We start from the raw sequence: 68,090 nt of genomic DNA, 5'->3' as shown, positions 1-68,090 counted from the left end.
ATTGGCTCATTCCATCTCATTTTGAGATCAGGAGAAATCATAGGAATATTTAAGCTATTTAAAAAATTCTCAACCAAAATGTTATCATTTAGGGATTCAGAGGTGTAAAGTCGGGAGTAAAAGTTCCTGAATGTGTTGTTGATTTCAGAGTGATTCGAGGTGATGCTTCCATTTTCCATTTAAATTTTTGTGATGTGTTGTTTGGCTTTGAAGCTCCTTAATTGGTTGGCTAAAAATTTACCAGATTTGTCACCATGAATATAGAACTGGCTCTTGCTCTTCAAGATTTGGCGTTCGATTGGGTGAGTGGAAATAAGGTCAAATTTAGTTGGTGTTCCACTTGTGTGTTGTACAGCTCTGGATTTTTTATTTGAGCATATTGTTGATCTATTTAATTTGATTGGCCAGATCAAGTCATTCTTTTTAGTTCTTTCTTTTCATATTTGCAGTGTAGGAAATTACTTGACCCCTGAGGTATGCTTTCAAAGCGTCCCAAACAACCAGGCTTGGGGTTTCAGGTGACGTATTGGTATTAAGGAAAAAGATTATCCGGTCCTCCATAAATTTTACAAAGTCATTATCTGACACTAAGGTCGAATTGAAATGCCAATGCTTATTTATTTCATGAAGGCCAGGAAGAATTATAGACAGGACAACTGAAGCATGGTCTGATATCACTATACTCAGCACCATAATATCATCTGAAAACTTACTAACCATGCCCTGCACGTTCACATCCAAATTGTTGCAGCATTGACCCCTATGTGACACATCACTAGGTACAGGCCTCCAGTCTGAGAAACAGCCATTGACCATCACCCTCTGCTTCCTACCACTGAGCCAATTATGAATCCAGTCCTCCATCTTCCTCTGCATCTCATGCAATCTAATATTCCAAACTAGCCTGCCATGAGGGACCTTGTCAAAGGCCTTGCTTGGTTCCATAGAGACATCTGCTATCCTACACTCATCAAAGATCTTGGCTACTTCTTTGAAAAACTCAGAGATTTGTCAGACACAAGTTCCCACTCAATCTATGCTGAATGTCCTGATTCAGACCCTTTCTCCAGATATTGGTAGATCCAAACCATCAAAATCCCTTTTGGCAATTTGTTCACCAGCAATGTCTGACCTATTGGCCTCTAATTTTCTGATTTGTTTTTGCTAACCCTTTTTAAACAATTTTTTTTTTTTTTCTTTTTTTTTTTTCTAAATTTTATTTAATTAAATTTTTAAATGATTACAAGTGAAGAAAAAAGGATATGTGACCCTTCCCCCCTCCCCTTAATCCCTCCCCCCTAACTTCCCTATATATATAAAAAAAAAAAAAAAAAAATTAAGAAAGAAAGAAAAGAAAGAAAGAAAGAGTGCCTGGTTGTTGGAAGGTCTCCACATGCTCCATGGAGTTCTTAATAACTTTAGTATATGTATTTATTTCTTTCCCCAAGTAGCCATTAATTTTCTCTTCAGAGCACCTATATATTTAATCCTGTCTTTTGTAAATAAGGGCCCCAGATTTTCAAAAATGTTTCATATTTATCTCTTAAGTTATAAGTAATTTTTTCTAATGGAATACAGCCATAGATTTCTTTTTTCCAACAATCTATACTTAAATATGTATCTGATTTCCAAGTAATTGCAATAGCCTTTTTGGCTACAGCCAGCGCAATTTTTATAAATTCTTTCTGATATTTATTAAGTTTGAGTTTTGGTTTTGTCCCTTCAATATCACCTAGTAAAAGTAATATTGGATTATGAGGAAGTTTTATTCCCGTAATTTGTTCCAATAAAAGTCTTAAATTTGTCCAAAAAGGTTGAATTTTAGAGCAAGACCATGTAGAATGTAAAAATGTACCAGTTTCTTGGTTACATCGGAAACACTGATCAGATAAACTTGGATTTAATTTATTTATTTTTTGTGGTGTAATATATAATTGATGTAAAAAATTATATTGCACTAATCTTAACCGAACATTTATTGTATGTGAACAATTCTTATCACCATATTTACCACTTTCCAGTCTGCTGGAACCTCACCCACTGTCAGAGATGAACTAAAAACTGCCAAAATTTCTGCTTTGGCTCTCCATCATGTCAGGCCTTCAGGATTATTTATCCATTTTAATGCATATTAAGTCTGCTCTGCCTCCTCGCTATTAATTTGTATGTGGTCCAAGGAATAACCATTCATCTCTTTAGCTTCCATTATTTTCTCCAATGCAAAAACAAAAGAGAAATGTTCATTAAAGCTCTCACCCATTTCCTTTGGTTCCACACACAGCGACCTTGCTAATCTTAAAGGGCATCTGTTCTATTCCTAGCCACCCTTTTAATATACCTCTAGCATTCATTTTGGGATTTTTGCCTCTCTTTGCCTGCCTGATCTTTTACCCTCTGGAGAAAGCACAAAGGGACATGTACTGTATAATTGCCCCTGGGGGATGTTGCTTTCATTAAGCAATTGTGTTCAGCTACACTCTCTGATCATGAAAAAATCTGGTCTTCTACAGGACTTGGACAATCTAAGTACTTGGGGTGACAAATGGCAGATGAATCTTTGGGATGCAAACACCAAGGAATGGGCATGAGAAAGTTTATTTGTAGTTTCCTTGTATTCAATGCAATCTTATGTGTTTCTGTTAACAATAGGTTGGGGTTACCATTGCTTGTACATTTAATGATGACTATAGTTACGAAACATTATAAAGTCTGGGGACTCACCTGCTGAGCTTTTGTGGTCTAGTTACATTTACAAAGTCTTGAGTACTCTCAAAATTCTGTTTGTGGAAAGGGCAGTGTACTTGCTGAACCTCCAGCCCTTTGGAGTGGCATGGTAGTGTAGCCTGTTAGCAGAACGCTAATGTGGTGAACTAGATATACCTGTCTGACTGCTCCTGTGGCTCCTCCCACAGACCCTGCTGACTGCTCCTGTGGCTCCTCCCACAGACCCCTGTATAAAGGCGACTGTGGGCTGCTGCTCTCCCTCATTTTCCCCAGGATGTAGTGCTGTTTATTCTTCCAGTCAATAAAAGCTGATATCTCGCTTCCTAAGTCTCAGCGTGAGTTATTGATGGTGCATCAGCTTTACAGTACAGGTGACCAGGATTCAATCCCTATTGCTGCCTGTAAGGAGTTTGTATGTTCTCCCATGACTGCTTGGGTTTTCTCTGGGTGCTCCCGATTTTCTCCCACAGTCCAAAGACATACCAGTTGCTAGGTTACTTGCTCATTATAAATTGTCCACTAAATTAGGGGATTGCTGGGTGGTTGGCTGGAAGGGAATACTCCACACTGTATCTTAATTAAATTAATAGATTTCCTCCCACCTGGCTTTACGTATCACCTAGCTAGTCTTCCTTCCTCCCCCCCCCAACCTTTTTATTCTGGTATCTTCCCCCTTTTATTTCAGTCCTGAAGAATGGTCTAGGCAAAATGTTGACTCTTCACTTACTTATTTCCAGAGATGGGGTGGCGCTCTTCCGCTAACATGCGTTGCTCTGTCATGGCAGGTGTCCTCAGACCCATGCCATGCTCCTCGTGTGACATGTGGGAACTCGGGGCGGCTGACTGTCCCTGAAGACTACGTGCGAGGAAGTGTGTCCAGCTGCAGCTCCTGATGGACCGCATGGCGGCACTGGAGCTGTGCACAGCCTCACTTTGGAGTGCCCGAGATGCTGAGATGTTGTGGATAGCACATTTAGTGAGTTGGTCACACCGTAGTTTAAAGATCTAGGGAAAGATGGGGAATGGGTGACCAACAGGAAGAGTAGTAGCAGGAAGGTAGTACAGGAGTCTCCTGCAGTCATCTCCCTCCAAAACAGATATACCACGTTGGAGTCTGATGGGGGAGATGGCTCATCAGGTGAAGGCAGCAGTAGCCAGGAACAAGGCACCGTGGGTGGCTCTGCTGCGCATGAGGGCAAGGAAAAGAGTGGCGGAACTGTTGTGGTAGGGGATTCCATGGTAAGGGGATTAGAGAGATTTCTTCTCTTTGCCCTCATTCACCTTTTCATTGTCTGCAATGATAGTTTACCACAATTAAAGCATTATTAATAATGTTTTTAATCAAAGTCCTTTGCATTCGAACAACAGATAAGCTGTTGCACTTCTTCAATAGTGCCATCTTAAACCAAAAGACTTCCACTGGCTTTTCTGTGAATTTCAATTGATTTGTCTCAAGCTAAGGAATTACTTAAAAAGTGTCTTAGCATCATTGCTTAGAATTGTGTCACGTATGACACACTGAGGTCTGCGGCACTTCTCTTCCTCTGCTTTGGTAAGCCCATCCTTCATGAAAGTTATTTCATTTTCTGGCTGAATGTTTCCTCATCTTTGCCAGCATCTTTCATTGCATTGCCTTGTTTCTGTTCAATTTTCCTGAACTAATGAATTCCAAGAAGAAAAATCGTCCAGTGAGCTGAAATTCTGACAAATCCTTCAGCTGATAGTATTCAATGATGTTTCAGCCAAGTAAATTTCATCTTGGTTCAGTTGTTTTGTTCCTGGTCTCTCATTATCTTCTTGCTGAATTATACATAATTAAATCTACTTAATATGATCATTATCACCAATACTGCATGTTTTCTCAATGGTAACACTGCCAGGTTTCATTGTCCACAGCTTATACTAGAATAACTCCCTCCCTGGCTGAACCTCCTTGATACTAATTGAATAGGTTGTCTTGAATGGAACTTGAGTGACTTGTATATCAGTTTTCTTCCACTACTTTTGACAACATCTTAACAGGAATATGTTCTTTTTTTTAAAAATGAACTGCACATATTGAAACGGTCACAGTTGCCTACTATTTGTGTATCAGTCTGTGTCTTTGGACAAGTAACTCAAAACATCATGACAATTGCACATCAGTGCTTACAATTAAGCAGGTGTTGGAAATAAACAATTTGTCAGCAAATGGATCCCACTTAAAAGAATGAGGCAAATGACTAGATATCCAATTTCAATTATGTGGGTATAGGCCAAGGATTTCCAAATGCTCATATATTCCATCCCTAAGAATCTTCTCCAGCAATTTCCCTACAACTGATGTGAGACTTGCCAGTCTATAGTTCCAACCATTTTCCTTTGTCCTCCTTAAATAGAGGTACAACATTAGCCACTCGCCAGCCCTCCATACAATTAAGCAGGTGTTGGAAATAAACAATTTGTCAGCAGCAGGATCCCACAAAAGAATGAGGTAAATGACTAGATATCCAGTTTCAATTATGTGGGTTGAGTAAAAGATAATTAGCTTTTTAAAAGATCTTTATCTCAAATCAAATTTCTATTTGAATGTTGCCTTGGGGAAGTACCATTTCTGCTGTAGGATGGATACTTACATACTGTATTTAAGCAATGTTGTTCTTTTCTCTTGGCAGTGCCAGCCAATGCTCATCTGTGTAAGACACTGAAAATTGCACTGGTTAGACCTTAACCATAAGTCAGGTGGCCAAGATTGGAGGCGCGAGAACAGCATAGTAGTTATCACGATCCCATTACAACTCAGGGTGTCAGAGTTCAGAGTTCAATTCCGGAAACTGTCTGTCAGGAGTTTGTATTTCTTCCCGTGACTTTGCTCTGTTGCTCTGGTTTCCTCTGGTATTTGTTCATTGTAAATTATCATATGATTGACCTTGGGTTAAATAGGTGATTTGTTGGGCAACGTGACTCATTGGACTGGAACGGCTTGTTCTGTGCTAGATTTCTAAATAAATAAGATATTGTTTGATTGTTGGTTACTGGCTGGCTATTCATGCACTCTGTAAAAGCAGCAGTGATAAGTTATTTGATTCAAAACAAATGCATAAGGAGTTTGTGCATTACTGTGTGTAGAACAGGTACATAATCATTTACAACCACTAATGTGAAACTAAAATATAGACAACTGCTATATTTAAAATCTTTTAAATTTATGCAGCTTATACACAGCATATCAGACACATTTAGAAAAATTTGCTTTGTTTTCTGAAGGGGCTCAATTTTACAGAAATCCTCACCTCAACCGCCTTGAGTGTATTAGTAAACCCGGTCTGTTCTCCACTTTTTTTCAATACTTTGTAACAAAGTCTCTTGGATTTGAAGAAGGAGGTTTTTTTCTCTCGTGGTGGATGGCATTTTGTGATTTCCAGATATAATGCCATGGTGTGACATGAGAAATGCATTCTCAAAGCTGTGAAGAACTGAAACTGCGTCAAAGAAGCACATTGGAACAGTTTGATCACTTTGCTAGATTATTCTGTCAATCAGAACAATAATTTTGTAGTTGCAAATGTTCATTTCAAACTATGGCCAGGAGCTTCTAGGAATACAATGCAGAGCAAACGCATTCTCAGAATCAAAACAATTGTTGTTACTTTCTCCACCGATTTCAAATGTTGGTAAGAGATCTGAATTGTGATTGCATTGTGCTTCCTGAACAACAGACTCCTGAGGAATTACACTGCTCACCTTTAGCAAGTATTTCTGCTTTGTAAATTCACCTCACATAGTCACTGTTGTGATTCTGCTGTCTCATGAAGGCAAGTCATTTTTCCCCTTTCCTAAGGAAAGCTTTGGCCCAGGAATTATGTCCTCTGCTGATCATATTCTCAAATTCAAATTGAAATTAAAACACAAATTTAAAAAGACATGACACTTCAAATGGCAGAAAGCTTTTCTCTGTCTGAAAAGGAGAGAATAAATTGCAAACCGTGCCATACAGAAAAAAATTAATGGATTTCTCAATGAAGAGAAAATGTGTGAAGTCAATGAATAAATTGAATTCACAAAACCTATTGGTAAAATAGTATTGTTGTGTATTTGATACTTCAATAATATTTGAGTAATCTGGCATATATTTTTTGATTAAACATTCTTGTTTGATTCACTACAGGTAATATGTAAAAATATGTAATTACACCTGTCATCACAGTACCACATGATACACATGCCCACTTCTCTTAAAGTAATCATGAGGCCAATCTCGTGTCCCTGGACTCTCATGTCTTCTTTGAATTAGTTTAATATTTTGAAGTTTCAAAACAAAACATTTGTAACAAGCTATTTAACAAAAACTAACCCGAGTTAGCTAATGACCTGTGAAATTACAGTGAGAGGTTTGAAATTAAATAAAACACAGTGAGAACAGAGCAGAGCAGCACATGTACTTTGAAAGGGAAGACAGGAGCGAATTAAAAAAAAAATGTCAGTAAACAGAGGTCAGGGTTCATAAAGAATGAGTACTGGGTGATAATCATAAAAATCAGAAATGGCTGGCTACATTGGAAGCCCTGGCGAGTTTGATTACACAATTGGTTATTGGCTCATGTATACTGAACTATTGGAAAAGTATTGTGGGTTATTAGCTCACATATACTGAACTGGAAGCAAATTAAATAGCCAATGAAAAGGGAGTGCGAATTTTGCTAAGTGCATTGCATTTAAAGGCTGTTCTAACAACTCAATGCATAAAAGCATAAAGACATGGTCAAGAGGTTCAGCTGTTTTTCAGACCAAACATCAGAATGGGGAAGAAATGTGATCTAAGTGACTTTGACTTTGGAATCAGTGTTGGTGCGGGTTGGGTTGCTGAGTATCTCAGAAACTGCTGATCTCTCGTTATTTTCACACACAACAGTCTTTCGAGTTTACAGAGAAAGGTGCTAGAAACAACAAAAAGAAATCCTATGAACGGCAGTTGTGTGGGTGAGAACTCTTGTTAATGAGAGAGGTCAGAGGAAAATGGCCAGACTGGTTCAAACTGACAGGAAAGCAACAGTAACTCAAGTAACTCTGTTACAACAGTGGTGTGCAGAAGAGCACTGCTGAACACACAACATGTTGAACCTTTAAGTGGATGGGCTACAGCATCAGAAAACCAAGAACACACACTCAGTGGGCATTTTAGTAGACAGAGGGGGTAACTAATAAAATGGCCACCTAGTGTATATAGTACAGAAATGGCAACCTAGTGTATAAGTAAACATTAAAAATCTGCATTATCCCCCATGACAAAATATAAGGTATTTATTATTGAAAGCTTTAAGTTTTTGTCCATTGTAAATGTTGATTTGTAATTGGGAATACAGTAGGCCAGGAGTGATGATACTTCACCTATGGCATTTGCAACATGCAGTTATTTATGCTGAGAAGCCATGTTCAAAAATTCAGTGCATTTATTATCAACAAATGTATAAATTATACAATCTTGAGATTTGTTCTCTTTGCCCTCATTCACCTTTTCATTTTGTGCAGTGATAGTTTACCACAATTAAAGTGTTATTAATAATGTTTTAAATCAAATTGCTTTGCATTCGAACAACAGATAAGCTGTCGCACTTCTTCAATAGTGCCATCTTAAACCAAAAGACTTCCACTGGCTTTTCTGTGAATTTCAATTGTTTTGTCTCAAGCTAAGGAATTACTTCAAAAAGTGTCTTAGCATCATTGCTCAGAATTGTGTCATGTATGACACACTGAGGTCTGCGGCACTTCTCTTCCTCTGCTTTGGTAAGCCCATCCTTCATGAAAGTTATTTCATTTTCTGGCTGAATGTTTCCTCATCTTTGCCAGCATCTTTCATTGCATTGCCTTGTTTCTGTTCAATTTTCCTGAACTAATGAATTCCAAGAAGAAAAATCGTCCAGTGAGCTGAAATTCTGACAAATCCTTCAGCTGATAGTATTCAATGATGTTTCAGCCAAGTAAATTTCATCTTGGTTCAGTTGTTTTGTTCCTGGTCTCTCATTATCTTCTTGCTGAATTATACATAATTAAATCTACTTAATATGATCATTATCACCAATACTGCATGTTTTCTCAATGGTAACACTGCCAGGTTTCATTGTCCACAGCTTATACTAGAATAACTCCCTCCCTGGCTGAACCTCCTTGATACTAATTGAATAGGTTGTCTTGAATGGAACTTGAGTGACTTGTATATCAGTTTTCTTCCACTACTTTTGACAACATCTTAACAGGAATATGTTCTTTTTTTTAAAAATGAACTGCACATATTGAAACGGTCACAGTTGCCTACTATTTGTGTATCAGTCTGTGTCTTTGGACAAGTAACTCAAAACATCATGACAATTGCACATCAGTGCTTACAATTAAGCAGGTGTTGGAAATAAACAATTTGTCAGCAAATGGATCCCACTTAAAAGAATGAGGCAAATGACTAGATATCCAATTTCAATTATGTGGGTATAGGCCAAGGATTTCCAAATGCTCATATATTCCATCCCTAAGAATCTTCTCCAGCAATTTCCCTACAACTGATGTGAGACTTGCCAGTCTATAGTTCCAACCATTTTCCTTTGTCCTCCTTAAATAGAGGTACAACATTAGCCACTCGCCAGCCCTCCATACAATTAAGCAGGTGTTGGAAATAAACAATTTGTCAGCAGCAGGATCCCACAAAAGAATGAGGTAAATGACTAGATATCCAGTTTCAATTATGTGGGTTGAGTAAAAGATAATTAGCTTTTTAAAAGATCTTTATCTCAAATCAAATTTCTATTTGAATGTTGCCTTGGGGAAGTACCATTTCTGCTGTAGGATGGATACTTACATACTGTATTTAAGCAATGTTGTTCTTTTCTCTTGGCAGTGCCAGCCAATGCTCATCTGTGTAAGACACTGAAAATTGCACTGGTTAGACCTTAACCATAAGTCAGGTGGCCAAGATTGGAGGCGCGAGAACAGCATAGTAGTTATCACGATCCCATTACAACTCAGGGTGTCAGAGTTCAGAGTTCAATTCCGGAAACTGTCTGTCAGGAGTTTGTATTTCTTCCCGTGACTTTGCTCTGTTGCTCTGGTTTCCTCTGGTATTTGTTCATTGTAAATTATCATATGATTGACCTTGGGTTAAATAGGTGATTTGTTGGGCAACGTGACTCATTGGACTGGAACGGCTTGTTCTGTGCTAGATTTCTAAATAAATAAGATATTGTTTGATTGTTGGTTACTGGCTGGCTATTCATGCACTCTGTAAAAGCAGCAGTGATAAGTTATTTGATTCAAAACAAATGCATAAGGAGTTTGTGCATTACTGTGTGTAGAACAGGTACATAATCATTTACAACCACTAATGTGAAACTAAAATATAGACAACTGCTATATTTAAAATCTTTTAAATTTATGCAGCTTATACACAGCATATCAGACACATTTAGAAAAATTTGCTTTGTTTTCTGAAGGGGCTCAATTTTACAGAAATCCTCACCTCAACCGCCTTGAGTGTATTAGTAAACCCGGTCTGTTCTCCACTTTTTTTCAATACTTTGTAACAAAGTCTCTTGGATTTGAAGAAGGAGGTTTTTTTCTCTCGTGGTGGATGGCATTTTGTGATTTCCAGATATAATGCCATGGTGTGACATGAGAAATGCATTCTCAAAGCTGTGAAGAACTGAAACTGCGTCAAAGAAGCACATTGGAACAGTTTGATCACTTTGCTAGATTATTCTGTCAATCAGAACAATAATTTTGTAGTTGCAAATGTTCATTTCAAACTATGGCCAGGAGCTTCTAGGAATACAATGCAGAGCAAATGCATTCTCAGAATCAAAACAATTGTTGTTACTTTCTCCACCGATTTCAAATGTTGGTAAGAGATCTGAATTGTGATTGCATTGTGCTTCCTGAACAACAGACTCCTGAGGAATTACACTGCTCACCTTTAGCAAGTATTTCTGCTTTGTAAATTCACCTCACATAGTCACTGTTGTGATTCTGCTGTCTCATGAAGGCAAGTCATTTTCCCCCTTTCCTAAGGAAAGCTTTGGCCCAGGAATTATGTCCTCTGCTGATCATATTCTCAAATTCAAATTGAAATTAAAACACAAATTTAAAAAGACATGACACTTCAAATGGCAGAAAGCTTTTCTCTGTCTGAAAAGGAGAGAATAAATTGCAAACCGTGCCATACAGAAAAAAATTAATGGATTTCTCAATGAAGAGAAAATGTGTGAAGTCAATGAATAAATTGAATTCACAAAACCTATTGGTAAAATAGTATTGTTGTGTATTTGATACTTCAATAATATTTGAGTAATCTGGCATATATTTTTTGATTAAACATTCTTGTTTGATTCACTACAGGTAATATGTAAAAATATGTAATTACACCTGTCATCACAGTACCACATGATACACATGCCCACTTCTCTTAAAGTAATCATGAGGCCAATCTCGTGTCCCTGGACTCTCATGTCTTCTTTGAATTAGTTTAATATTTTGAAGTTTCAAAACAAAACATTTGTAACAAGCTATTTAACAAAAACTAACCCGAGTTAGCTAATGACCTGTGAAATTACAGTGAGAGGTTTGAAATTAAATAAAACACAGTGAGAACAGAGCAGAGCAGCACATGTACTTTGAAAGGGAAGACAGGAGCGAATTAAAAAAAAAATGTCAGTAAACAGAGGTCAGGGTTCATAAAGAATGAGTACTGGGTGATAATCATAAAAATCAGAAATGGCTGGCTACATTGGAAGCCCTGGCGAGTTTGATTACACAATTGGTTATTGGCTCATGTATACTGAACTATTGGAAAAGTATTGTGGGTTATTAGCTCACATATACTGAACTGGAAGCAAATTAAATAGCCAATGAAAAGGGAGTGCGAATTTTGCTAAGTGCATTGCATTTAAAGGCTGTTCTAACAACTCAATGCATAAAAGCATAAAGACATGGTCAAGAGGTTCAGCTGTTTTTCAGACCAAACATCAGAATGGGGAAGAAATGTGATCTAAGTGACTTTGACTTTGGAATCAGTGTTGGTGCGGGTTGGGTTGCTGAGTATCTCAGAAACTGCTGATCTCTCGTTATTTTCACACACAACAGTCTTTCGAGTTTACAGAGAAAGGTGCTAGAAACAACAAAAAGAAATCCTATGAACGGCAGTTGTGTGGGTGAGAACTCTTGTTAATGAGAGAGGTCAGAGGAAAATGGCCAGACTGGTTCAAACTGACAGGAAAGCAACAGTAACTCAAGTAACTCTGTTACAACAGTGGTGTGCAGAAGAGCACTGCTGAACACACAACATGTTGAACCTTTAAGTGGATGGGCTACAGCATCAGAAAACCAAGAACACACACTCAGTGGGCATTTTAGTAGACAGAGGGGGTAACTAATAAAATGGCCACCTAGTGTATATAGTACAGAAATGGCAACCTAGTGTATAAGTAAACATTAAAAATCTGCATTATCCCCCATGACAAAATATAAGGTATTTATTATTGAAAGCTTTAAGTTTTTGTCCATTGTAAATGTTGATTTGTAATTGGGAATACAGTAGGCCAGGAGTGATGATACTTCACCTATGGCATTTGCAACATGCAGTTATTTATGCTGAGAAGCCATGTTCAAAAATTCAGTGCATTTATTATCAACAAATGTATAAATTATACAATCTTGAGATTTGTTCTCTTTGCCCTCATTCACCTTTTCATTTTGTGCAGTGATAGTTTACCACAATTAAAGTGTTATTAATAATGTTTTAAATCAAATTGCTTTGCATTCGAACAACAGATAAGCTGTCGCACTTCTTCAATAGTGCCATCTTAAACCAAAAGACTTCCACTGGCTTTTCTGTGAATTTCAATTGTTTTGTCTCAAGCTAAGGAATTACTTCAAAAAGTGTCTTAGCATCATTGCTCAGAATTGTGTCATGTATGACACACTGAGGTCTGCGGCACTTCTCTTCCTCTGCTTTGGTAAGCCCATCCTTCATGAAAGTTATTTCATTTTCTGGCTGAATGTTTCCTCATCTTTGCCAGCATCTTTCATTGCATTGCCTTGTTTCTGTTCAATTTTCCTGAACTAATGAATTCCAAGAAGAAAAATCGTCCAGTGAGCTGAAATTCTGACAAATCCTTCAGCTGATAGTATTCAATGATGTTTCAGCCAAGTAAATTTCATCTTGGTTCAGTTGTTTTGTTCCTGGTCTCTCATTATCTTCTTGCTGAATTATACATAATTAAATCTACTTAATATGATCATTATCACCAATACTGCATGTTTTCTCAATGGTAACACTGCCAGGTTTCATTGTCCACAGCTTATACTAGAATAACTCCCTCCCTGGCTGAACCTCCTTGATACTAATTGAATAGGTTGTCTTGAATGGAACTTGAGTGACTTGTATATTAGTTTTCTTCCACTACTTTTGACAACATGTTAACAGGAATATGTTCTTTTTTTAAAAATGAACTGCACATATTGAAACGGTCACAGTTGTCTACTATTTGTGTATCAGTCTGTGTCTTTGGACAAGTAACTCAAAACATCATGACAATTGCACATCAGTGCTTACAATTAAGCAGGTGTTGGAAATAAACAATTTGTCAGCAAATGGATCCCACTTAAAAGAATGAGGCAAATGACTAGATATCCAATTTCAATTATGTGGGTATAGGCCAAGGATTTCCAAATGCTCATATATTCCATCCCTAAGAATCTTCTCCAGCAATTTCCCTACAACTGATGTGAGACTTGCCAGTCTATAGTTCCAACCATTTTCCTTTGTCCTCCTTAAATAGAGGTACAACATTAGCCACTCGCCAGCCCTCCATACAATTAAGCAGGTGTTGGAAATAAACAATTTGTCAGCAGCAGGATCCCACAAAAGAATGAGGTAAATGACTAGATATCCAGTTTCAATTATGTGGGTTGAGTAAAAGATAATTAGCTTTTTAAAAGATCTTTATCTCAAATCAAATTTCTATTTGAATGTTGCCTTGGGGAAGTACCATTTCTGCTGTAGGATGGATACTTACATACTGTATTTAAGCAATGTTGTTCTTTTCTCTTGGCAGTGCCAGCCAATGCTCATCTGTGTAAGACACTGAAAATTGCACTGGTTAGACCTTAACCATAAGTCAGGTGGCCAAGATTGGAGGCGCGAGAACAGCATAGTAGTTATCACGATCCCATTACAACTCAGGGTGTCAGAGTTCAGAGTTCAATTCCGGAAACTGTCTGTCAGGAGTTTGTATTTCTTCCCGTGACTTTGCTCTGTTGCTCTGGTTTCCTCTGGTATTTGTTCATTGTAAATTATCATATGATTGACCTTGGGTTAAATAGGTGATTTGTTGGGCAACGTGACTCATTGGACTGGAACGGCTTGTTCTGTGCTAGATTTCTAAATAAATAAGATATTGTTTGATTGTTGGTTACTGGCTGGCTATTCATGCACTCTGTAAAAGCAGCAGTGATAAGTTATTTGATTCAAAACAAATGCATAAGGAGTTTGTGCATTACTGTGTGTAGAACAGGTACATAATCATTTACAACCACTAATGTGAAACTAAAATATAGACAACTGCTATATTTAAAATCTTTTAAATTTATGCAGCTTATACACAGCATATCAGACACATTTAGAAAAATTTGCTTTGTTTTCTGAAGGGGCTCAATTTTACAGAAATCCTCACCTCAACCGCCTTGAGTGTATTAGTAAACCCGGTCTGTTCTCCACTTTTTTTCAATACTTTGTAACAAAGTCTCTTGGATTTGAAGAAGGAGGTTTTTTTCTCTCGTGGTGGATGGCATTTTGTGATTTCCAGATATAATGCCATGGTGTGACATGAGAAATGCATTCTCAAAGCTGTGAAGAACTGAAACTGCGTCAAAGAAGCACATTGGAACAGTTTGATCACTTTGCTAGATTATTCTGTCAATCAGAACAATAATTTTGTAGTTGCAAATGTTCATTTCAAACTATGGCCAGGAGCTTCTAGGAATACAATGCAGAGCAAATGCATTCTCAGAATCAAAACAATTGTTGTTACTTTCTCCACCGATTTCAAATGTTGGTAAGAGATCTGAATTGTGATTGCATTGTGCTTCCTGAACAACAGACTCCTGAGGAATTACACTGCTCACCTTTAGCAAGTATTTCTGCTTTGTAAATTCACCTCACATAGTCACTGTTGTGATTCTGCTGTCTCATGAAGGCAAGTCATTTTCCCCCTTTCCTAAGGAAAGCTTTGGCCCAGGAATTATGTCCTCTGCTGATCATATTCTCAAATTCAAATTGAAATTAAAACACAAATTTAAAAAGACATGACACTTCAAATGGCAGAAAGCTTTTCTCTGTCTGAAAAGGAGAGAATAAATTGCAAACCGTGCCATACAGAAAAAAATTAATGGATTTCTCAATGAAGAGAAAATGTGTGAAGTCAATGAATAAATTGAATTCACAAAACCTATTGGTAAAATAGTATTGTTGTGTATTTGATACTTCAATAATATTTGAGTAATCTGGCATATATTTTTTGATTAAACATTCTTGTTTGATTCACTACAGGTAATATGTAAAAATATGTAATTACACCTGTCATCACAGTACCACATGATACACATGCCCACTTCTCTTAAAGTAATCATGAGGCCAATCTCGTGTCCCTGGACTCTCATGTCTTCTTTGAATTAGTTTAATATTTTGAAGTTTCAAAACAAAACATTTGTAACAAGCTATTTAACAAAAACTAACCCGAGTTAGCTAATGACCTGTGAAATTACAGTGAGAGGTTTGAAATTAAATAAAACACAGTGAGAACAGAGCAGAGCAGCACATGTACTTTGAAAGGGAAGACAGGAGCGAATTAAAAAAAAAATGTCAGTAAACAGAGGTCAGGGTTCATAAAGAATGAGTACTGGGTGATAATCATAAAAATCAGAAATGGCTGGCTACATTGGAAGCCCTGGCGAGTTTGATTACACAATTGGTTATTGGCTCATGTATACTGAACTATTGGAAAAGTATTGTGGGTTATTAGCTCACATATACTGAACTGGAAGCAAATTAAATAGCCAATGAAAAGGGAGTGCGAATTTTGCTAAGTGCATTGCATTTAAAGGCTGTTCTAACAACTCAATGCATAAAAGCATAAAGACATGGTCAAGAGGTTCAGCTGTTTTTCAGACCAAACATCAGAATGGGGAAGAAATGTGATCTAAGTGACTTTGACTTTGGAATCAGTGTTGGTGCGGGTTGGGTTGCTGAGTATCTCAGAAACTGCTGATCTCTCGTTATTTTCACACACAACAGTCTTTCGAGTTTACAGAGAAAGGTGCTAGAAACAACAAAAAGAAATCCTATGAACGGCAGTTGTGTGGGTGAGAACTCTTGTTAATGAGAGAGGTCAGAGGAAAATGGCCAGACTGGTTCAAACTGACAGGAAAGCAACAGTAACTCAAGTAACTCTGTTACAACAGTGGTGTGCAGAAGAGCACTGCTGAACACACAACATGTTGAACCTTTAAGTGGATGGGCTACAGCATCAGAAAACCAAGAACACACACTCAGTGGGCATTTTAGTAGACAGAGGGGGTAACTAATAAAATGGCCACCTAGTGTATATAGTACAGAAATGGCAACCTAGTGTATAAGTAAACATTAAAAATCTGCATTATCCCCCATGACAAAATATAAGGTATTTATTATTGAAAGCTTTAAGTTTTTGTCCATTGTAAATGTTGATTTGTAATTGGGAATACAGTAGGCCAGGAGTGATGATACTTCACCTATGGCATTTGCAACATGCAGTTATTTATGCTGAGAAGCCATGTTCAAAAATTCAGTGCATTTATTATCAACAAATGTATAAATTATACAATCTTGAGATTTGTTCTCTTTGCCCTCATTCACCTTTTCATTTTGTGCAGTGATAGTTTACCACAATTAAAGTGTTATTAATAATGTTTTAAATCAAATTGCTTTGCATTCGAACAACAGATAAGCTGTCGCACTTCTTCAATAGTGCCATCTTAAACCAAAAGACTTCCACTGGCTTTTCTGTGAATTTCAATTGTTTTGTCTCAAGCTAAGGAATTACTTCAAAAAGTGTCTTAGCATCATTGCTCAGAATTGTGTCATGTATGACACACTGAGGTCTGCGGCACTTCTCTTCCTCTGCTTTGGTAAGCCCATCCTTCATGAAAGTTATTTCATTTTCTGGCTGAATGTTTCCTCATCTTTGCCAGCATCTTTCATTGCATTGCCTTGTTTCTGTTCAATTTTCCTGAACTAATGAATTCCAAGAAGAAAAATCGTCCAGTGAGCTGAAATTCTGACAAATCCTTCAGCTGATAGTATTCAATGATGTTTCAGCCAAGTAAATTTCATCTTGGTTCAGTTGTTTTGTTCCTGGTCTCTCATTATCTTCTTGCTGAATTATACATAATTAAGTCTACTTAATATGATCATTATCACCAATACTGCATGTTTTCTCAATGGTAACACTGCCAGGTTTCATTGTCCACAGCTTATACTAGAATAACTCCCTCCCTGGCTGAACCTCCTTGATACTAATTGAATAGGTTGTCTTGAATGGAACTTGAGTGACTTGTATATTAGTTTTCTTCCACTACTTTTGACAACATGTTAACAGGAATATGTTCTTTTTTAAAAAATGAACTGCACATATTGAAACGGTCACAGTTGTCTACTATTTGTGTATCAGTCTGTGTCTTTGGACAAGTAACTCAAAACATCATGACAATTGCACATCAGTGCTTACAATTAAGCAGGTGTTGGAAATAAACAATTTGTCAGCAAATGGATCCCACTTAAAAGAATGAGGCAAATGACTAGATATCCAATTTCAATTATGTGGGTATAGGCCAAGGATTTCCAAATGCTCATATATTCCATCCCTAAGAATCTTCTCCAGCAATTTCCCTACAACTGATGTGAGACTTGCCAGTCTATAGTTCCAACCATTTTCCTTTGTCCTCCTTAAATAGAGGTACAACATTAGCCACTCGCCAGCCCTCCATACAATTAAGCAGGTGTTGGAAATAAACAATTTGTCAGCAGCAGGATCCCACAAAAGAATGAGGTAAATGACTAGATATCCAGTTTCAATTATGTGGGTTGAGTAAAAGATAATTAGCTTTTTAAAAGATCTTTATCTCAAATCAAATTTCTATTTGAATGTTGCCTTGGGGAAGTACCATTTCTGCTGTAGGATGGATACTTACATACTGTATTTAAGCAATGTTGTTCTTTTCTCTTGGCAGTGCCAGCCAATGCTCATCTGTGTAAGACACTGAAAATTGCACTGGTTAGACCTTAACCATAAGTCAGGTGGCCAAGATTGGAGGCGCGAGAACAGCATAGTAGTTATCACGATCCCATTACAACTCAGGGTGTCAGAGTTCAGAGTTCAATTCCGGAAACTGTCTGTCAGGAGTTTGTATTTCTTCCCGTGACTTTGCTCTGTTGCTCTGGTTTCCTCTGGTATTTGTTCATTGTAAATTATCATATGATTGACCTTGGGTTAAATAGGTGATTTGTTGGGCAACGTGACTCATTGGACTGGAACGGCTTGTTCTGTGCTAGATTTCTAAATAAATAAGATATTGTTTGATTGTTGGTTACTGGCTGGCTATTCATGCACTCTGTAAAAGCAGCAGTGATAAGTTATTTGATTCAAAACAAATGCATAAGGAGTTTGTGCATTACTGTGTGTAGAACAGGTACATAATCATTTACAACCACTAATGTGAAACTAAAATATAGACAACTGCTATATTTAAAATCTTTTAAATTTATGCAGCTTATACACAGCATATCAGACACATTTAGAAAAATTTGCTTTGTTTTCTGAAGGGGCTCAATTTTACAGAAATCCTCACCTCAACCGCCTTGAGTGTATTAGTAAACCTGGTCTGTTCTCCACTTTTTTTCAATACTTTGTAACAAAGTCTCTTGGATTTGAAGAAGGAGGTTTTTTTCTCTCGTGGTGGATGGCATTTTGTGATTTCCAGATATAATGCCATGGTGTGACATGAGAAATGCATTCTCAAAGCTGTGAAGAACTGAAACTGCGTCAAAGAAGCACATTGGAACAGTTTGATCACTTTGCTAGATTATTCTGTCAATCAGAACAATAATTTTGTAGTTGCAAATGTTCATTTCAAACTATGGCCAGGAGCTTCTAGGAATACAATGCAGAGCAAATGCATTCTCAGAATCAAAACAATTGTTGTTACTTTCTCCACCGATTTCAAATGTTGGTAAGAGATCTGAATTGTGATTGCATTGTGCTTCCTGAACAACAGACTCCTGAGGAATTACACTGCTCACCTTTAGCAAGTATTTCTGCTTTGTAAATTCACCTCACATAGTCACTGTTGTGATTCTGCTGTCTCATGAAGGCAAGTCATTTTTCCCCTTTCCTAAGGAAAGCTTTGGCCCAGGAATTATGTCCTCTGCTGATCATATTCTCAAATTCAAATTGAAATTAAAACACAAATTTAAAAAGACATGACACTTCAAATGGCAGAAAGCTTTTCTCTGTCTGAAAAGGAGAGAATAAATTGCAAACCGTGCCATACAGAAAAAAATTAATGGATTTCTCAATGAAGAGAAAATGTGTGAAGTCAATGAATAAATTGAATTCACAAAACCTATTGGTAAAATAGTATTGTTGTGTATTTGATACTTCAATAATATTTGAGTAATCTGGCATATATTTTTTGATTAAACATTCTTGTTTGATTCACTACAGGTAATATGTAAAAATATGTAATTACACCTGTCATCACAGTACCACATGATACACATGCCCACTTCTCTTAAAGTAATCATGAGGCCAATCTCGTGTCCCTGGACTCTCATGTCTTCTTTGAATTAGTTTAATATTTTGAAGTTTCAAAACAAAACATTTGTAACAAGCTATTTAACAAAAACTAACCCGAGTTAGCTAATGACCTGTGAAATTACAGTGAGAGGTTTGAAATTAAATAAAACACAGTGAGAACAGAGCAGAGCAGCACATGTACTTTGAAAGGGAAGACAGGAGCGAATTAAAAAAAAAATGTCAGTAAACAGAGGTCAGGGTTCATAAAGAATGAGTACTGGGTGATAATCATAAAAATCAGAAATGGCTGGCTACATTGGAAGCCCTGGCGAGTTTGATTACACAATTGGTTATTGGCTCATGTATACTGAACTATTGGAAAAGTATTGTGGGTTATTAGCTCACATATACTGAACTGGAAGCAAATTAAATAGCCAATGAAAAGGGAGTGCGAATTTTGCTAAGTGCATTGCATTTAAAGGCTGTTCTAACAACTCAATGCATAAAAGCATAAAGACATGGTCAAGAGGTTCAGCTGTTTTTCAGACCAAACATCAGAATGGGGAAGAAATGTGATCTAAGTGACTTTGACTTTGGAATCAGTGTTGGTGCGGGTTGGGTTGCTGAGTATCTCAGAAACTGCTGATCTCTCGTTATTTTCACACACAACAGTCTTTCGAGTTTACAGAGAAAGGTGCTAGAAACAACAAAAAGAAATCCTATGAACGGCAGTTGTGTGGGTGAGAACTCTTGTTAATGAGAGAGGTCAGAGGAAAATGGCCAGACTGGTTCAAACTGACAGGAAAGCAACAGTAACTCAAGTAACTCTGTTACAACAGTGGTGTGCAGAAGAGCACTGCTGAACACACAACATGTTGAACCTTTAAGTGGATGGGCTACAGCATCAGAAAACCAAGAACACACACTCAGTGGGCATTTTAGTAGACAGAGGGGGTAACTAATAAAATGGCCACCTAGTGTATATAGTACAGAAATGGCAACCTAGTGTATAAGTAAACATTAAAAATCTGCATTATCCCCCATGACAAAATATAAGGTATTTATTATTGAAAGCTTTAAGTTTTTGTCCATTGTAAATGTTGATTTGTAATTGGGAATACAGTAGGCCAGGAGTGATGATACTTCACCTATGGCATTTGCAACATGCAGTTATTTATGCTGAGAAGCCATGTTCAAAAATTCAGTGCATTTATTATCAACAAATGTATAAATTATACAATCTTGAGATTTGTTCTCTTTGCCCTCATTCACCTTTTCATTTTGTGCAGTGATAGTTTACCACAATTAAAGTGTTATTAATAATGTTTTAAATCAAATTGCTTTGCATTCGAACAACAGATAAGCTGTCGCACTTCTTCAATAGTGCCATCTTAAACCAAAAGACTTCCACTGGCTTTTCTGTGAATTTCAATTGTTTTGTCTCAAGCTAAGGAATTACTTCAAAAAGTGTCTTAGCATCATTGCTCAGAATTGTGTCATGTATGACACACTGAGGTCTGCGGCACTTCTCTTCCTCTGCTTTGGTAAGCCCATCCTTCATGAAAGTTATTTCATTTTCTGGCTGAATGTTTCCTCATCTTTGCCAGCATCTTTCATTGCATTGCCTTGTTTCTGTTCAATTTTCCTGAACTAATGAATTCCAAGAAGAAAAATCGTCCAGTGAGCTGAAATTCTGACAAATCCTTCAGCTGATAGTATTCAATGATGTTTCAGCCAAGTAAATTTCATCTTGGTTCAGTTGTTTTGTTCCTGGTCTCTCATTATCTTCTTGCTGAATTATACATAATTAAATCTACTTAATATGATCATTATCACCAATACTGCATGTTTTCTCAATGGTAACACTGCCAGGTTTCATTGTCCACAGCTTATACTAGAATAACTCCCTCCCTGGCTGAACCTCCTTGATACTAATTGAATAGGTTGTCTTGAATGGAACTTGAGTGACTTGTATATTAGTTTTCTTCCACTACTTTTGACAACATGTTAACAGGAATATGTTCTTTTTTTAAAAATGAACTGCACATATTGAAACGGTCACAGTTGTCTACTATTTGTGTATCAGTCTGTGTCTTTGGACAAGTAACTCAAAACATCATGACAATTGCACATCAGTGCTTACAATTAAGCAGGTGTTGGAAATAAACAATTTGTCAGCAAATGGATCCCACTTAAAAGAATGAGGCAAATGACTAGATATCCAATTTCAATTATGTGGGTATAGGCCAAGGATTTCCAAATGCTCATATATTCCATCCCTAAGAATCTTCTCCAGCAATTTCCCTACAACTGATGTGAGACTTGCCAGTCTATAGTTCCCACCATTTTCCTTTGTCCTCCTTAAATAGAGGTACAACATTAGCCACTCGCCAGCCCTCCATACAATTAAGCAGGTGTTGGGAATAAACAATTTGTCAGCAGCAGGATCCCACAAAAGAATGAGGTAAATGACTAGATATCCAGTTTCAATTATGTGGGTTGAGTAAAAGATAATTAGCTTTTTAAAAGATCTTTATCTCAAATCAAATTTCTATTTGAATGTTGCCTTGGGGAAGTACCATTTCTGCTGTAGGATGGATACTTACATACTGTATTTAAGCAATGTTGTTCTTTTCTCTTGGCAGTGCCAGCCAATGCTCATCTGTGTAAGACACTGAAAATTGCACTGGTTAGACCTTAACCATAAGTCAGGTGGCCAAGATTGGAGGTGCTAGAACAGCATAGTAGTTATCACGATCCCATTACAACTCAGGGTGTCAGAGTTCAGAGTTCAATTCCGGAAACTGTCTGTCAGGAGTTTGTATTTCTTCCCGTGACTTTGCTCTGTTGCTCTGGTTTCCTCTGGTATTTGTTCATTGTAAATTGTCATATGATTGACCTTGGGTTAAATAGGTGATTTGCTGGGCAACGTGACTCATTTGACTGGAACGGCTTGTTCTGTGCTAGATTTCTAAATAAATAAGATAATTGTTAATTGTTGGTTCCTGGCTGGCTATTCATGCACTCTGTAAAAGCAGCAGTGATAAGTTATTTGACTCAAAACAAATGAATAAGAAATATTGTGCATTACTGAGTGTAGCACAGGTACGTAATCATTTACAACCACTAATGTGAAACTAAAATATAGGCATAACTGCTATATTTAAAATCTTTTAAATTTATGCAGCTTATACGCAGCACATTAGACACATTCAGAGAAATTTACTTTTACAGAAATTCTCACCCCAACAGCCTTGAGTGTATTAGTAAAATCATTTTGTTCCCCACTTTTTTTTAATACTTTGTAACAAAGTCTCTTGGATTTGAAGAAGGAGGTTTTTTTCTCTCGTGGTGGATGGCATTTTGTGATTTCCAGATATAATGCCATGATGCCATGAGAAATGCATTCTCAAAGCTGTGAAGAACTGAAACTGCGTCAAAGAAACACATTGGAACAGTTTGATCACTTTGCCAGATTATTCTGTCAATCAGAACAATAATTTTGTAGTTGCAAATGTTCATTTCAAACTATGGCCAGGAGCTTCAAGGAATACAATGCAGAGCAAATGCATTCTCAGAATCAAAACAATTGTTGTTACTTTCTCCACCGATTTCAAATGTTGGTAAGAGATCTGAATTGTGATTGCATTGTGTTTCCTGAACAATAGACTCCTGAGGAATTACACTGCTCACCTTTAGCAAGTATTTCTGCTTTGTAAATTCACCTCACATAGTCACTGTTGTGATTCTGCTGTCTTATGAAGGCAAGTCATTTTTCCCCTATCCTAAGGAAAGCTTTGGCCCAGGAATTATGTCCTCTGCTGATCATATTCTCAAATTCAAATAGAAATTAAAACACAAATTTAAAAAGACATTTCCAGCATCTGCAGATTTCCTCGTGTTTGCTCTTTAAAAAGACATGACACTTCAAATGGTAGAAAGCTTTTCTCTGTCTGAAAAGGAGAGAATAAATTGCAAACAGTGCCATACAGAAAAAATTAATGGATTTCTCAATGAAGAGAAAATGTGTGAAGTCAATAAATTGAATTCACAAAACCTATTGCTAAAATAGTATTGTTGTGTATTTGATACTTCAATAATATTTGAGTAATCTGGTATATATTTTTGATTAAACATTCTTGTTCGATTAAATAATTCACTACAGGTAATATGTAAAAATATGTAATTACACATGTCATCTCACTACCACATGATACACACGCCCGCTTCTCTTAAAGTAAACTCGAGGCCAATTTTGTGTCCTTGGACTCTTGTGTCTTCTTTGAATTAGTTTAATATTTTGAAGTTTCAAAACAAAACATTTGTGACAAGCTATTTAAAAAAAATGAAAACATGAGGAAATCTACTGATGCTGGAAATTCAAACAACACACTCAAAATGCTGCTGGAATGCAACAGGCCAGGCAGCATTTATGGGAAGAAGTACAGTGGATGTTTTGGGCCAAGACCCTTCTTCAGGACTGGCGAAGGGTCTCGGCCTGAAATGTCGACTGTACTTCTTCCTATAGATGCTGCCTGGCCTGCTGCGTTCAACCAGCATTTTGTGTGTGCTGTGTAAAGAAAAAACTTAGCTTAATGACCTGTGAAAGTACAGCGAGAGGTTTGAAATTAAATAAGTGCAGTGAGAACAACATTGAAGCAGAGCAGCACGTGTCCTTTGGAAGGGAAGACTGGAGCGAATTTAAAAAAAGGTCGGTAAACAGAAGTCAGGGTTCATAAAGAATGAGTACTCGGTGATAATTATAAAAATCAGAAATGGCTGGCTACATTGGAAAGATTGGTGAGTTTGATTACACAATGGGTTATTAGCTCACATATACTGAACTGGAAGCAAATTAAATAATTAATGAAAAGGGAGTGCGTATTTTGCTAAGTGCATTGCATTTAAAGGCTGCTCTAAACAAACGAGTAGAAATGAGCTTTCCTGACATTGTTAAAAGGCGCACTTTGAACCAAAGCAATTGTTGATGTCGAACACTTTAGTTTTCATAAATGGAATCAAAAGGAAGGGGAGTCCATTTCTGAGTACGTGGCTGAATGGAAGAGATTGTGTTTGGTTATGGGCTTAATGATACACTAAGAAATTGTCTCAATTGTTCAATCTTACAAGAGAACATTAAAAGACTGCTCTTTACTGAAGCACAACTTACATTCAAACGAGCAGTGGAACTTGCTCTTTCAGTGGAAACTGCAGAAAGGAATATAAGTAAGTGTGAACAAAATTGCATCTTTAATTAGAAACTGGACTGGCCAAACAGATTGCTTTACCATTGTGACATACACCAAAAATGCAGATGTAAAGGCAAAATTTGCTAAAAATCCAACAAAGTAGGACACATACAAAGAGTATGTTGAGCAGACAAAAGTAAATGAACTGCTCAGGGAAGAGAAAAAGCTAGAAAGTCAATTTGTAGTTTAAAAAAAATACTAATCTGCAGACTGTTGATGAAGAATGTGATGATGAGAGTGACACAAGGTTGTGTAGGCTTGAGGTTTACAGTGCAAAAATTAATAAGAGCAAAAGCAATATGGTCTACGCCAGAAGTGAATGGCAAATTAATGAGAATGGAATTGGACACCACTTCAACTGTCCCAGTCATTCCACAAAATGAGCTTGAATGGTATTTCAATGATACCAAACCAAAGCCTGTAGATATCCAACTTATACTGGAGAAAAGATAACTCCTATGGGAATGACATTTGTAATAGTGAAATGCAACAACCAACTAGACACATTGAGCTTTTATTTGGTAAACTAGAAGGATCAGCATTGTGGAGGCTCAATTGGCTGAGACAACTACAACTTAATCAGAGACCTATACACGATTCGTGAGACACATCCTTGCAATGAAGCTATCTGAAAGCAAATTCAGAAAGATACTGGAAGAATTTATAAACCATCTCTATGCCAACGCCATGAACTGTTTCCCAAAAGAGGACAAGCAGGTGCTGGTGCCAACCTGTCTGCTCCTGGTTGGAAAGAATATTGGAGCAAGGAATGGCCATGCTGCTCAGAGGAAAGCAGCTGTTCAACGACAACAGTTCTTGTAGGCAGCATATCTGAGAAAGCTTCTGATGCATTAATCAGGCAGTTAATAGCAAAATGTGGCTAGTTTTTAAGTGGAAGAGAGTTTAAGGAGCTACAAGAAAGTTGCAAGCATTTGGCTTTTATGAATATAAAGATCTAGATTCTACTCTGTGTGCATTAAGGTTATTGCATGAACCTCAAATGGGAGACTAAGAGCTTCTTGTAAAAGTAGATGCAAGGATCAAAATCCAGCTGGATTAGTGGAAGGCTACATAGAGAAAGTCAATGGAGATACGAAAACAGAGGATTCTTCAGATGATGTTGTGGATGAGGAAACCAAGAGGAGAAATCAGATCGTAAAGGGGGCACCAGAAAGATTAAGAAGAGAATTTTCCAGTGAATTAAATGGAGCTTCCCAAGATCAAGATGCATAAAGTAGAAGAAAAAGGAGAGAAGAAATGGAGAGATAGAATATGAACAAGAAAGAGAATAGTGTTAACGAGAGAAGGAATGTAAGAAAAGCAAAAGAAAGGGATTGAAATACATCCAGAGAGAGAAAAGGAGAAGAAAGGTGCCTAGAGTTGTCAGAATCACTTCCTGTGGTCTCCTAGTCAACTCCAACCACCATGAATGAGGCCTCAGAACCTGAGATTGTTTCACAGCCACAAGCCTCACCTGCTCAGCTGATTTATCTCACAAGAGTAAGGAAGCTTCCACAGCAATTAAATCATTAATCCTAAATGGGACAACATAAAATTTACTATGCTGTAGACATCTGTATATAGTAATTATGTGTATATAGTGTATACAGTTGAGATAATATTCCATATTGAGTTGGAGTTTATAGCTAAGTAGGGAGGGGTATTGTATATTTGATATTTCTATAATATTTGAGTGATCTGGTATACGTAGTTTGAAACATTCTTGGTTAAATAATTCATTACGGGTTATATTAGAAGATGTGTTAATTGTATATTCAACACACTACTACATGATACGTGCATGCCTCGCTTAAGTATAGATGAAGCTGCACCTGTATTTCTGAGCTCTTGTGCCTTCATGAATAAATTTAATGTTTTGAAGTTACAAAGCATAAAAAACATCATTTCTCTAGTGATTGTATCAAGATGATCTCTGACTCAATGTAGAAATCCACCTGTCAGAAGTCCACCTCTGCATTTTGAAAATGTTGGCTATGTTGAAAAGAACTGTATTTGGAATGTAGGGAGCAATGATGTATTGGCCAGACCTGGATTTAATCTGAACACAAATATTTAAACTGATTAAACTGCATTTTTATCTTTTCCAGTTCTGATGACAAGTCAAAATAATAACTTTGTTCTCTTGCTACACACTGCCTTATCTGACACTTATGGCATATTCTGTTTTCTTTAGATTTAGTTTTTGCTGTTTACTTCATTTTTCAATCAAAACTATAAAAGTTTATTTACAACACATAGAGTGAACAACATCAGTGTTTTCAAGGTAGTAGCTACACTGTCTATAAAACAGTCTATACTGTGGGGGGGGGGGGGGGGGGGAAATCGCCGCGCATGGAAATCTCTCCAATGTGCCTGCCGTGACTGCCTGCTCCCTCTCCAAGGACAGCTGGGCACAGACATACCCTCAGAAATGGAGCAGGCAGTTGGCCCGGGCAGCACTTTCCACCTTCTGCTGCCCAGACCCGTGGATGGCCATCTTGGCCAGCCCAGGTGGGTAGGTGGGAGCAAAGAGGTTGTTTTGTTCCCTGTTGTGATCTCTGTTGTTCAGTCGAGCATTGTGGGCATAAAATGTTAGTGCAGGAATGTATGGTGAGACTTGCAGCTGCCCCCAGCACATCCTCAAATGTGTTGGTTGTTAACACAAACAATGCAGTTCACTGTATGTTTTCAGTACATGTATTTAATAATTCTGAATATGAATTACAATTTTGTGTGTGGGGCTCTGGATTTCCAGCATCTGCAGGAACTACAGTGCTTGTAATTTAAACAATTGCCTATTGCTAAAAATTCAATATGAGTAACTTATTAATTACCTTTCCTTAGCAGACCAATTAATTGTTTTTGTTTTCACAGTTAACTATTGTCATTAGCAAGACCAAAAATGTATTTCATGAGATGCTACCATGTATAAGGAAGGAAGAATGCACTTCATTGAGTGTTTGGACATTGTGGAGTGAGTGACCTTGAAGACAAAGTCACTCAAGGTCCTAATGCACATTATTACTTCTTAGTCCTTGACCTTGGAACTCTTGATTCACCATGGACAATGAGTTCAACACAACTTTCTGGATCCTAGAACTCCTAAGCCTTCTACCTCTTCATTGTAAAGAATGGTTGAGAGAACGACTTATAGCTTCTCTTGTTGGGCTGCAAAATGTAAGCCAGGTTATAAACACACATCAGGGAACACTTTAGGTTATGTTACATTTGATTTGGTCATTTATTGTAAATATAGAAATAATGGAAACTGAAAGAAGGTTTACAAATGCTGCCAAACTTCAATTTTTATTTTGTGGAGTGAGTATTCCATAATTAGAATATTCTCCAAATTGTGTCTGATTTTGCTTCAGAGAGGATTTCTGTATTGGTGGGTAGTATGAAGCTCTCAAGGTTGAAGGATTTGCTTTACCTTTAAGAATTTAGATTACATACATTATAATTTATTTTCTGAAAGGCAGAATTGTGTTTCACAGAAATACAATCTCTATAAACCACCAAACCAAAACAGTGGTATTATCTCCAACTGCTTAATTTCCTTTGGTGGTTAACCACCACATTATCACATTGTAATTTTACTGTTTATCATTCTTCTCAGATTAACTTTGGAATACTCATGCAATGAAATCAAATTTTACATCTAGTAATTTTTCCCAGGGCCAGATGATTTCCTGAACAATAATAGAATTGCAAGATAGTCCTGTCAATTTAAGTTGGGGCTGGTTCAACATTCATTTTAGTTCATGATTTGAGAACAGTACAAATTCAAATACAAAGTTCAAAGTAAATTTATTATCAAAGTACATATGTCACCACATACAACCCTGAGATTCATTTCCGTGTGGGCATCTTCAGTAAGACCAATAACCGTAATGGAATCAATAAAAGACCGCATTCAAAGGAGCGGACAACCAGTGTGCAAAAGGCAAGAAACTGCAAGTAGGATGAGAACCTGTGGAAATCTCCAGCATAGAGGGATGTGGATGTAAATCAGTGAATTTTCAAAGGAACTTGGCTCCAAAGCCAACAGGATTGAGAGCAGGAAATTGGTACCAAGATGGATGATAAATGTGAATTTGTTGAATGAAAAAAGGGTTTTGCTCTAACTTTTTTTGTGTTTCCATGTTTGAAGCATAAATGTAAGTGGCCTGGAGTGCATTTGGAAAAAAAAATGTAATTTATAGTTTCAGACACTTGTTATAAAAATCTGATTTCCTGAACTAAATATGGCATTTGCAGTGATTCTTCCTTTCAGCATTGAAGTTGATGCAAAAACAGGTTCTGCTGGAGAAGGAGTTTGGGGAAACTTATCTCTCAGTCTCAAGATCATACCATCCATGGTGGGGAATGTTAGAGTCTTTTGAATGGGCATATCGTTATTTAGTCTCCTTAGGAAGTAGAAAGAACTTTCTATAGACATCCATTGCTCTAAACAGCAGTGGAGCAGTTACTTAGAATTATATATGTTGTGTGATTGAGTTAGTGAAATATTCACTCGCCACGTGTTTCATGTCGGGCTGCTCATGCTTGTATCTGCGATGGTTATTCTTTGAAGTTACCGCTACCAGCACACATGAAGCATCAACTTTTATATCCATTCCTTATCAATTCAAATATCACATTCCAGTGTCATTGGCCACAGGTCCTGTGTCTGTCCTTTACCTTGTCATTGGCTCTGCTCCAAGCCAGCATCCATTTATTGTCCTCTTCCCATCAAGTGACAGTCGATAATTTATGGCTCTTTTTTCTCAATCAGCAAAGAGCTGGAGTCACTTCAGGCAGGCATCAACCCCAATTTTCACAAGCTTGTATGTTATAGCCAACCAAAGAACATCTCACAAATAACTTCTTATTTGGAAATGACTTCCAGTCCAGCAGATTACCTGAAGAATCATTGTGTCTTCTTTAAAACATTGAAAAAGCCCTGCATGTCAAACTCACAAAATGGAGAATAGAATGTCTTCACAAAATGGCAGCCTCCATCCCCAAGCATGCGGCAAGAACAAAGACAATAGTCTGTCTGTTTCCACTGCCCTTGATTCATTTGAATTTACTGATCTGTAGATTGTCATTCTTTCTGGCCAACAGTACTCAATAAGTACCTCACTCACATTCTACTCATCCAAGCAAATGTTCCCTTTATCCTTGAATTTTTCAGGTGGCTGGGAACCGGAACACCAGGTCAGTACGTGAAGAATTGGACAGGAACCCTTTCCGATCCCTAGTTATCCTCTTGTTCTTGATGTATGTATAGAATTCCTTGGGATTCACCTTAATTCTACCTGCCAAGGACTTTCCATGGCTCTCCTGGTTTTCCTAATTCCCTTCTTTAGTTCCTTTCTGGCTTCTTTGTACTCCTCATGTGCTTCATTTGATATTAATTTCCAAAGCTTTACCGTCCGCCGCAACAGACAGGATCTCCCGGCTGCCATCCACTTCAATTCTCCTTCACATTCCCATTCGGATATGTCCATACATGGCCTCCTCTACTGCCATGATGAGGCCAAACTTTGGTTGGAGGAGCACCATCTCATATACCGTCTGGGTAGTCTCCAGCCCCTTGGTATGAACATCGAATTCTCCAACTTCCGGTAATTCCCTCCCTCTCCCTGCCCCCATCCCACCTTCACTCTGTCTCCTCTTCTAGCTGCCTATCACCTCTCATGACTCTGCCTTCTTCTACTACCCATAGTACTTTTCCCCTACATTCCTTCTTCACCTCTCCTGCCTATCCCCTCCCTGCTTCCCCTCCCCCACCCCTTGATCTTTCCTCTGATTGGTTTTCCACCCTCCCCCCACCTTCTTTATAGGGCCCCTGCCCCTTCCTTTAGTCCTGATGAAGGGTCTCGACCCGATACGTTGACTGCTTCTTTCAACGGATGCTGCCTGACCTGCTGAGTTCATCCAGCATTTTTGTACATCTTGACTTACTTTTCCTTTTTCTTTCTTGACTAAATTTATCACCTCTCTGGACATCCAAGGTTCTCTTATCTTTCCATCCTTGTTTGTCCTTCTAACAGGAACACACCTTTCCTGTGCTCTGTGCAATTGATCTTTAAAAACCTTCAATATGTATGAGGTGGACTTATCAGAAAAAAAAGGTGGCCCCCAATTAACTCTTCTTAATTATTGTCTAATGCCCTTATAATTTTTCCTGCTCCAATTTAGCACTCTCCCACAATGTCTGTACCTATCCTCATCGAAAGCTATCCTGAAAGTTAGGGAGTTGTAGTTGGTGTTCCCATACTGCTCACCCATTGAAAGGCCAGTTACCTGGCTAAGCTCATTAGCCAACACCAGGTTCAGTACAGCTCCTCCTCTCTTGGACTGTCTACATACTGTTTTCAGAAACTTTCCTAGGTACACTTAACAATTTCTGCGTCATCTAAACCCCTTGCACCAAGCAGGTCCCAGTTTATATGTGAGAAGTTGAAATCCCCCATGCCAACAACCCCACTATTTTTACACATTTCCTTAATCAGTTTACATATCTGTTCCTCAATGACCCAGACTACACTTGCAGAGCTGCTAAAATGAAATACCTACCGCATAGCAGTAAAAATCTTAATGAGGACATTACAGTGGTATCGAGGTCTTGGAACATAGCATATTACAAGGAAGGAGGTATTTCCAGCTTTGAAGAGCATTCAGGTGGGCTAATTTCAAGGACTGGTCAAAGGCACCCTCGGACTTTATGGAGATATCTGCTTTGTTGTTACCCAGCAGTGAAGTTCCAGAACAAAGGTAGGGCTGTGGATGTTGTCTATATGGGCTGTAGCAGTGAAGAAGGTGTTCAACATGCTGCTCTTCATCAGTCAGGGCATCAAATTTGATTAGGGACTTTATTTTGCTGTTCTATGTCATGGAGTATTGTGTACAGTTTTGTTCTCTGTCTTATAGGGAAGACTATGCCAGGCTGGAGAAGGGGCAGAGGATAGTTGTGGCAGTTCATTCCAGATATGCAGCATGCTTTGTATGAAGAAGCTGCCCTGATGTCCCCTCTGATCTTAAACCTACGGTCTGCCCTCTTGTTTTTAGCACCTCCTCTTTTGAGGAAAAAGGCAATGTGCTTTCAACCTGTGTATGCCCTCATGATATTTCATTACAAATCCCTTGAATCTTCTGCGTTCTGGAGGATAGAGTCCTTGACCTAGGCTGTGTAAGTCTAGGGAAAACACTCTCCAATCCCACCGAGACGGCTCTCCACTCGTTTGTATGGATGCTGTGTAATTTGCTGCCCTGTTACAAATTAGTGCAATGAAATAACAGACAGTACACTGCATACGATTAAAGGAATTATATTTATGAAGCTTAACTAAAGGGTTAGTTTAGAAAGACAAAAGGAAAAGGGCTCATTTTAATTAAACAGTCAAATGTGCACAAGTTGAAGCTCAAATTGAACTTCTCTGTCACTCACAATGTGAAAGCACACACCACCTTTCGAACGTCACTCACAATCCATCTTGAACAGGTCTCCCACCAGGTCATATTCTACCACCGGTTCTCCCCTGCGTCTTTTCTCTTCATTTCCCTCCGAACCAAAAAAAAACCCCAAGAGCAACCTTGGTGTCCCTCACCAAGAAAATCTCCCCCAATTCAACCATTCTAATTGGATGGTGCACATTCCTCCTCATCCCTTATCTTAACAATAACCCAAACAGGCTGACAGCAGAACAGACTGCTCTTACAGGACTGCTAAAGGAAATACATACAGCATAACAGTAAAAATATGAATCAGGGTATTACAAGTGCCTAAGAAGAATAAAGAGCTGTCTTAATGACTATCGCCCAGTAGCACTCACATCTACAGTGAAGAAATGCTTTGAGAGGTTGGTCATGACTAGACTGAACTCCTGCCTCAGCAAGGACCTGACCCCACTGCAATTTGCCTATCACCACAGTAGATCAACAGCAGATGCATTCTCAATGGCTCTTCACATGGTACCTGGACAATACAAACACCTATGTCAGGATGCTGTTCTTCGACTATAGCTCAGCATTTAATACTATCGTTCCCACAATCCTGAATGAGAAGTAACAGAACCTGGGCCTCTGTAACTCCCTCTGCAACTGGATCCTTGACTTTCTAACCGGAAGACCACAATCTGTACAGATTGGTGATAATATCTCCTCCTTGCTGACGGTCATCACTGGTGCATCTCAGGGGTATGTGCTTAGCCCACTGCTCTACTCTCTCTATATCCATGACTGTTGGGCTAGGCATAGCTCAAATACCATCTATAAATTTGCTGATGATACAACTATTGTCGGTTGAATCTCAGATGGAGATGAGAGGGCATACAGGAGCAAGATATGCCAAGTGGAGTGGTGTCGCAGCAACAACCTTGCACTCAACGTCAGTAAGACGAAAGAGCTGATTGTGGACTTCAGGAAGGGTGAGATGAAGGAACACATACCAATCTTCATAGTGGGATCAGAAGTGGAGAGAGTGAGCAGTTTCAAGTTCCTGGGTGTCGAGATCTCTGAGGACCCAACCTGGTCCCAACATACCGATGCAGCTAAAAAGAAGTCATGACAGCAACTGTACTTCATTAGGAGTTTGAAGAGATTTGGTATGTCAACAAGTACACTCAAAAACCTCTATAGATGTAGTGTGGAAAGCATTCTGACAGGCTGCATCACTATCTGGTATGGTGGGGCGGGGGGGTGGGGGGAGCGGTGCTACTGCACAGGACCGAAAGAAGCTGCCGAAGGTTGTAAATTTAGTTGGCTTCATCTTTGGTACTAGCCTACAAAGTCCCCGGGACATCTTCAAGGGGCGGTGTCTCAGAAAGGCAGTGTCCACTATTAAGGGCCCCCAGCCTCCAGGGCATGCCCTTTTCTCATTGTTATCATCAGGTAGGAGGTACAGAAGCCTGAAAGCGCACACTCAGTGATTCAGGAACAGCTTCTTCCCCTCTGCCATCCAATTGCTAAATAGACATTGATCTCATGAACACTACCTCACTTTTTCAAGATATATTATTTCTGTTTTTGCATGATTTTTAATTTCCAATATAAATATTCTGTAATTGACTTATTTATTTATTCTATATAATGTATTGCATTGAACTACTGCTGCTAAGTTAACAAATTTCATGATGCATGCTGGTGATAATAAACCTGATTCTGATTCTGAAAGTTTATTAGTATTTTCTGGTTTTCAATGCCATCTCTGAGTTTCTGTAGGTTAGGGTTAGCATTGCTTCTACATTTAGTTATGACTGTGGTTACAAAACACACTAAAAGGCTGGAGACTGATGGTGGTCATCTGTTGAGCTTTCGTTGTCTATTCACTTTTAAAAGTCTAGAATACTCTCAAAACTCAGCATGTGGAAATGATGGTTTACTTGCTCTGCGCAATACCACTACCATCAGTGTCCTAGCCTTCCTGCCCAATGTAGGTTAAGTTGTTATGATCCACAGGGTTCATTTCAATCTTCGAAAACTGTTATTCCCATTCCTGGCATTCCCTCTGCTTGTTGTACCAAAAAAGATGAACACCAGTATTGTGGAATTGTCAGCTTGCAGCCTTAATACTGTTTTAGTTACAATTCCTGATGATCAATTGCGACATGAGGAGTAGTGTCAAGTTATATTACAATAGAAAATCACATTGGTACCAGAGTCAAATATAATGTCAACTTTATTCAGTATCCATACTTCCCTGTATGCATATTGTTACATATAAATCGATCTACTGCATTGTATCTTGGAGCTTAAGATTTGCCCAGCCAATGTGATCACTGTCCTTTTAATTGGTGTCTGCCATAACTCATTTGTCAGCACAGACTCTTTAATCAGAAGGTGTGTGTTCACAGCACATCACACTTACAGGACACAAAACTCCAATGACTCAGTGTGGCACTGAGGGAGTGTGATATTGCCAAAGATCTTTCAATTGAGACAAGAAACCTGAGTCCTTTTGAACCTCTAAGAGGCTCTATTTCAAAGAGAAAGTAGAATTATTCCCTCAATCAACCTCACTGAAAATAGATACTCGTAAAATTGTTTGTGGGAGCTTTGTGTGCTGTAAATTATTTCTGATTGACTTTAAGGCAGATGTGTTCTTGGGATAAAAGATATATTCTAGTATATAAAAGCAAAGCCTTTTGCTTTTGCTGTCCTACATGATAAAAACATGGTTAAGTGCAAGTCTACATGAGCTATTTCAGCACTTTTAATCAATTATGTATTAACAAACATTACAAATGCATATGGTTTTAAGAGAATGAGGGAAATAAATTTCCAGATATTTGGAAAATTTTTCATGTTTGAATACAACTTTTTGAAAATGCTCCACTTTCTCTTGATCTTTTATTATTTTAAACAGGATTGTTCAATCCAGTGACTGTCACAGAATGCGACTGTATTGAATTTCTTGCCATTCAATAAGTCAACCACTTTCCCACTGAACAGTCACCAAAAAGCCAGCTCGTACTGTGATGCTGCACCGACTCAATCTTATGATTATTATACACATGATATTAGAATATCCACACAATACCCTATTGAAATAATAATAGCCTAAGTACCACCCAACAATTTGGTGATAACTTAGAGCAAACAAGGAAATGGTGGCAGAAGCTGACCATAAGGTTTTATTTTTTAGATGTATTTGAAACCCTTCTGAAACGTTTGGCTTCTCCTTGATGATTGATTTGAAATTCTGCTGTCTTTTCACAGCTCTGGCATTATTTAGGGTCAGAACAGGTCAGTGAGCATTTGCTCAATGAAAAAATAGCACGTTGCTAAGTGACGTCAGTGATGTGAAAGCTGGTAATAAGAGTGTTGGATGGTTTAGACTATAACATTAGGTCATCTTGCTGTAACTCCTAGAAATCTGGCAATTTTGTTGAGGAATGCTAAGCAGTATGTGTTGTGACCAGGAAATTTCAGTAAGTCATTGGGTCTGGTGAATGTGTCCTTCATCTTCTGAACCCAAACACTAAATAACTCAGAAATTTGACAAGCCCTGTACATGCGGACACTATTGTCCTAATACACCAGTAAAATGTGCAGAATTCATGCACTAATGTTTTGATAAGAAACTATATTGTTTAATTTTACTGCAATTTCAAAAGTCTATTCGTCACTATCCCATTCAAGCACTAGAAGGATAGGATTCCTAGTAAAACATATCACTGTGTCTATCCTTCAGGTACTGAACAGAAATGATGGGTGGATACTTGTCCAGGCCATCACAACATGCGATTGTTGTATCATTAGCTGGAAGAACAAAGAAAGCCAGGGACTGTCTGGTCCTGTTCATTGCGTCTTCAGTCTGTGGAATTGGTACTCGATGTTTCTGAAGTAAAGAAACAACAATTTATTTCACTTGTATATTCTGTTTTTGTAACCAACTCTACATTTTGTTTTATTAAGCCAAGGAGAGTTTTGATAGTTTAATGGATTCAAATTAAGAGTCAAACAGTAATGTAAATCTTTATCAATGAGAACAGCACATATGAATCTCGATCAAATAAACAATAAATTCTGTGTCATTACCCATGACCAAATGTAAGGTATTTATTAATGAAAGGTTTATTAAATTTTGCTCACTGTAAATATTGATTTGTATTTTGAAATGCAGTAGGCTGGGAGAGATGATGCTTCAGTGTGCCTTCACGTATGGCTATTGCAACATGAGGTTGCTTAAATTGAGAAGTCACATTCGACTGGCTTTAATGTTAAGTTCAATCGTTTTGTCACAAGGTAATGAATTATTTTGGAAAGTTTCAAAGCATCATTGCTCAGAATCATGTCACATAAGACACATTGAGGTCTTTGGCATTCCTCTTCCTCTGTTTTGGATAAGCCCTTTTGCTGGTTGAATGTTTCCTCATCTTTTCCAACTTCTTCATTGCATTGCCTTGCTTCTGTTTAGTTACCCTGAACATTAGTTAGTTTCAAGAAAAAAAAAGTCATCCAGCTGTACCTGAAACTCTGGCAAATCCGTCAGCTTTCAATCAGGCTTCAGCCAAATAAACTTCACCTTGGTTCAGATGTTTTGTTCCTGGTCTCTCATTATCTTTTGCTCAATTATACATAATTACGTCTATTTGATATGATCATTATATCACCAATGCTGCATGTTTTCTCAATGGTAATACTGCCAGGCTTCATTGTCCACAGCTTATACTAGAATAACTCCCTCCCTGGCTGAACTTCCTTGATACTAATTGAACAGGTTGTCTTGAATGGAAATTGAGTGACTTGTATTCCATTATTCCACTATTCTTGTTATTGTTTACACAAATATGTTCATCGTTGAGTCTGAAACTGTCACTGTTAACTCCTGTTGGTTTATCAGTCTATTTCTTTCGACAAGTAGCTCAAAACATGAAGGCAACTGCACATGAGCATTTCCGAGATGGAACATAGAACAGTACAGCACAGGAACAGACCCTCCGGGTCGCAGCGTTGTGAAAAACCAGCTAAAATGTAAATCAAAACCTCCCAAACTAATCCCTCCTGCCTGCAGAATGTCCCTATCCCTCCATCCTCCTCGCATTCATGTGCCTATCCAAATGTGTCTTGAAAGCCTCTAATGTACTCGTCTCTACCACCACACCAGGCAGCGCATTCCAGGCATCCACCACTCTGCGATTTTTAAAAAACAACTTACCCCTCACATCTCTTTGAACCTACCCTCTCTCACCTTCAAAGCATACATTTTGGTATTAGACATTTCTACCCTGGGAAAAAGATACTCCCTGTCTACTGTGTTCATTCCTCTCATAATCTTATAAATCTCTATTAGATCTCCCCTCAGATTCTGCCACTCCAAAGAAAACAACTCAAGTTTTTCCAGCCTCTTATCATAGCACATGCCCTCTAAACCAGACAGAATCCTGGTAAAACTCCTCGACGCTGTTGTCAAAACCTCAACATCCTTTCTGTGATGGATCAACCAGAACGGTATGCAATACTCCAGATGCGACTTAACCAGAGTTTCATAAAGTTGCAATGTAACCTCTTGACTTTTGAACTCAATGCCTTGACGAATAAAAACAAGCAATTCCATATGCTGCCTTAACCACCCTATCGTCCTATGTAGCCACTTTCATGGAGCTGTGAACTTGGACCCCAATGTTTCTCTGCTCAGCAACAGTGTTAAGGGTCTCCTTGCATTTGACCTACCAAGGTGCAACACCTCACATTTTTCTGGGTTAAATTCCATTTTCCATTTCTCTTCCCATATCTGGTAACTGATCTATATCACACTGCATTCTTTGTCTGTCTTCTACAATATCCACAACCACCTATCTAGATTTTCATCCAGGCCATTTATATACATCACAAATTGCAGAGAGGTCCCAGCATGGATCCCTGCAGAACCTCCCTAATTATAGACCTCCAGCTCAAATTAATCCCTTGAACCCTTACCTTGCGTATTTTATGTGCAAGCTAGTTCTGAATCCAAATAGCCAGATTGCCGCAGACCCCATGCATCTTACTGTTCTGGATTAGCCTCCCATGAGGAACTTTATCAAATGCCTTACTAAAATCCATGTAGAAAACATTCATTGCCCTACCTTCATCCATCTCTCTAATTACCTTGTCAAATAACTCAATCAAGTTGAGAAGACACGACTTGCCCTGCACAAATTCATGCTGGCTCTCCCTAATTAGGCCATGGGTTTCCAAATTGTCATATATCCTATCCCTAAGAATTTTCTCCAGCAAGTTCTCTGCAACTAACGTGAGGCTCACCAGTTTACAGTTCCCAGGATCTTCTTTTGTTCTCTTCTTAAATAGAGGTACAACATTAGCCACTCGCCAGTCTCCTTACAATTAAGCAGGTGTTGAAAATAAATGATTTGTTAGAAACAGGATCCTACATAAAAGAATGAGGTATATGATGAGATATCTAGTTTCAATTTTGTGGGTTGAGTAAAACATGATTAGCTTTTTAAAATATCTTTAATTAAATCACATTTCTATTTGAAAGTTGCCTTCAGTAAGTCCCATATCTGCTGCAGGACAGTCATTTCGATATTCCAGCAATGTCTTTCTTTTCTCTTGGCAGTGCCAGCCACTTGCTCATTCACATGAAGCACTCAAAATGGCACTGGTTAGATCTTAGCCCTAAGTTGGGTGGCCAAGATTTGGTGGGGGGGGGGGGGGTGGGGAGAGATGCCATGATAGTATAGTGGTTAGAATGACCCTTTTAGTACTTGGGGTGTCAGAGTTCGAAGTTCAACTCCAGCAATGTCTGTCAGTAGTTTGTACATTCTCTCTGTGACTTCATAGGATTCCTCCTGTAGCTCTGGTCTCTTCCCACATTATTTGGTCATTGTAAATCATCATATGATTGACTTATGGCTAAATAAATGATTTGCTGGGTGTCACAGCTCGTTGGGCTGAACGGGCTTGTTCTGTGCTGCGTTTCTAAATAAATAACATATTGTGTAATTGTTGGTTCCTGGCTGGCTATTTTTGCCCTCTGTAAAAGCTGCTGTGATAAATTATATGACTCAAAACAAAGGAGTAAGAAATTTGTGCATTACTGAGTGTAGAACAGGCAGTAATACTTACAGCCACTAACATGATTTTACAGTAACATGATTTTAATATTTCAACAGTTCTTTTAAATTTATGAAGCTTATATGCAACACAGTTGATGCATCCAAAGAAAGTTACTTTGTTTTCCCAAGTGGCCTTTACAGAAATGCTCACCCTAATAGCCCTGAATCTATTAGTAAAACTTTCTGCTACAAAGTCTCTTGGATGTGAAGAAGGAGGTGTTTTGCTCCCATGATGGATGGCATTTTGTGGTTTTTAGATATAATGCTATGGTGTTGACATGAGAAATGCATTCTCAAAACTGTGAAGAACTAAATGGTGACTCCTTTGCTTGCTGCTTCAGAAACAGCTCCATTTCCATGTTTAATATCTTTATTTTTCCTTTTCAGGGTTCTTTTGAAGACACTGACCTGGAGTTACACATTGACTTCGGTTCTTTGTGGGAAAGGGACCCACTCTCAACTTATCATAACGGGCTGTTTTTCGGCTTGCATTTGAAAGCCTAGGATCTCGGGGCTCTGGAGATTGAGGGTCGGTGTTATGGCTGGAGACCCGTGTCTCGTTGGGGAAGTTGAAATATCTACGGCTGTGTGCCCGGAGACCCGAGATCTTTGAGGTCTTCAGGCACAGAGCTTGAAAAAAGCAACGTAATGAACATTTAACATCATAAACCAGTGAGTTGTTTGTTAGGTCTCCCTGCTCGCTGGGAAAATGGAGACACCTCCTTCTCCCTTATTAGGGAGAGAGAGAGGGAGCCTGTGGTATGTCGTATACCGGGTGAAATGCGAAGTCTTTGTCTTTGCTCTTGTTTTGCTCATGCTTGAGTGCTCGGTGGCAGGTGCCGATGCTTTTTTTTTGCCAGTGGGGAGGGGGAATTGTTGCTTGCTGCCGTTTATGCGCAGGAGGGAGGGGAGCTGGGGAGATCTTTGGGGTTCTAACATTTAACTGTTGTTCATTCTTTCGGGCACTCCTCTGTTTTCCTGGTTGGTTGCAAAAAAAAAGCGTTTCAGGATGTATATTGTATACGTTTCTCTGACATTAAATTGGACCTTTGAACCTTGGAACTTTGATCTGAAACTGTGCTCAGTAAGGGTATCAGAACTATCTGAGATACCGTAGAATGTTGTGTTGGATTTGAATACAATGTACATGTCCAATTCCCAATGGGGCCAGTTACATGTTGTAAGGGGATATTAAGGGAAATTAAAGCCATCTAAGATTCTTTGGGGGTGGCCACAAGTGGCAACCTAACTTAAGGAAGGAGACCTGACTGACCGTTTATAGAACAGGCATGTCCAAAAAAAAGGATGTGGTACTGAAACACAGGAAGAACCATAGGTCAGCAGATGGTGAGCATTTATTGTCACAATGCGCCTGAAACTCGGCAGTCTCATCCGACCTTACCAACACAATAGACATTATTGGGGATGCATAGTTTAACAACCAGGGTGCCCAGCAGTTCCCCTTGACTTGAGGCACAGAATGAATTCATGAAACTTAACAGTTGGTAAGCAGTGGCGTATCTAAGGTATGGCAGGTATGGCACGTGCCCTGGGCGCCACTTGAAATGGGCGTCGCCGAGCAGTTTCTATTAAAGTCAGACACGCCTCTCTCGGATAGTGAAAAAATAATTTTCTTCATATGTGTGATCTGTTTTTGATTATCATTGGTGAGAAGCACTAGGATGGCCTTATATCAGAGCATTGTGTAAGAAGAACATGAAACACAAAGACGAAGACGAAGGAAAGTGGAGCTGAAGGATGGAAGAGACAGAAGCTGGAGGCGGAGGAAGCCAAGAAGTCAAGCAAGTTCTTCATGCCCTTCTTTGAAAAGCCAGGAACAAGTAGTTCAACACGTTCCATGGAGTTGCCTACACTTGCTACAAGTTTGTTAGAATCCGAAGGTGGATCAAGTACAAATGAGTCACAAGCCGAGAAGGAAGTCAAGTCAGATAAATCCGAGTATGACGAGATTAAGAGTGAGGCTGCCACAGAGAACGTGGACATGACAGGAGGGGAAGACGATGGTGGTGGTGGTGATGTTGAATTTATTGATGAGATTTTGCCTGACGAGATTGAACCTGACGACACTGAACCTAGTGAACTGGATGATGTTAAAGAGCCTCTAACTGTCATACCAGAAGTGATTGAACAGCATGACATTGAACTTCTGAAGTTCGAGAAGGATACTGGAAAAGCAATTCTGCCTGACGCATTGAGAACAGAAATAATAAAGCTGGGTTTGAAGTATTTCCAGGACAGTATTGACTGTATTCCAAAGAGGCTGCAGGATCCTAGCTTGAACTTCCACGATGCTGCTCTGGATTTGAAAGCCCTCCAAAATCATTTTTATGATGAAAGAGAAGCGTTGGTCAGTGAGTCACTTGAAGAAGGAGTCTGTCTCTGTCAAGAATGGAATATTGAAGTTGAAAGACGTCAGAGATGAAAGAAACGAATGGCTGATGAGAATTCAAGAGACGCTGGGTTAACAGCTAAGGAGGAAATGGAAAGAGTCATTAAGGAAACGCTCAACCATCTTCACAGAGAAATGGACGAAAGGTTCACTCGTTTGCACGACACTGACACCAAGTTTGGGTTTCTTTTCGATGTCAAGGGATTGTGTTACGGCGCCAACAGTAACGACCTAAAGAAGAAGTGCGAAAACTTGGGTGAATTGTACAGCTCTGATGTTGATGGACAGCAGCTATATGAAGAAATTTTGGATTGCAGAATGTTGCTATCAAGGCGGGTCAACATGAAAATATCAATACCTGAAGAGCTTTTTGAATTTATTGTTCAGTATGGAGATAAGAGCATCTTCCCCAATCTTCGCATTGCTATTCAGATAATGCTAACCATCACAGATTCCATCTTTAGCTGTGAGAGATCATTCAGCAAGTTAAAACTAATACTTTTGTATTTGAGAGCCTCCATGGGTCAAGGCAGACTCTGTGATCTTGCTCTGCTGAGTGTAAAAAGAGAAGAAGCTGAAAAAACTGACTTTGATCACATCATAGACCAATTTGCATCAGTGAAAGCAAGGAAAGTGCAGTTATAATTTCCTGTAGTGCCATAATTTGTTAATTAAAAGATTAACGAGCTTAACGTGTGTTTTTGAGGGGATGTTATGGTAAAGTTATCTAAAAGATGGGTGTCAGATGTTTGGACAGGAGCACAATTTCAGTGCTTGCCATGGGCACTATTTTCCGTAGATACGCCCCTGTTGATAAGTCAATTACACACTCTCAACTTTCTTAACATATCTACAGAAAACAATTTGCGCAATGATACAGTGCTGGCGGCACCCAAATGGTGAAATAGATTTATTGTTCCATCTGTATCAACTTGTTGCTTCTGTCAACATCCAATAGGCATTCCCAGTTTCTGTTAATTAATTACTTTAATTTAGCCCCGTTATTGATGGATAAATACGCATGGCACATTCTCTATGTGTCTGAAGCTGGTGAAGCCTTGAATTCTAATTCTGCTAAGAAACAGAAACTACAGAAAGTGCGTCAGTACAATGTTACATACCTGGAGTATGGTTTTATTCCATTCCCGTCAGATCAGTGACACCCCATGTGTCTTATTTGTAATATGGTACTGTCTAATGAAGCCACGAAACCACCAAGACTGCAGGAACACTTCCATAAAAGACAGCCTGAAAAGGCTACTTATGGTAATACTCAGTTCCAGAAGACGAAAGAAGCATTTGAAAAGCATTGCACACTCAAGTCATTTGACAAGAAAGCTGATAGTGATCTCATTGCTTCTTATTACATTTCCACAATGATAGCAAAGAGTTGAAAACCTCATACAACTGGTGAAAGATAAATAATGCCTGCTATATCAGATGTGTTCACCACCATTCTCAAAATGGATACCAGTAATTTAAAATCAATTCCTCTGAGTAATAACTCTGTAGCTCATCGTATTGAAGAAATAAGTGAAGACATTGAGTACAAACTATGCAGAGCTAAAAAAATAGAATCTGGGATACAACTTTATGAGTCAGCTGTGCGAGACTACAAGGCTTTGCTAATGGCATATGTCTGGTTTATGAAAAATGAAAAAGTTTATGAAGAGACTCTCTTGTATAGAAAGCTAAAAACAAATCTCAACAAAGAATCAATCTACGACAAGCTCAAAATGTATGTTGAGGATGAAGGTATTCTGATAAGGAAAATGATTTCTTGTGCAACAGATGGAGCACCATACAATATATGACAGGTCACCATGCTGGTTTAGTGACATTTCTGAAAAATGAAATTTCAAGTCTGTTTGCAATCCATTGTGTAATTCATTGTCAACATCTCACAATGAAAAACCTCAGCCAGCAACATTTTTCAAGTATGACTCTTATATTATCTGCTATCAAGAAAATTAAAGGTGATCCATTAAATAGCAGAATATTTTGCCAGTTATGCCAAGATAATGATGAAGAGTTTGAACACTTGCTCCTTCACACTGAAGTGCGTTGGCTCTCAAAAGGCTGCTGCTTAAAACGTCTCTTTGATCTTCATGATACTGTGGTTGAATTTTTGCTCAAAGTCAGCAAGAGCTTGGAAACAAATGGAACTTCTACAAGGAGATGTGGCATACCTAGCTGATCTGTGTGACAAAATGAACATTCTGAATATGAAACTGCAGGGTGAGAATTTCAGCTTAATCTGGACAAAAAATGCAATGTCCGCTTTTATCAGAAAATTGGAAATATATAAGCAAAACAATGGGAGAAGAATGTTCTTAGTTTCCCTGCACGGAAAGTATGGCACTCTCTTTCACAGACAGTGATTTGCAAGAGTACTGCTTACACCTGCAGTCACTGAAGAAGGATTTTCAGAATTGATTCAAGGATTTGAATGATCTGGAATTTCTGGACTGGGTAATTAACCCATTTCTTTGCAAAGCAGAAGAACAGGAAGAGAGGTTGCAAGAAGAAATTACAGAAAATTCAGAATGATGAAAAAGCAAAAATTCTTTTCAAAAATGTCAGCTTTTGTTGTATGTGGCTACACTTATATGAATTTTTCTGGTCTTTGGAGAAGAGCCAGACTGGTCTTCATTGCATTTCCATCCTCCTACCTTGTTGAAAGAGGCTTTAGTACAGTGAACCACATACTCACAAAAAACAGAAACTGCTCGGACATTGTTACACACGGGGATTTAAGGCTTTTGCTGTCACAACTTGAACCAGATTATTTCAACTCTGGTGGTTCTCGAAGAAATGGACTGGTTATCTTTAACAGGGTAATCGGCTCCTATCATAATCAATCCACTGTTCTGATTCTGCTATCTATTTTGTAAATAAGGCTGACCGTTGTTCTCAGTTCCCCTCCACCACTGCTCTCCGTCCCCTAGGGGAACTTGTCCTCACTCTAAATAATTTCTCCTTTGGCTCCTCCCACTTCCTTCAAACAAAAGGTGTAGCATGGGCATGTGCGTGGGGCCCAGCTATGCCTGCCTGTCTGTCAGCTACGTGGAACAGTCTATGTTCCAAACCTACATTGGTGACTGTCCAGCACTTTTCCTATGCTACATCAATGACTGCATTGGTGCTGCTTCCTGCACCCATGTTGAACTCATTGACTTCGTCCACTTTGCCTCCAACTTCCACTGTGCCCTTAAGTTTACCTGGTCCATTTCCAACACCTCCCTCCTCTTTCTCGATCTCACTATCTCTATTTCCGGAGACAGCTTATCCACTGATGTCTATTTTAAGCCCACGGACTCTCTCAACTACCTTGTCTATAACTCATCCCACCCTGTTTTTTGTCAAAAATGCCATCCCCTTCTCTTAATTCCTCTGTCTCTGCCGTATCTGCTCTCAGGATGAAGGTTTTCATTCTAGAAAGAAGGCGATGTCCTTGTTTTTCAAAGAAAGGGCTTCGCTTCATCCACCACCAACGCTGCCCTCAACTGCTCCTTTTCCATTTCCCATTCCCATTCCGATATGTCCATCCATGGCCTCCTCCACTGTGTGATGAGGTTACACTTGGGCTGGAGGGATAAAACCTTATATTCAAATTCGGTAGCTCCAACCTGATGGCATGAACTTCAATTTCTCTAACTTCCAGTAATGCCCCGCAGCCCCCTCCTTCACCATTCCCCATCCCCTTTCCCCTCTCTTACCTTACCTCCTCTTGCCTGCCTATCAACTCACACAGGTGCTCCTCCCTCCTTTTCTTTCTTCCATGGCCTTCTGTCTCTTTCACCAATCAACTTCCCAGCTTTTTAGTTCATCCTTCCCCTTCCATGTTTCACTTATATTCTTGCATTTTTCTCTCCCCTCCTCCCACCTTTTAAATCTATTCCTCAGCTTTTTTTCTCCAGTCCTGCTGAAGGGTTTCAGCCTGAAATGTTGACTGTACTCTTTTCCTAGATGCTGCCTGGCCTGTTGAGTTCCTCCAGAGTTTTGTGTGTGTTGCCATTGTTCTCCATGCTTGGTTTTCAGCTGAAGAAAGCTTCAGCCCAGAAATTATCTTCTCTTCTGATCATATACTTCCATTTGTTTTAGCAGGCAGTTGCATCCAAGTGGAAAACTTGAGTTGAAATTAAAAACAAATTTCCAAAGACATGACCAGTTCATCTAAGGGAAAAGCTTTTCTCTGTCTGTAAAGGAGTGACTAAATTTCAGCCAGCCCATACAGAGACATTTCAATGCATTTCTCAGTGAAGAGAAAATGTTTCAACAGTCAATCAATGAAATGAATTCATAAAAACTTGCTACAATAATATCAATTCCCTAATAACTGCAATCAAAGGATGGTTGTGTAACTTACTGTGGAAATCCACCTGTCAGATGTCCACCTCTGCAGCATGTTGGCTACATTGAAAAGAACTGTATTTGGAATGTAGGGAGCAGTGATGTATTGGCCAGACCTGGACTTTACCTGGAACACAAATGTTTAAAGGTAGTTAAATGGCAGCAGTAATCACTTTTATCTTTTCTGTTTCTGTTGACAAATAAAAATTTATAAAATTAAAAATTAAAATTAAAAATTTTTGTTTTTCTCTCCACACATGCTGCCTTATCTGATCATTTCTGGAATTTTTGGATTAAATTTTCCTGTTTACTTATGCCTCAGAGTGACCAGGTTTTCGTCAAAATATATATGAACAGATCCAGTATTTGGAGAGGAAAATGAAATACGTTGCAAAGTAGGGATATTAACTAACACATCAAAAAGGATAGGGCACTGACATAATCAATGCAGGAAATAACTATTCCAATAATCTTTTATGTATCTTCACCCACCTTCCCCCTCAACTGGTTTCACCTATCTCCTGCCAGCTTCTACTTCTTCCCATTTTACTCCGGCTTCTCCTCCCTTCCTTTCTAGTCCTGATGAAGGGTCTTGGCCTGAATCATTGGGGGGAGAGTAGCATCAGGTTAGTGTTTATGGGAAGGGATATGGATCAGTTTGAGGACTGGACTGAGTTGAGCCCTCTGCTCCACACTACATGTTCCATGTTTGAAAGGCTGTGATGTGGGTTTGTGAAGAAGGACATGCACAGTTTAAGCCTCTGCACCATGCTCAAAGGTCAGTGATGCGGGCAGGTGCCAATGGAGATCCGTGGATGTTGGGCTGTACCAGGTAGTTGGGTCCTGGGAATAGATGTCTGTGCAAGCAGGAGGACTGGTTTGTCGGCACTCCCAATGTTCAAGCCAAAAGTTCGTGGTTCCATCATTGACTAGTCCAGGGCTTGATACCCAAGGATGAAGCCCAAGGGTCAATCAGAAGTCTGGAAGTTGAAGTCTGATGGCCAAAGCGTGGCTTGCCCTGGGGTAGGCAGACTCTCCGTGTCTCCGGGTGGGAGGGATTTGACTCACCATTGTTTTGGAGTTTGTTGTGTTCTGTGTTGTTCTCTCGAGCATTGTGGGCATAGAATGTTGGTACAAGAAGGTGTGGCGAGACTTGCGGGCTACCCCCAGCACATCCTTGTTAACACAAACAACACATTCCACTGTATGTTTGCTTTGCTGAATGCTGAGATATTGTGAAGTGAGTGACTTTACTTCTTGGTCCTTGATCTTGAAACACTTGTTGACTCACCATCAACACTTGTTTATCTTAGCTAATTCACCTCATACCTTCAAAGTTACCCTCCTTTTAATTCAGAAACAAAGGTTCTGAACTTAAAGAAGGGTAACTTTGAAGGTATGAGACATGAATTAGCTAAGATAGACTGGCAAATGATACTTAAAGGGTTGACGGTGGATATGCAATGGCAAGCACTTAAAGATCGCATGGATGAACTACAACAATTGTTCATCCCAGTTTGGCAAAAGAGTAAACCAGGGAAGGTAGTGCACCCGTGGCTGACAAGGGAAATTAGGGATAGTATCAAGTCCAAAGAAGAAACATCCAAATTAGCCAGAAAAAGTGGCACACCTGAGGACCAGGAGAAATTCAGAGACCAGCAGAGGAGGACAAAGGACTTAATTAGGAAAGGGAAAAAAGATTATGAGAGAAAACTAGCAGAGAACATAAAACTGACTGTAAAAGCTTTTATAGATACGTGAAAAGAAAAATATTGGTCAAGACAAATGTAGGTCCCTTACAGTCAGAAACAGGTGAATTGATCATGGAGAACAAGGACATGGCAGACCAATTGAATAACTACTTTGGTTCTGTCTTTACTAAGGAGGACATAAATAATCTTCCGGAAATAGTAGGGGACCAAGGGTCTAGTGAGATTGAGGAACTGAGGGAAATACATGTTAGTAGGGAAGTGGTGTTAGGTAAATTGAAGGGGTTAAAGGCAGATAAATCCCCAGGGTCAGATGGTCTGCATCCCAGAGTGCTTAAGGAAGTAGCCCAAGAAATAGTGGATGCATTAGCGATAACTTTTCAAAACTCCTCAGATTCTGGATTAGTTCCTGAGGACTGGAGGGTGGCTAATGTAACCCCACTTTTCAAAAAAGGAGGGAGAGAGAAACCGGGGAATTATAGACCGGTTAGCCTGACATCGGTGGTGGGGAAAATGCTAGAGTCGGTTATCAAAGATGTGACAACAGCACATTTGGAAAGCGGTGAAATCATCGGACAAAGTCAGCATGGATTTGTGAAAGGAAAATCATGTCTGACGAATCTTATAGAATTTTTTGAAGATGTAATTAGTAGAGTGGGTAGGGGAGAACCAGTGGATGTGGTATATTTGGATTTTCAAAAGGATTTTGGCAAGGTCCCACACAGGAGATTAGTGTGCAAACTTAAAGCACATGTTATTGGGGGTATGGTACTGATGTGGATAGAGAATTGGTTGGCAGACAGGAAGCAAAGAATGGGAATAAACGGGACCTTTTCAGAATGGCAGGCGGTGACTAGTGGGGTACAGCAAGGCTCAGTGCTGGGACCCCAGTATATTAATGATTTAGACGAGGGAATTAAATGCAGCATCTCCAAGTTTGTGGATGACACAAAGCTGGGCGGCAGTGTTAGCTGTGGGGAGGATGCTAAAAGGATGCAGGGTGACTTGGATAGGTTAGGTGAGTGGGCAAATTCATGGCAGATGCAATTTACTGTGGATAAATGTGAGGTTATCCACTTTGGTGGCAAGAACAGGAAAACAGATTATTATCTGAATGGTGGCTGATTAGGAAAAGGGGAGGTGCAACGAGACCTGGGTGTCGTTGTACACCAGTTATTGAAACTGGGCATGCAGGTACAGCAGGTGGTGAAAAAGGCAAATGGTATGTTAGCATTCATAGCAAGAGGATTCGTTTACAGGAGCAGGGACGTTCTACTGCAGTTGTACAAGGCCTTGGTGAGACCACACCTGGAGTATTGAGTGCAGTTTTGGTCCCCTAATCTGAGGAAAGACATTCTTGCCATAGAGGGAGTACAAAGAAGGTTCACCAGATTGATTCCTGGGATGGCAGGACTTTCATATGAAAAAAGACTGGATTGACTAGGCTTATACTCACTGGAATTTTGAAGATTGAGGGGGGGATCTTATTGAAACGTATAAAATTCTAAAGGGATTAGACAGGCTAGATGCAGGAAGATTGTTTTCGATGTTGGGGAAGTCCAGAATGAGGGTTCACAGTTTAAGGATAAAGGGGAAGCCTTTTAGGACCGAGATGAGGAGAAACTTCTTCACACAGAGAGTGGTGAATCTGTGGAATTCTCTGCCACAGGAAACAGTTGAGGCCAGTTCATTGGCTATATTTAAGAGGGAGTTAGATATGGCCCTTGTGGCTAAAGGGATCGGGGGTATGTAGAGAAAACAGGTAGAGAGTTCTGAGTTGGATGATCAGCCATGATCATACTGAATGGCGGTGCAGGCTTGAAGGGCTGAATGGCCTACTCCTGCACCTATTTTCTATGTTTCTGCATGCTCTAGAGCAACTTAGCCACCTATCTCTTCATTGGTTATGTGTGGATGAGAGAAAGACTTATCTCATCCAAGAGAACAGTTCTCTTGTTGGGCACTGAACTGCAGGCTAGAAAAAAATTGATGATTCTGATCTACTTTCCAGCCCTTCAGCTGTTGTCTTCTTGAAAGTGTGCTGCATCAACACTTGAAGGTTATGAATATATATGCACAATAGGGAATGCTTTAGGAGATGCCGTGTTTAATTTAGTAATTTGTTGTAAATAGAATAATAATGGAAACTGAATGAAGATTTACAATTACCTCCAATCCTCCATTTTTATCTTGGAAAAGTAGAGTGAATGTTCCATAATCAGAATGTTCTCCACACCGTGTCTGATTTTCCTTCAGACAGTATTTCTGTATTGGTGGGTAGTGTAAAGCTCTCAAGGTTGTTGGATTTGCTTTATCTTTAAGAAATAACATAACAGACATTATAATTTTTTTATGCAGAATTATTTTTCAAAGGAAAGCCATCTCTATTAATGTAGAGATCTCTATTGGCATAGACTATTTTCTAAATGGAGAGAAAATTCTACAAACTGAGGTGAAAAGGGACTTCTTCCTTGGCGGGATTCCCTAAAGGTTAACTTACAGGGTGAATCAGTGGTGAGGAAGGCAAATGCATTCATTTTGAGATGACTTGAATATAAAAGGAAGGATATAATGTTGAGGCCCCATAATGCACAGGCGAGGCCGCATTTGAGGTACTGTGAGCAGTTTTGGGCTGTTTCTCTAAGAAAGGATGTGTTGACATCAGTGAGGGTTCATAGGAGGCTCACAGAAATGATTCTGGGATTGAAAGGCTTGTCCTATGAGGAGCATTTGATGTCTCTGGGCTACTCGCTGGGATTCAGAAAAATGAACGGTGACCTCATTGAAAATTATCAGATGTTGAAAGGACTCAATAAAGTGGATGTGGAGAGGCTGTTTCCTTTGGTGGGTGAATCTAAGACCACAGGACATAGCGTCAGAATAGAGGAGTGGCTTTTTAGAATGGAGATGAGGAGTGATTTCTTAAGCCAAAGAGAGAAATTTCTTAAGCAAAGATTTCTTAAGCTTAAGAATCTTTCTTAAGTCAAAACCAAAGATATCTTAAGTAAATCTGTAGATCTAGGCCTCATATGGAGCCAGTGATCATTAATGGAGAATGTGTGGAGCAGGTTAAGACCTACAAGTATCTGGGAGTACAGTTAGACGAGAAGCTAGACTGGACTGCCAACACAGATGCCTTGTGCAGGAAGGCACAGAGTCGACTGTACTTCCTAAGAAGGTTGGCGTCATTCAATGTCTGTAGTGAGATGCTGAAGATGTTCTATAGGTCAGTTGTGGAGAGCGCCCTCTTCTTTGTGGTGGCGTGTTGGGGAGGAAGCATTAAGAAGAGGGACGCCTCACGTCTTAATAAGCTGGTAAGGAAGGCGGGCTCTGTCGTGGGCAAAGTACTGGAGAGTTTAACATCGGTAGCTGAGCGAAGGGCGCTGAGTAGGCTACGGTCAATTATGGATAACTCTGAACATCCTCTACATAGCACCATCCAGAGACAGAGAAGCAGTTTCAGCGACAGGTTACTATCGATGCAATGCTCCTCAGACAGGATGAAGAGGTCAATACTCCCCAATGCCATTAGGCTTTACAATTCAACCGCCAGGACTTAAGAACTTTTTAAAAGCTATTATTAATGCTTTTTGAGATAGTGATTTAGATGCATATCATATTTTTTACTGAGTTAAGTATTGTATGTAATTAGTTTTGCTACAACAAGTGTATGGGACATTGGAAAAAAAGTTGAATTTCCCCATGGGGATGAATAAAGTATCTATCTATCTATCTATCTATCTATCTATCTTGTTGCCACAGATTCTGGATTAGTCAGGGTACGAATGGATGTGGGAAGAAGGCAGGAAGTCGGTGCTGAAAGGCAAAATGGATCAACCAAAATGAAATGGTAGAGCAGACTTGATGGGCCAAATGGCCTAATTCTGTTCCTAGATCTTATGCTGCATCCAGAACAATTTTCAACTGTTTAGTTCCTGGTTGATCACTGATGTAAGGAAACAATTTATTGTTATACCATGGCAGCATAATGGTTAGCATGAAGCTGTTACAGCTTGGGATGTCGGAGTTCAGAGTACAATTCGAATATCGTCTCTAAGGTGTCTGTATGTCTTATCTATGGAATGCATAGGTTCTTGTTGAGTTCTCCAGTTTCTTCCCACAGTCCAAAGATGTACCGGTTAATAGGTTAATTGGATATTGTAAATTGTCCTGTGATTAGGCTGGGCTTAAATCGGGGTTTGCTGGGCAGCATGGTTCAAAGGGCCAGAAGGGGCTATTCTGCATGGCATTCTAATGAATGAATTAATTGACCGGCTACCAAATCACATTTTCATTTTATGATTTATATCTCTTTTCAGAGTACTACCCTTTTCCATATCTTCTGAAGCTGACAATTCCTCAAATTGCATTGATTTCTAAACACTGGAGACCCATGGGTTTCTTGAGTAAGTAGTCCATAGACTCAGTGAATGTGGGAGTGGTGGCGAGTGCAGGAACTCATCAGATTTCATTTCATTGAAACGGGTACTTACTGCCCATCTGTTGGTGCCTGCTGACAAAGAAATCAGCCTCCATATCCAGGCTCAGTGACAGAACTTTCAAAATTCGGATGGATAGTTCCTCAGAAGTTCTGAAGAATGACCCCAAACAATTTGAAAACTCAGGGACCTCTTTGATAGGCCATCTCTAATATGTATGAAAACAACATGATTTCAAGTAGTTTACAACATTTAATTTAACAATTTATTAACGGCACCATTGTTCAATAAACTTTACAAAGACTATATCTAAAGATTATGATGAAATTTTGTTTCTATCATATTCTAAGTAGTTGGCATTCTGATTACCATAACTGAGTTTGTACTTATGTATGGAGTGGTAAAATGTGCTGCATATTTAGGATGAATATCCTTGGATGAAGCTTGTTGGGGACATAAAGGTAACAAGTTATTCTTTGTTTTCTTTCAGTTTTATGGTCTAAGTATTTATCTCCTTTAATCCAAAGAAGGAGTTGCTTTCTTCATTTCTTTCAGTTATTTCTATTCTCAGTACAAGTACGAATGTGCGAAGGCCATAGATGTTTTGCAGAGAAATAGCATGGCTTAAATTGGATTAGGGAATTGGATTCATTTAGTGGTAGGAAGCAGTAGGGTAACCTGATAGAGGCATCCAAGATCATGAACGACTAAGGGACAGGGAAATTACAATCTTTTTCCCAGACAAAGTGTGCTAAAAACAAGAGGGTCTAAGCTTAACACTCACAAAATGCTGGAAGAACTCAGCATGTCAGATCAGAGGCAAGAGATTTAAAAGGAACATGAGGGCATCTTCTTCACACAAAATGTGTTGTGTATTTGGAATGAGCTGCCAGAAATAGTGGATGAGGTGAGCTCTTTGCCAGTATTTAAAAGCCATCCAGTTAAATAAAAGGGTATTAGAGGACCACAGTCCAAATGTCGGCAAATGGGACAAGCTGGTTGGACATTGTGATTGTCATGAACAAGGAGGGACGAAGGGCCTGTTTCTAATGACTCTAATTTGATCCTCAGCTGCTAGGACTAAATGAGCGGGAGTTGGATGGAGAATTAAAATAGCAGCTTTACTTCCACTTATGAAGGTGTGTGAACCAAAGGTGCTTCTTTTCTTTGTAAAATTTGTTCTTTACGATCCAAAGACAGTTCTACTCCACGAACTTTGGGTATTGCAGATCTCCTCCATCAGTGATTTGCTCATTGATCAGAGTAGCTGGACTGGTGTTGGTGGCAGAGCTGGTCGAAATGTCGAAGGGTGTCTCCTGTTGGTGCTGCCCTCCAATGTTCAAGTGGTTGAATGACAGGCTGGATTGCAGCATCTGCACAGTGCCAGGAGACTGTACCATTGATAGCCAGACATGGTTGTTCAGGGTCTTGGACTATAGATCTGTTTTTTCTATGTCTGGCATGATTGATAATTAAATTTGATTTGATGTGATCTGAACTTCAGAAGTTAATGCAAAGTAAAGCACATGTTAAATTATTTTTTCAGCAGAACTTGGGAAGAAATTTCTTACTTTAGTTTCTAACTCCTCTCTTTCCAGTCCTAATGAAGGGTCTTAGAATGAAACGTTGAGGTTTTAATCCCCTTTATATTTGCTGCCTGACCTGCTGAGCTCCTCCAGCATTTTGTGGACGATGACCTCAAGATGCATTGCTTGCAGCCTTCTCCACTGGAATTATCCTGAAATCATGATCTGAAATGTATTTTGAACCAGCCCAATTAAGAGTCACCCGATTGTTTTGCAATTCTTTACATGAAGTTGAAGTGTATTAGTAATGGTGTACTAGTGCATAATTATTGCTTGGAAATTAACTGACCTTAGAAGAAATATTTTCTAGATGTGGATGGTTTCATTCTCTAAATATTCCAAAGTAAACTATTTCTGAAAATATTAAATGCATATCTTTAATACTTCAGCCTTTACTTTCATAATGTCTATTCAAATGTGTTTTTAACATTATATTAAGTAGAAAAGTTTTCTAAAATGCTTCCAGATGATTCATCCTTACAAATGTTTTAATGGTTTTGATTGCTTATCCTAACTGGAGTTTTCACAGCTGTAGGGCATCAGTAACTGTTGGGGAAAGTCAGACTAATGATTGGCAGTCACTATGAAGAACATTTTTTTCATGTAAGGGTTAAGAACCAATGCTTAGCCACTGACCATGATTCTGAGAAAAGGTTTACATGAATAGATTATATGTAGGCTAGAAGGTGAGAATGGGAATGAATTAATAGATCAGATGGGTTAACAGTTCATTTCTGACGCTGTTTAGCAGGTTGAATATATTTGTTATTTCTGTATTTTATTTCTAGTCTCTTGACTTTGCATTATTTTTGCTTTTCCAGTGGAGGACTTGAACTTTAGGCATAAATGAGAGATTTCCTGCAACCAAAGTGTTTGCATATTTTGGAGAGTAAGATTTTCTCTGGTGACACAACAAGAACTGCCTCATTCCTGGCCTGTAGACAACGAAATGGATGCCGAAGCAAACTCAACCTGAATATGAGGTCTTACATCATCTGAAGTCAAAGCTGATAAATTAAAGGCTTCTTTCAGGTCATTGAGATTTTCTGAATTTAAACTGTGAAGAGAAGAATATTTATATTTATTTAAACAACCATTCAGAATTGTTACACAGTTCATCTCTCCCATTAATCCCAGTTTTTCTGTAACTGACAAAACATTATCATTATTAAAACTCTCACAGTTGAATCTACTGATGTAAAAGTACTGCATGGATATTCTTTGGTTGTCAAGAGTAAAGGGAAATAAACATATAAACATGTAACTAAGTAACAAAGATGAGGACTTTTTAGATGAGGGCTTTTTTCCCAGGTGGCAGGAAAGGTCTAGTGGGAAATACCTGGGACTGGATTAACCTGTGACTATCCCATGTGAAAAGATTGAGTCCATTGAGCTTATATTCACTGGAGGTTAGAAGAAAGAAAGTTTAACTCAAAATGTTTCAGTAAACAATGTAAAGAGTACGGTTACCTTTATTAAGGTGTCCAGAATCAGAACCCACACAAGAGGGTATATGTTATGAAATTTCTCTACCACAGAGGAATGTAGATGCAAGTTGGTAAGTATTTGAACTTGGCTCATATGTCACGAAGCAGGTTGGGATGTGAACAGGAATTTGGTACTAAGATGGATGATCATGCTGAATGGAAAAAGCAGGCTCAAAGGGCTGACTGACCTGTGCTCTAATTTTGTTGTGCTTCTATGTTTCAAACATAAATGAAAGTGGCCTGGAATGGGTTGAAAGTATTAATTTATGACTTCAGCCACATGTTATGAAAATCTGGAGAAGGAGTTCAGGGAAAGCTTACCTCTCAGTCTCAAAATCATACCAGCCATGGTGTGGCACTTCAGTGTCTTTTGAATGGGCATATTTTTGCTTAATCTCCTTAGGAAGTAGAAAGAACTTTCTGCAGATGTCCATTGTTCTAAACACCTGAGGAAAAATTGTTTACAAACATAGAAACATAGAAAATAGGTGCAGGAATAGGCCCTTCGGCCCTTCGAGCCTGCACCGCCATTCAGTATGATCATGGCTGATCATCCAACTCAGAACCCTGTACCTGCTTTCTCTCCATACCCCCGATCCCTTTAGTCACAAGGACCATATCTAACTCCCTCTTAAATATTGCCAATGAACTAGCCTCAAATGTTTCCTGTGGCAGAGAATTCCACAGATTTACCACTCTCTGTGTGAAGAAGTTTTTCCTCATCTCAGTCCTAAAAGGCTTCCCCTTTATCCTTAAACTGTGACCCTCATTCTGGACTCCCCCAACATCGGAAACAATCTTCCTGCATCTAGCCTGTCCAATCCTTTTAGAATTTTATACGTTTCAATAAGATCCCCCCCCCCTTAATTTTCTAAATTCCAGCGAGTTTGGAATTATATATGCTGTATGACTAACTAGGTGAAATATATATAAATATTATTCTTTTATATGAACAAGTTAATGGCTAATGTACTGTGTCCCAACCTTGCATTTTATGTTCTATGACATTTTGCTTTCAGCATAATGATTCTTCTGAGCTTCTCAGCTATTTCATCCACCATAGTTTCTCTTTTCTATTCTTACAGATCCCCCCCCCCCCCATCAAATTGTGACCTTCTTAGTTGGTCATTCTTTTTTCTGGTGAAATTGTAATTTCATGAAATTATTGAAAGAAATTTATGAGCAGAGAAGCTACGCCATTAATAGGCTTGATTTTTAATGTTGTGCTTGGGATGTATCCCCACAAATTAGCATGAAATTGGTCAGGTAACCAACAAGACTGACTTAATGACGTGAAGGAAACACAGAGTTTTAAAGCTGCCTTCTTGCAAATGTTTGAGTAACTTCACTCCATAATCCATCTGCATTGAGCTCAGAGGAGTTAAACATTGGCTTTTGCAACATCTCCTTCATAAGAAAGATGCAACAGAGTAATTTTATCTAATGAAGGCTCATCTGCAGACTGGATATAAATTTGAGGCCAGGATGTTGCTGTTTAAGTCACCCACTCGAAACAGCTTTATGTTGATAATTTCTTTCATGTTAATTCTGGTGATATTTGCCACACAATTCAATCTTCAATTTTCTGATACATCAGGAAGGTCACTATGGTGTTGCTCCTGTAGTGATGCCTAGTAGTAAGGCCACCGTATGATTGTGGCCAAGCTCCATATGAAAGTGCGCCCCCCGCCCCCCGCCCCCCACCGCAGCTGCAAAAACCCAATAAAAAGTGGCTAAATTGCAACCGCCTGAGAAACACAGAAGCAAGAAGTGAGTTTCGACGCATCCTAGCTGAGAAACTATGGGAGCTGGAACCTTGTCCGAGTTCAGAAAATACCATGGAACAACAGTGGACCTGTATCAACTCTGCGCTCTATGAGGCAGCAGCCCAATCCTTTGGCCATAACAGCAGGAACCACCAAGACTGGTTTGACAATTACTTAGATACCATCCACAACTTGCTTAAGGACAAGCACAAAGCACACCGGGCAACTTTAGATAACCCTTCATCCACTAGCATCAAGGCAATACTGGCCATATAAAATGAGTGGTGCACTGAAAAGGCACACGAAATCCAGTCCTTTGCCAATAATAATGACAAGCATAATTTTTATAATGCTGTCAAAACCATCTATGGCCCAATAAATCAATGCGTTACTCCCCTGAAAACAGCAGATGGTCTAACACTTCTGAAGGATCAGAATACCATTCTGCTGAGGTGGGCTGAGTATTTTAACACCCTGCTTAATCAGGATTCTGACACAGACCCCACCGTCCTGGGCGAACTGCCTGAACTTCCTCCTATCTTCAACATGAGCCTACTCTGACAGTGGAAAACATCCTGTATTGTCCCGGTACCGAAGAAACCACAACCAAAGGAGTTGAATGACTTCAGACCTGTTGCCTTGACGTCGCACGTGATGAAGACCATGGAGCGGCTGATAATACAGAATCTGAGGCCACAAACCAGGCATGCCCGGGATCCTCTTCAGTTTGCGTATAAGGAGAAGGTGGGAGTGGAGGATGCTATCATGTATTTGCTGCACAAATCCCTCTCTCACCTAGATGGGGTCAGTGGTGCTGTGAGGATTACATTCCTGGACTTCTCTAGTGCCTTTAACACCATCGAGCCCAAGATCTTAAGGCACAAACTAACGGAGATGGGAGTAGACTCTCACATGGTGGATTGGATAGTGGACTACTTGACAGATAGACCTCAGTATGTGCGGTTGGGAGACTGTAGGTCTGACACGGTGGTCAGCAGCACAGGAGCGCCGCAGGGGACCGTGCTCTCTCCGGTCCTGTTCACCCTGTACACATCGGACTTCCAATATAACTCGGAGTCCTGCCATGTGCAGAAGTTCGCTGATGACACGGCCATAGTGGGGTGTGTCAGGAATGGACAGGCGGAGGAGTATAGGAAACTGATACAGGACTTTGTGATATGGTGCAACTCAAACTACCTGCGTCTCAATATCACCAAGACCAAGGAGATGGTGGTGGACTTTAGGAGATCTAGGCCTCATATGGAGCCAGTGATCATTAATGGAGAATGTGTGGAGCAGGTTAAGACCTACAAGTATCTGGGAGTACAGTTAGACGAGAAGCTAGACTGGACTGCCAACACAGATGCCTTGTGCAGGAAGGCACAGAGTCGACTGTACTTCCTTAGAAGGTTGGCGTCATTCAATGTCTGTAGTGAGATGCTGAAGATGTTCTATAGGTCAGTTGTGGAGAGCGCCCGCTTCTTCGTGGTGGCGTGTTGGGGAGGAAGCATTAAGAAGAGGGACGCCTCATGTCTTAATAAGCTGGTAAGGAAGGCGGGCTCTGTCGTGGGCAAAGTACTGGAGAGTTTAACATCGGTAGCTGAGCGAAGGGCACTGAGTAGGCTACGGTCAATTATGGAAAACTCTGAACATCCTCTACATAGCACCATCCAGAGACAGAGAAGCAGTTTCAGCGACAGGTTACTATCGATGCAATGCTCCTCAGACAGGATGAAGAGGTCAATACTCCCCAATGCCATTAGGCTTTACAATTCAACCGCCAGGACTTAAGAACTTTTTAAAAGCTATTATTAATGCTTTTTGAGATAGTGATTTAGATGCATATCATATTTTTTACTGAGTTAAGTATTGTATGTAATTAGTTTTGCTACAACAAGTGTATGGGACATTGGAAAAAAAGTTGAATTTCCCCATGGGGATGAATAAAGTATCTATCTATCTATCTATCTATCTATCTCTCCATGACCTCAGTCTACCACCAACCTTCCAGGTGGTTTTATCAGCTGTCCATTCCCTTAAGAACAACAAGTCCCCTGACACTGACAATATCCTTGCTGAGTTACTGAAGAACGGAGGGTACGTGTGTATGTGCACCTTCTACCAGTGCATCACCAAGGCCTGGACTGACGAGAACATCCCACAGCAATGGAGAAATGCAAACATCATTGTCATTTATAAGAACAAGGGTGACAAGGCCATCTGCAGCAACAGTAGGGACATATCGCTCCTTTCTGTTGCTGGAAAGGTCCTGGCTAAGGTGATGCTTCAGAGGCTCATCAGCAGCATCACCGAGTCAATGCTGCCTGAATCGCAATGTGGATTTAGGAAGAACAGGAGAACGATCGACATGACCTTCACAGCCCGGCAGCTTCAGGAAAAGTGCCGGGAGCAACATCAAGACCTGTTTATGGCCTTTGTCGACCTCTCCAAAGCATTCAACACTGCAAAGAGAGCTCTTATGGGATGTCCTCCTCAGGTTGGGCTGTCCCAATAAATTTGTTAACATCCTCCGTCAGTTCCACGATGGGATGACTGCTCGGGTGACCATATGAAGACAAGAGTCCGAGCCCTTCCTTGTACGCACAGGGGTGAGGCAGAGGTGTGTGCTAGCACCAGTGCTCTTTAACATTTTCCTCCTGTGTGTTACCAAGCTTCTCCACATTGAGATTGAAGACAGCAGCTGTGTGGCAGTGGACATCAGATTAGATGGCAACCTCTTCGACATCAGGAGGCTCCACGCAACCACCAAACTCCGCAGAGAACGGGTCTTGGAGCTGCAGTATGCAGATGACTGTGCTCTTGTGGCCCATACTCCGGAGGATCTTCAGACTGTCCTTGCTGTGGCGGTGAGAGCGTACAGCAGGATGGGACTAACTATCAATACCACCAAGACAGAAGTGGTTTGACAGTGGAGTACCAGTGTCCCACCCACCCTACCTACCTTCACTGTTGGTGATGAAAAGCTGTCAGTAGTGCCATCTTTCAAATATCTGGGGAGCATTCTCTCTGAGGATAGCGGCATTGACAACGACATCCAGAGCCACATTAAACAGGCATCAGCTGCCTTTGGGAGACTTTGGCGTAGAGTCTTTCAGAATAGGAGCCTTCGTCCCTCCACAAAGGTCGCTGTATACCAAGCAGTCTGTGTCACCACCCTCCTTTATGGCTGTGAAGCTTGGGTAACCTACAGCCGTCACATCAAGTCCTTGGAGCGCTTCCACATAAGCTGACTTCAGCGCATCCTGGGAATTACTTGGCGTGAGCGGGTGCCTCACACTGAAATACTTGTAAAGACCAACTGCAGAAGTATTGAGGCCATGATCACCCAGCGTCAGTTGCAGTGGCTGGGGCACATGATAAGGATGACCCCATGTTGGCAACCCCGCAGAGTGATATACGGCCAGCTACATCATGGTCGACGCTCAGCTGGAGGGCTGAAGAAGTGCGACAAGGATCAGATGAAGAATGCTTTAAGGAAGTGCAAGATCAGACCCAAGGACCTGGAGGATGTTGCTGCTGACCATAACACTTGGCGACAGCTGTGTCGGGACGGGGCTCGTATTCTGGAGATAGAAAGAACAACCAGAAGGCAGCAGAAGAGATCCAGGAGAAATGCAGCCGGGGTTGCCCATATACATATACACGTACCACCACATATACATGTCCCACCTGCAATAGAACTTGTGGGTCCAGGATAGGACTGTATAGTCATCAAAGATCTCGCCGTTAAAGGAGCGGACATCATCTTCGGATTTTGATAGACAACTGAAGAAGAAGAAGAATGCCTAGAACAAGCATGAACAACTCTTTCCCCATAAATGTAGGATATTATGGAAGGGATTGGGGCAAGAGTATCTATCTGAGGCTCCAATTCAAAATAATTTCCAGTTCTTGAGTTCACAAATCAGTTGCATGTGGAGACAAATCCCTAATGAGTTAACAGCAGCCTGTTCTTGCCTTCTATTCCATTCTTGGGTACATATGTGATTTAATGTACCTGATATTTGAGAGCAACTGATGACATTTTATCAAACTTTGTACTGTATGTATGAAGATCAAATATGGCATTTTAAACTGTTAAACTTTTAAAGATATGTCCAATATATTTCCATATAAATGAGTAATTCTTTCAGAAGAGTAAATATACAGTGTAGTACTCTTGTGAAGTTAACATAAATGTAAACTAAAATTAACTGCCCTCTTATATAGTTACTATTTAGCAGACCCAGATGACTCACAACATGAAGTATTAAAATGAATGCATACTTGCTCTTCTTTTATCCCAGTGTTTTTGAGGTAAACAAATCCATTTTCATTTAGTTCCCTCATGAACTCTGTGGATAATCGTTTCATTTCATTGTCTGAGGGTTCAGCTTTACCCAAGGCAAACGAGCCAAAATCAATGATTGAAATGCTCATCCTCTTCCTCAGATTCTGGCTTCTTCAGGACTTCCTGTAAGTAATGGCAAAATGAATGATCCTATCTGACACCAATATGGTTAAAGGTAGCTATTGTTATTTATCCACAGGAGGTCAAAATACCCAAGTTTTAAGGGTGTTATGAAGAACAGTAAAACAGACCTTAAATTGCATTCAAAATCATTGTTTCTCTCCTTCCTGTTATGACGAGTTGTGATCTCTTTGTATATTTTTGGTCTTACCCATTTATGAATCATTTTCCTCCAAGAGAAAATGACATACTCACTGCAACACAGTAGAGGGCTTTCAGCTCATTAAGTCCATGCTTGTCTAGGAAGGACAACTCCTTCAGTGACATTCACCCTTGACTTAAAGCACTGAACCCTGTAATTTATTCTTTCTCAGGTGTCCAACAGCTTGCATTTTTGATTGGTTTGTCAAGAATAGTACCAATAAAAAGGATAATTTACTATCGCCATTAACTCATCAGCACATCTTTGAGATGATTACATTTCTGTTGTAGTATTTATGGACTTGCCTTACATTCCTGATGTCCATTAAAAGCATCATTGGGTGCTTTGTGATTTCCACTACTTGTTATTTACAAACACTTTGGATTTGGGTTTTCTACTCCGAAAGAAAAATTCTGACCATTTATCCTATCTCTATGCCTCCCATATTTTATAAACTTCTAGAAGATCTCCACTCAGCACCCTACAATCCAAACTTGTCCAACTCCTCCTCATAGCTCATATACTCTGATCCATGTAAGCTTACATGGATCCCTGCCATTTTTCTTCCCATACCTGTAAAGGTTCTTCACTGTCACAAGCTTCTTCACTATCTGCAACTCCACCATTTGTGTCACCTGCATGTGTGTACGTTATTAATAGATGTTAACAAACTCATTGACATTTCTGACCATAAGAGCAGAAGACTCTTATTCAGAGGAGCAGATTTAGGCAATTCAATCCATCAAGTCTGCTCCACCATTCCTGATTTATTATTATCCCTCTTAATCTCATTTTCCTGCCTACACACCATAATGTTTGATGCCCTGACTAATCAAGAATCTGTCAACCTCAGCTTTAAATATACTCAATGACTTGGCCTCCACAGGCACCTGTGGCTATGAATTCCACAGATTCACTGTCCTCTGGCTAAAGAAATTCCTCCTTATCTCTGTTCTAAGTGGACGTCCCTCTACTCTGAGGTTGTGCTCTCTGGTTCTGGACTCACTCATGATAGGAAACATTCGCTTGATGTGCACTCTGTCTGGCTCTTTCAATATTCGATAGGTTTCAATGAGATTTCCCCCCACCTCTGATTTTTCTAAGCTCCAGCAATTGCAGGCCCAGAGCCACCAAATGCTCTCATAAATTAACCCTTTCTTTCCTAGAATAATTGGTGTGAACCTTCTCTAGACATTCTCTATTGACAGCACTTACCTTCTTAGATAAGGGGTCCCAATCTGCTCACAATATTCCAAGTGCATCTGACCAATGCCTCATAAAACCTCAGCATCACATCCTTGCAGTTGTATTCTAGTCCTCTTGAAGTGAATGTTAACATTGCATTTGCCTTCCTTACCACCAACTCAACCAGCAAGTAATCCTTCAGGGTATCATGCACAAGGGCTCAAATCTCTTGCCCTTGCACTTCCTTAGCTCTACCCACAGTGATTCAACACCTTCCAACCTTGTGTCACCCATTTTCTAGTGATTTGATTAGATTTTTTTACCAACAGAGCAATGTTGCCCCCTCTGCCTTACTGCCTGTCCTTTCGATACAATGTGCATCCTTGGACATTAAGCTCTCAGCTATAATCTTACAGGTATGATTCAGTGATGCCTACAACATCAAGCCTGTCAATATGCAACTGTGCTAAAAGTTCATCTACCTTATTCCGTATATTGCGCACATTCTAATGTAACGCCTTCAGTCCCGTATTCACCCTTTATGATTTTGTCCATTTTTATGTTGCAACCCATCCTGTTGATGGCAACTTTGCCCTATCGTCATCCTCTCCTCAATACTCATTGCCTCTATTGGTAAACCAACTATCTCATCTTCAGCTCTATCGTCTGCCTTTCCTATTGTACTTCTTGAATTGAAATATACATAGCTCAGGGACACTAGTCACACCATGCTCAAGCTTTTGATTCCTAACTTTGTCTGAGATATGACCACATCTGCCACCACATCTACTCCACTAACTGTTTTGGCACAATGGTTCCCATTCCCCTGCAACTCTAGTTTAAACCCCACCATGCAAGCAATAACAAACCTTTCTGCTAGGATATCCACTCCCCTCCAGTTCAGGTGAACACTGTCCCTTTTGTTCAGGTCCCACCTTCCATGGACGAGAGCCCAATGATCTAAAAATCTTAAGCCCTATCTCCTATACCAACTCCTTAGCCCAGTATTAAACTGTAGAACCTTCCTAGATATGACCTTACTAGCACATGGCATGAGTAGCAATCCGCAGATCACAACTCTGGAGGTGCTGCCCTTTAACTTAGCAGCTAATTCCCTGAACTCACTATGTAGAACCTCGTTACTTGCCCTACCCACAACTGCGACAGAGGATGCCCCAGACTTGAGATTGTTTTCACATCCAGAAGTCTCACCTGCCAGGTAGAGAGTGACCTCCCTTGTCAGGAATGATGTTATAATGAGTTATCTGCCAGCTCCCTTGTTTTCCTTTCAAATAGATTTTTGTTTTGAAATTAGAAAACATAACATTGCCCTTAGTGAATATTGACAGAAAGTATTGATTTAGCATGTCATCCATATCCTCTGGCTCTGGAGATTGATTTCCTCCTTCATCCCTGAGTGGTACTACCCTCTCCCTATTTATCCTCCAGTTTTAACATGTCAAAAGCAACCTTGGAATTCTCTTTAATCCTATTTGCCAAGGATATTTTATGTCCCCCAATTTCCTGCCTGCTTTCTTTCATGGTTTGTTCATATTCCTCAAAGCTCCTGCATGATTTCAGCTTCATAACCCTTCTGTTTTCTGATTTTGATAACCTTAGAGTGATTGCATTTTCGTTTTACTTGTGAGCTCTCCCCATTCTGCCAGAGCATGAGCTCTCCAGTATATCATTACCGGGTGCAGCAGTGGCTTTTTCTTTCTGGTTAGTAATGCAACTTCTCCATGCCTTTTGCCTTCTTTATCACATCTAAAACATCAAAACCTTGGAAGACTGAACTGTTCCTTTCACAACCATGTCTTAACCATGTCTCTGTTGTGGTCACAACATCAAAGTTCCATGCAGTGATCTAGATGCTAAGCTCATCTCTCTAAGCCATAATACACCTTGCACTGAAATAAACAAACGTTAGCCTCTCTGTCCCATGGTGGTCATGAACCTGTCTCTGCTTGTCCTTCCTTTCAGGTACTTCACACTACCTCTACTTTCCTATTAATCAAACCAACCGCTTCCCACCTCCCTGCCACTCAAGTTTACATCCTGCTGAATAACACAAGTGAGCAGTTGAATGAGAATATTAGTTCCCCCACATTTACAATGCAACTCACCCCTCTTTTACAGGTCCCACCTGCCCTGGATGAAAGCCCAGTGATCCATAATCGGAAGCTTCCCTTCTGCACCAGCTCCTTAGGCACACATTGAAATGCACTATCTTTCTATTTCTGACCTTACTATCATGGATCTTGGGCAGTAATCTGAAAATTACAACCCTGGGACTGCTGTTTTTTAAAATATGTTTGTCATTTCTCTCTGCCTTCTTACAACCCAATTGACTTCTGAAGTCGAGAGAGTGGAACTGCCTCACTGCAAATTTTATTTTTTACTACCTCAGTGCACCACTGTAACCAATTAATCTATATGGATGGTATGCAAGTATTTTTTTCACTGTATTTATTACATGTAACAATAATAAACCAATTTAGTTTACCAGTCTATCAGACTTAAGGAGAAGTAAACACATTACCTTGCCACTGAACTTCGAAAACTCTTTGGCTCGTACTCTGCTGCTAAAGCCGTTGGACTGAAATTAGCAAACTCTTACCTGGAAATGAGCTTATAACTGCTCTGGCTCCCCCTCTCTGCTGCTAAGTCTGCCAGACTGAAATTAATAGGATATTGCCTGCTGTTATTGAGTACCGTAGATTCCGTACTACAGAGCGCACCTGATTAAAAGCCGCAGGCTCCAATTTTAGAAAGAAAATCAATTTTGTACTTGTACAAGCCGCACCGGATTTTAAGCCGCAGGTGTCCCACGTTGTAATATGAGATATTTACACAGAAAGATATTACACGTGAGGATTTTTTAACTTTTAATTAAATCCATATGGTAACATAAACAAATACATATTGCAAATGCTTTTTTTCAACCAGTGTCTGTAACACAGCTACTTTTAAATATACATACGTATCGGTAACACACAAATTACGTTGCGTATACTTTTTTACTGAACAGTGCACGAACAACTTTCCAATATCTCCTAACGACTGGTAAAAAAATATATACTGCAGCCTACCAGGAAAAGTTATTGATCGCCTTTAGCTTAAAAGCTGCATCATCGCGCGGGTCTAATGCGCTCGCCCCCACCTTTCCGTTTATCGCAAACCGGTATTTCCCCACAAGACGCGGCGAAACCGGATGTGACGTCATAGCATCCCGGGATGTAGTACAGAAAACAAATATACTTAAAACACTTCTAACTTTAACTAGAAAATACTAACAAATGAATTACTAAGCGAAAATATTATAAACTAAATAACTGCCATAAAGGCAGCACAATGCTTTTCTTCGAGTGTTTTCCATGTTGATGAGGGTGAGTACAAATGACTGATTTACAATAATTTAATTGTGAAAGTGCGCTTGATTTATCGTACAATTTCATTGGACCTCTGTGAACTACTCATCAATTTTATTGGTCTACTGTTACGAGGCAAAATGTTTTTGGCGGCATGAAAAAAAACCATGCATTAGCCGCACCGTAGTAAAGGCCGCAGTGTTCAAAGCTGTTCAAAGCGTGGGAAAAAAGTAGCGGCTTATAATCCGGTATCTACGGTAGTTTAGCTGAATCATCTTTTAGCTTGACCTAAGTACCGTTGATCTTTTATGTAATCATAAGCAATTTTATTTGAGCATATTAGGAGACAGAACATCACGTTCCCAGCAGAATCAGAGATCTTATCGCTGATTATTACAGCAACTTCATGATGAGGGTCTCTTCAGGAGCAATAATATCAGGCTGACACAAGGTGGAGATTGGCATCATCACAGGGTGCACTGTCTCAGTGACACTGTTCTCCCCAGACATGAACATGCTCACTAAATCTGCTGAGCTAGAGTGCAGAGGGCCCAGAGTGAATTCCGCTCAACAACAACCACCCATCAGGGCATTCATGGATGCCCTCACAGTCACCACAGAATCAGCCCCAGGCTGCCGGTGGATTCTGCAGGGGCTCGAAAATCTGGTGGAGTGGGCCCGGATGTGTTTCAAACCAGCCAGATCAAGATCTATGGGGCTGAGGAAAGGCAAGGTGGAAAACAAGTTCCTGTTCAGCATCGCAGGTACAACCATCCCAACCATCACAGAAAAGCCAGTCGAGAGCTTAGGTAAGGTGTTTGACAGCTCTTTAAGGGACATGACCTCCATTCAGGCAACCTGCACCGAGTTGGATGGCTGGCTGAAATCAGTGGACAAGTCCGGCCTACCTGGGAAGTTCAAAGCCTGGGTGTATCAGCACGGCATTCTTCCCAGAATCCTGTGGCCCCTCCTCGTCTATGCAGTTCCGATCTCAACAGTCAAATCCTTAGAGAGGAGGGTTAGCAACCACCTCAGGAGATGGCTATGGCTGCCAAAGAGCCTGAGCAACATTGTACTCTATGGACACCACAACAAACTGCAACTGCCCTTCAAATCCCTGGAGGAGGAATTCAAAGTTACAAGAGCCAGAGCAGTGGTACAGTACAGGGACTCAAGTGATCTGAAGGTGGCTAGAGCAGGGATCCAAGTGAAGACCGGCAGGAAGTGGAGGGTGGAGGAAGCTGATCAGGAAGCAGAGGCAAGGCTGTGTCACAGGAGGCTGGTGGGAGTAGTCACACGAGCCCGAGCTGGGTTAGGATCCTTTCCAACTCCCCAAATGGACACCATCAGAGGGAAGGAAAGGCACCACCTAGTTCAGGAGGAGGTGAGAGCAGCAGTGGAGGAGACGAGAACCTGCAAGGTGGTGGGAATGAAGCAACAGGGAGCTTGGAGAAGATGGGAGAATGCGGTGGAGAGGAAAGTGACCTGGGCTGAGCTTTGGAAAGCCGAGCCACACCACATCCAATTTCTCATCCAGGCAGTGTACGATATGCTTCCAATCCTATCAAACCTGCACACATGGGGCAAAGCAGAGTCATCAGCATGCCCACTGTGCTCCAAGCGAGGAACCCTGGAGCACATCCTCAGCGGCTGCACAAGGGCGCTTGGTGAGGGACGGTACCGATGGAGGCATGATCAGGTCCTGAAGACCATCGCTGAAGCGATCAGCGCAGGAGCGG

The 68,090-nt window shown here is 39.8% G+C and overlaps 1 protein-coding gene across 1 annotated transcript; it reads right to left on the bottom strand.

The window, feature by feature from the left end:
• Positions 1–35,969: 35,969 nt before the first annotated feature.
• Positions 35,970–65,599, bottom strand: LOC140729853 (uncharacterized). Its single transcript, XM_073050062.1, has 8 exons — positions 65,523–65,599; positions 61,410–61,596; positions 55,678–55,802; positions 54,860–54,926; positions 52,338–52,491; positions 50,014–50,159; positions 46,152–46,262; positions 35,970–36,149 (listed from the first exon to the last, which is right to left on the bottom strand). The coding sequence occupies exons 2-8, from the start codon at positions 61,560–61,562 to the stop codon at positions 35,970–35,972; spliced, it is 936 nt and encodes a 311-aa protein (XP_072906163.1). The 5' UTR covers positions 61,563–61,596; positions 65,523–65,599.
• Between the last annotated feature and the right edge of the window lie 2,491 nt (positions 65,600–68,090).

The sequence above is a fragment of the Hemitrygon akajei genome, chromosome 6 (assembly GCF_048418815.1).
Source record: "Hemitrygon akajei chromosome 6, sHemAka1.3, whole genome shotgun sequence".
In the NCBI taxonomy this organism is placed as follows: Eukaryota; Metazoa; Chordata; class Chondrichthyes; order Myliobatiformes; family Dasyatidae; genus Hemitrygon; species Hemitrygon akajei.
The sequence above is the reverse complement of the archived record's forward strand: the minus strand, read 5'-3'. Positions and strand labels throughout refer to the sequence as shown.

Excerpts from the sequence above, each read along its gene's own strand:
- LOC140729853 (XM_073050062.1), bottom strand. The coding sequence starts at position 61,562 with ATGAGCATTTCAATCATTGATTTTGGCTCGTTTGCCTTGGGTAAAGCT. Across the intron at positions 55,803-61,409 it reads CTGGGATAAAAGAAGAGCAA|GTGTTTAGAACAATGGACAT; the intron begins GTATGCATTCAT and ends ATTTTTCCTCAG. Across the intron at positions 52,492-54,859 it reads CAGCTTTGACTTCAGATGAT|AGATGGCCTATCAAAGAGGT; the intron begins GTAAGACCTCAT and ends CATACATATTAG.